This window comes from Temnothorax nylanderi, unplaced genomic scaffold (assembly GCF_030848795.1).
Source record: "Temnothorax nylanderi isolate EJ_2023f unplaced genomic scaffold, tnyl_v1.0 TNYL_tig0315_pilon, whole genome shotgun sequence".
NCBI lineage: Eukaryota > Metazoa > Arthropoda > Insecta > Hymenoptera > Formicidae > Temnothorax > Temnothorax nylanderi.
In genome coordinates, this window is record NW_027249377.1 from 126,359 (window position 1) to 198,447 (window position 72,089).

Genomic DNA, 72,089 nt, shown 5'->3' on the forward strand with positions numbered 1-72,089 from the left:
GGGTGGCGCGAAGTAAGGCGCGGGGCGCGCGGGCGCGGATACGGCGGCGAGATCGCTGCAATTCGGCGCGTTAGGTGGTAGGAGTACCCGGTGAGAAGCGCTCGGTGGAGGCAGAGACGCGTTCTGCCCCCGTTCGGGTAACTCCGTGTGCAGGGAAGCCGGTCGGGTATCGAGAAGCGCTCGGTGAAGATAGAGTAGGCCGAAGGCTCTCTACCTTCGTCCTGACTAGCGGGGCGTGATGTAGGAACGCCGGTCGTCTAACGAGAATCACTCGGCGAAGACAGAGAGGGCCGGAGGCGCTCTACCTTCGTTCGGACCTGCGGGCGCGCGGTGGAAGAAAGCCGGTCGTCGATCGAGAATCACTCGGCGAAGACAGAGAATGCCGGAGGCGCTCTACCCTCGTTCTGACTTGCGGGCGCGGTGTGGAAGAAAGCTTGTCGTCTTTCGAGAATCGCTCGGCGAAGACAGAGAATGCCGGAGGCGCTCTACCCTCGTTCTGACTTGCTAGAGAGATGCGGGAATTCAGGATCGGTGCGGTCGGTCGGAGCGTTGATCGGAAAATCGCATTTAGCGTTAAAAACGCTCGTCTTTTATACCCGCGCGGCGGCGTTCCGCAGTGGCGGGGGTAGCGACGGCGATCGCGAGCGCCGGGATGGCGCGGCGGAACGGTCGGAAAATACGGCGTCCCGACGCCGCGATCGCGTTCGGCGGTCTTCGGCCGCGGTCGGCACCGTTCGGCGCGTCGAGGCGGTTGCCGCGGCAAGCCCGTTCGCGGGCTTCCTATCGTTATATGCTAGCGTTTAAAATAAGGTGGGCACACCGTGCCCGTTCCTCGCCCGGCGGATGGTCGGCCGGGCGGCCTCGGCAGGGTGTTACGCCGGAACGATGCAGTTTTCGGGGGTGCATCGTTACAAACTATGTGGGAAAAGAAAATAAAACATTATATATATACATATATAGTTTATTTAAAAAAATCATAATTATTTTTGGTGTCGCGACCACCAGCTACATATTTTTAATACATTTTGTAATGCGCAATTCTTAACATGTTTTTTACATCTTATAGTATTAGTAACATCTAGATTATTTAAAGATTCGATATCTTCGTAATCGGCATCCAAAGTCTCAATGTTTAGATTTTTTCTAGCTTTGTAACGATGCACCCCTAAAATGCATCGTTCCGGCCTAATACCTTGCCGATGCCGCCCGGCCGACCATCCGCCGGGCGAGGAACGGGCACGGTGTGCCCACCTTATTTTAAACGCTTAGCATGTAATATTAGGAAGTCTGCGAACGGACTTATCGCGGCAACCGCCTCGACACGCCGAGCCGACAGCGACCGAAGACCGCAGTCGCGGCGTCGGGACACCGTAACTACCGACCATCCCGCCGCACCGTCCCGGCGCTCGCGATTGCCGCCGCTACCCCCGCCACTGCGTAACGCCGTCGCGACGTGTATATAAAGCGAGCATTTGCTAGGCGATGTGCGATTTCCTGATCAACGTTCCGACCGACCGCACCGATCCTGAATTCCCGCATCTCTCTAGCAAGTCAGAACGAGGGTAGAGCGCCTCCGGCACTCTCTGTCTTCGCCGAGCGATTCTCGATAGACGACCAGCTTTCTTCCACAACGCGCCCGCTAGTCAGAACGAAGGTAGAGCGCCTCCGGCACTCTCTGTCTTCGCCGAGCGATTCTCGATAGACGACCAGCTTTCTTACACCACGCACCCGCTAGTCAGAACGAAGGTAGAGAGCCTCTGGCATACTCTGTCTTCACCGAGCGCTTCTCGATACACGACCGGCTTCCTTGCACACGGAGTTATCCGAACGGGGGCAGAGCGCTTCTCTGCCTCCACCAAGCGCTTCTCGCCGAATACCGCCCCGTCTCTAGACGCTTGTAGCCTGCCTCGGGGGTAGAGCCCCCGTACTCTGCCTCCACCGAATTATCCTGCCGCCTAACGCGCCGAATTACCGCGATCTTGTCGCCGTATCCGCGCCCCGTGCGCACCGCGCTTTACTTCGCGCCGCCCACGGCACGCCGATCATCGTATCTCGCGCACCTCGAACCATTGTACAATATCGTAAGCATTTGTTATCGAATAAAATCTTGTTCCTTTGTTACACCTGGGAATACGCTTCATTTTGCCAACCTCGCCTCGCGTCCGTTCCTCCGCGCCTCCTTCGAACCCCGCCCAGCCGCGAGCTAGATCCGCGTTTCGAAGCCAGGTTGTTTTAGCTTTATTCTCAAGTAGATCCACCAGCCAGTCTCGTTTCTGGCATCCCTTGACGTACACAAGAGTCGACATCTCGTCACCCTTTCCAAGCACGGCCGATGTAATTAGATGTTTCGCCATGCTGTATGGCACGTTTCCATCCTCCCATCGTAGTCCATGGTGATTTGCAATCAACCAAGAAGCGCATGATTTGTCAGATTTCGTGAGGAGACTCCATGGCATGGGACATGTAAAAATGTAATGCGCCAAAACGGTCCCGTTTCTCAGAACCGCCACCTCCTTTACGACAAATTTCATCCCGACGGTGAAGCCTTACAGATCGAAACGTTGGTACGATCATGACGAAACAACGGAGCAATCTGTATCTTATCGCGGTACATCAGTGCTTCTTATATCGCAATATCCGCTGACATTGCAATTTACATGATTTTGCGCACTACGTTCGACAATGGACAGTATTCGATTACGCGATCATGCAAAATGAGACAATAGGCGGTAGTATTTGCCGGTACATTCTCTTTACAGTCCAATTCTATTCGCACATCTACGGTGGCGCTCTTGACAGATTCGTTTTGTCGCGAGCAATCAATGACAACAAAAGGTCCTTTTGTCAGGAATGTAACCACGGTGCAAAGCGTATCGAAGCAGTCGTATCCGTAATAAGCTTTACGAAAACGCGCATACATATCGAAAAGGACGGCGTATCGATTTTTGCCAAAATCCAGATTCAAGTCGTCGTACGGATAAAATTCAGAGTTTAGATAAAGTTTCACGTTGGTCAAGTTACAGTCATCGAATACGCTAACATCTTGCGACATGATATTCTTGCGTCCGGTCTGCAGCGCAAAGATAACGTACCGCGGCTTCTCCAGCTGAGTCGCCGTTTTGACGGCCCACGAATGCTTGGTCGTGTTCTGCAACATGGGGTACTCGTATAGATCCCACGAACGGAAACTGACACTAAGATATCGCCCGCTTTCCAAGGCCCGTAGCATGGATAGCTTATTGATCTCGTTTAATGTGACGTGAGACATTTGCCATTGTACTTTAAACAATTCAATTTCCGGCTCCGTCGCCGGATTTCCTACAATGCAATTGTTATCGCTGCGCGCTCGTATCAAAATTAATTCGTGACGAGCGTTAACAACCACACGTTTGTAATCCTCGCAAAAACCCAGCAGTGTGTTGAGCGGTACGCAAAAGTTGAAATATCCCTCCGGGGATGAAATGCCCCATCCAGCATTTTGCATAATTTTTGCTTTGTCATTTGTAAACAATACATAGTTCTTGATAATACTGGTTATTCCAACGTTTCTGTTGCGATCAATCTCCACGCCATTGAGCTCGTATCGAATTTCGTCAAACATGAACGCCACGCAATTATTCGCAAGCGTTGTCTCAGACTTGTCATCTTTTTTCTTTATCGTCAATCTTCCTTCAACGTAGAGAAAGCTCTCGCACGGCAACGTGTATAAATCCTGCTGTTGTATGGGTATTCTTATCTCATCGTTATGTCCAAACGTTGTGTTGGCGTACGGATTGTACGTGTGTGTCTCAATCTTGACGACGCTGTCGTCAAAGATCGGTTCACCTCCAATGTTTAAGATATTAGCCATTTCGTACGACGAAACCCAATGATTTCAGAAATTCAATGTTCGACGCAGTGAGTTTCTTCTTTGGCGATCGGATTGTCTCTCTAATTTTGTTTCTCGTCTGTTGCACCTGCTTAGTTTCGTTTAGTACGAGCATCTCACGTTATCGCTGTCGTCTTCGTACATGCAGTCTAACGGTGATCTCCTCTCCACGAAAATCAATCAATCGACCGTCCTGATCCACGACGCGAAGCGTCAAGTCCGAAATGCTCCGTACGATGATCGGAAGGTAAATGATCTGTGCCGGCGTTTCCGATATCTTATATCCTGGAGGCACACTCGGTGAAAACTCGTGTATCGTGTGCACGTACTTGTCGTTGCTGTATGCACCCGCGGTCACGTTACACTCTATGCGAATGATGTTTACATTGATGATATTTATCGGAACATCCGATTCGTGCCATTGTCGCGACTCCAGCACGCGATTCGCTGAAAATCCCAGCAGCGATCCAATGTTGTTCGGTTTGGTGAAATTTATCCGATAAGCGCACTTGATCTCGCTCTTTATCGTATTGTTATTAGCCCGAATAATAATCAATGGGTGCGGTTCATCTTCGTTTGTCGAGACATAACTGGATTGGTTCCATAAAAGAGCGCGTTTCAGATACATGTCTATATCACGCAATTCGTACGATCCTTCGGGAATGGTAATCTCCTTGTCGTCGTCGTCGTCATAGTAGAATTTATTGTTCGACGAATTTACATTCGGTATCGTGTGATAGATTTCAAAATCTGTCAGACCGAGCTCGTAATCGCCATCGCTCAAATCCACGGCGGAAAAGTAGCTTACCGCGAGGATGCTGCTCTTGCCGGTGAGCGTAAATGTCAGTGACATGTTTGAATGAATACTGAGATTAAACAGCGTAACGCCGGTCTTTAAATTGATTGTCAACCGATTGTAGAAAACGCAGACACAGTTGTCCGCAATTGCTCTGATCGTATCGCTGATATGGCTTACGATTGTACTCTATTACATTGTTCTTTAGATACTGCGCCAATTCTCTCGGCGGTCGAAGATTGCCAAAACTGTCGAAATATATGGCACGATCTCCCCTCTTCGCGTACGCCACCCAGTGAGTACCCGGTCCCTCAGTATTATCCAAATTCACGATACCGCTTTCGTTTCGACGTACACCGCCGATCGGTAACGAGTCGCGCATGAAAATACCTCTAAAATATGGAATGCGCATACGTTTTGCCAGTTGTTGCAGTTGTACGTTGGTAGTTACGCCCTTGGGGATTTTTAGTGTCTCTTCGACGTTTTTTTTTCTTGAGCCTCCCCGTCCGCGTTTGTACGGAGCGAGATAAAGTCCGTGACCTTCCATGGCGCGATTGTGACGTTGCATCTCTTCCAGCTGACGTCGCACGGCTTTGTTATCGTTCACGGCCTTTACGAAATCGTTGCTACGCGAGTAGGCTATGTCGTGCTCGCGACACGCTGCGTCCAATGGATTAATACCTCGATCACCTCTTGCTAATCGTGTTTCTAAATGAGTTCCCGGACCGCAAAATTGATAGCTGGGAATGTGTAATTCGATCGGAAGCGCGTTTATCGCGCGATTCAACAGACCTCGACCTATCTTCGGCGGCATTCGCCGCAGTTTTTTATCAAGGGCGGCGGACCGTCGATGTGCGTTTGCTGACACGGCAAATTATAATGTATTAAACAGCGACGATATTGCTAAACCTCCAAATCTGTCTTGATATGTTCGGGAAGCTTATCCCACAAATAATCTATGTAATTATAAAACTGTCGTAGTAGAATGACCTTTGGTATATACTTTAACTGCTCGGCGGTTAAATCGTAAATATCGCTGTTATCCGACACGAGCAAAAACATTTTAAAGACTGAGCATCTCAGCTCTACGCGCCTCTATAAATAGGCCTGCTTTCTCGATACTGTTTTTCATTCGTTGTGGAGGGGAGGTAAAATGCGGTTCGTACGACAATCGCGGACGATCAAAGTGACAAACTTTGACGATAGGATACAGTTAACGAAAGAGGTACGCAAACATGAAGACATGCTACCGATTTCTATACGCGGTATCATCTGCGGTCCGTCGAATTGCGGCAAGACAAACGTCTTGATAAGCTTGCTGGAAAGTCCGCACGGTGTACGTTTCGAGAACGTGTATGTGTACTCGAAATCGTTGCAACAACCGAAATATCGATATTTGGAGAATATACTAACACCGATAGAAGAGATTGGCTACTTTACGTTCTCGAATAACAGCGACGCTCCCGAATTCTATTTTTATCTTTGATGATGTGGCGTGCGACAAGCAGAATACGATAAGAGAATACTTTGCAATGGGCCGGCACGCGGACGTTGACTCCTTCTATCTTTGTCAGACGTATGCAAAGATACCGAAGCATCTTATACGCGACAACGCGAATTTATTGATTCTGTTTAAACAGGATGGTACCAATCTGAAACACGTATTCAACGATCACGTAAACACAGATATGTCTTACGATAATTTCAGTAAATTGTGTCACACATGTTGGCAACAAAAGTATGGATTCGTGGTGATAGACAAGGACAGCGCGATTTCGAATGGTCGATACAAAAAAGGATTTAACGACTTTGCGATACCGAAACGTGGTTAGTTGTTGTCGACGCGCCGATTGAACAACGTTATCGCAACATGAACAGCAGCGAGGAGATTAGAGAGCGCGAGAGGATAGCAAATCAAATTGCGAAAACGAGCGATTCGATTCGCAAAAAGTATCACGCCTTGAAAACTGGTAAATTGGAGGAAGATATCGCGTTGGAGAAACACTTTAAGCCCATCATCGAGCCTCTAAGGCAGATTGCCGAAAACACCGTTGGCAAAGAATCCGATGTGTCAAAGATTGAGAATGAAACGGCGTGGGAAGACGAAGAGCCAAAGCTCAAACGAAAACGACCAAACGCCTCGTTTAACGACTCTGTAATGGCTTCAACTCCGGTTACGTTGAAACGATCGATAAATGTGCCATCTAATTTGAGCGAAATAACCAAAATTTTACATCCGCGTAAATCGAAACGATCGAAAGGTCCATTGAATGCAACACCGATAACCTCTGCGCCTTCCGTACAACCCACAATGCTCGAATCACTCGCAAACGAGGATGTTTTCGAAACCACGGATGACTCACTCGTGACGTCCGTTCGACAGCAGTTGCAAACATCTGAGGGTCGAGAAACGTTGCGAGATCACTTGGGTCTATTGAGCCAAAAGTACGTCGGGGCAGTTCTGAGCGGCGATCACGAAAGCGGTATAGACACCGTGTACGGTGTTTATTTCAACAACGATGGAATGATGCTCGGTAATAAACGTTTTGACGTGGACAATGCGGACAACATAATTATCGACGTCATACGATACGCTGGCACACGCGGTCTTTACGAGCTGATCTTTAAGAAATTTCCCAATGACGAGATCTACACGGAGGATGACAAGCAAAAATACAAGAGCATGTTGTTGGCAACGAGTGCTCATAAACGCAATCAAGATGCTCACGCTCGATTAAATGGCAACAGGGGATACAAGTACACACAAATAATCGCACCGTTGATTTCGGGTAAAAAAGCTGGAAAAGGTATACCGCGTGCCATGACATTAAACGGCAACAAGATCGACCATATAATTGCATCGTCGATTTTGGGTAAAAAAGCTGGAAAAGGTATACCGCGTGCCATGACATTAAACAACAACAAGATCGACTATGTTTATTGGGACGATCCCAACGAGCTTGTAGATCGTCTCCGATTGCTCGAAGCTTCGCGCCTAGCGGGTCACAACGGTCACGATAACGAGCTCCTGTCGATTATCGAGGAACTTCGCGAGGCTGGATTTATTATAAATTAAACCGCGCGTCGGCGAGTCATTCAATCAACATCGAAATGCCGATCAACAAGTTTGGTATATCGCTCGGAAGAGGCGGTGCGGAACCGTACTATCAATGGAGCGGATTAATCAGAAATTACATGCGCGATAACGCTCTTTGCGTGGTCGCCACCGACTTTGACGCGAAATCGCGCAAAATTCGACGGATAGCACCGCCTGTAGATGATGGCGATTGCGCCAATAAACGTTACGTGCAGCAGAGCGTGCAAATTTTGAAAGATCGGCAGGATGAAATCGAGAGAAAGATGGTCGCATTCCAGAATAACGTGCAAATTACCCTAAACAAACTTCAAAAGATAATTCAAGATGTAATTGCGAATCATCGCGAATAGATAAGAACGTACATCTGATCTCTGCGTCAGTTGCGCGTCATCGTCATGGCTAGTAAGAAGCAATCAACTGAGAAACGGAGGCTGGTGGAAGAATTACACGCTCCTGCGAGAAAAAATTTTTCGCGAAGACGCGTCATAGTGCGCGGATACGATGACCTGTGGCAGGCGGATGTGGTCGAGATGCGTCTCTACACGCGATTCAACAGAGGCCACCACTACATACTCACCGTTATCGACGTGCTGAGCAAGCACGCATGGGCCGTACCGCTCAAGGCCAAGAGCGGAACCGAGGTTACTACGGCAATTGCGAAAATAATTCGAGACGGCGGAAGATGTCCGAAAAATCTGCAGACTGACAAGGGCAAAGAATTTTACAACGCAAACGTGCAGAAACTCTTGAAGAAACATAATATCAATTCGACCTATTCCGTAATGAAGGCATCGGTCGTCGAACGATTCAATCGCACGCTCAAGAACGACATGTGGAAAATGTTTACGCGCAATGGAAATTACAAATGGATCGACTCGCTGCCGGATCTCGTATCGGATTACAACGCGCGAAAGCATCGAACTATCGGCATGCGACCCATCGATGTTACCCCCGCGATCGCCGACAAGCTCCTAACAACGGTTTACAGTCACGTAAAGATCGCTGCTCTCGCGCGATTCAAAGTGGGCGACTCGGTACGCGTGAGTAAATTCAAGACAATCTTCGAGAAAGGATACACGCCAAATTGGACCACGGAGGTGTTTAGAATCGTCAAAGTGCAGAAAACTAATCCTGTGACGTATCTGTTGGAAGATTCCTGCGGAAAACCCGTCGCCGGCGGATTCTATGAATACGAGTTACATCGCGTTGCTAATCCCGACGTATATCTCGTTGAAAAAGTTTTGCGCAAAAGGAAGGATGAGGTTTATGTAAAGTGGTTAGAATTTGATAATTCACACAATTCATGGATACACAAGAATAATGTATTGTAAAAATTTATTACTATATAAAAACATATTATACATACAAATGAGTCATTTATTTTCATAAATATCTAAATGTAATTACAATATATATTTACGATGGTATTTTATAATGTCCCCATGGCAGCGTCTCGGTAGAACCGTGTATAATGTATCGTTTATCATCGTACGGACTTAGAGCTATTTTCGTTTCGGACATGGTGTATACCTCGTGTTGTTTGGATCTTATGCAAGCCTGCTGTCGCGTCATTTCAATTTCGTCGCGCAGACACCGCGTGTAATTGTCGAACGTTATCGACCTGGCTACGACGTTACTCTTAACACCTTTAGCCTTTTTCGTATCTTTCTTACCGTCTACTCGCAAGGCGTACATCTTTGCTCTAAGCCCGACGAATTCGGTCATTATCGCACCGTTATTTTCGTCTTTCATCAAGCCCGGAACTTTTTTATTGGCGAGTGGGATACCGTACGCATTATCGACCGCGTAATCGCTAGTGTCAAATCTAATAATGTGGCGCTTCATGGTGTCATACACATCGTCGCACTCGATGTGATAAATGAGACTGTCAGTATCGGTGTACGTGACTTTACACTTGTCGCGATACAACGGTAACATGTACTCGTGATGAAATTCGTACAAACATGTCTTGGATATATCAAGGATGCACATACCCGGTACGTAGATTGGTTTGTCGAACTTCACCTCGAGTTTTCGCATTTCTATTGTTACTAAATTCTCCGAAAAGACGCTTCGGCTATGAAAATTTGGTTTCGCGATCATTGCCTCCACGCCGTATCTACCCTCCCAATGAGTCACGAGTCGCACGTCAACGTGATTGCGCACATTCTCCATGGTTTTGCCAAACACAGCGTTGTTCATCAATTTGTATAAATTTTTTTCGAAATCATTCTTGGCCAATGTTCTAAATTTCGTATTGAGTTCTATATAATCGCGAAGCCATGGAGATTGCGCGAATTTCAATATGCGGTGAATCTTTGATATACGGAGACCGTGACGAGTACACTGCTGCAGGTTGCGATAATGTATTACATAACGTTTCTTATCGTATAATGTTGCGAGGAGCATGTCCTGCCGCTTACCGGGTGGTTTATCGCGCGTCGGACAGAACGGTAGGTCAGTGTGCGCGTCGTGAAGATGTTGCGGATATTCCAAGTCGACTTCGAGAATGTAGCCTATCGTGGAATCCAACGCAACATCCATAACATTAAAATCGGTTACATCGTCGACCCATTGAAAATCTGCGTAAGGCAATGGTTGACACATTGCCCAGCCGTATAAGTTGTTTACGTCGAAATACATCAGATATGACGACGGTTTCGATGGATCGTACGACTGCATGTACTTGTTGTTGGCCAGCGCGTATCTGTTCGAACATTGACTCAAATCGCCGCGTATACCGCGTTCGATAAACATGACCATGTCAATGTCGGTGAGCAATTCGAAATTGATACGCGTATGCTTCAACATAGCGTCCCACGTGAAACCTGGTAGAGTATAATAATACGCCGGATCGAGTCCATAACTCGCGACGCAGCTATCGCGAAAATTTTCAAAGATATCGGCCAACAGCAAGACATCGGTTTTGAGATATAAATCGCTGTAGTCACCGAGCGTTCGAATGGAGAACCGCTGCCAGACGTTGACGGCGTGCGCGTAATCGCTCTCGGATACGGTGTCACCTGTCAATGAACTATAAAACGAGTCGCGCGGTGGTAAACACGAGTCCTCCAACTTTTCGACGCAGTCAATGTACTCATATGGAAATACGCCTTTTCGTGTCAGCAAATCAAAATTTTCTGCGGATAATTCACAAAATTCGCGTTGCAATATTCGCAGTTTATCCTTGCTTAGATAAGATGCCAATTTGTCAAGACTAGCGGTGAGAAACTTGTACGAATCAATAAATCGCAATTTGACGAAAGTTTTCTTATCTTTATCTTCTGTGCTTTTAACGTTTTTTGTAAACGAAATGTATTTCTCTTTTGTGATTGGGAGCAAGTCTACATGTCCTTCGTACGCTGTTGCTATTTCCGTTATAATAAAATGCGCGTCGTAGCCAGATAAATTATGAAAAACTATGGGAATGCAGTGCGAATCTTTGTAGTTCAAATTACAGTTTGAGTGCGCGGGACCTCTGTACTGACCGGTCAGATGACAATGATCGCGTGCTCGCACGTCGTCTGGCTCGAACGGTTTTTCGCACACGTGACAGTGCGTTGCGCTGTTAAACTTTTCCCACTCGTCTCGCGTGAAATCCGCCATGGGTACATTAGTGGACAAGATTGTCTTTACGTCGTGAGCTAAACGTCTTAGCTCCTCGGCGAACCACGCGACGCTATCCTTATCGCAACGAAACCGATACATTGATAACGAGTCGTCGTACGAGCAACGCACGTAGTACCCTATGCTAAACACGCGATGATGTTGATATGTGTACCTGGACGTTTCCGGATCCGCTTCCATCTTCTCCAGGGTACATTCCAGGTCGGCGTATACTATAAACGGAACTCGTTCCTTCTTGTTGTGATTCTTAAAGGCCAACCACTTGTCGTTATCGCTCGGTAACTTGATCGCGCAGTCGTTCATCTCCCGACAGTCGACGGTGTGGGCTTCCAATTTCTCGTTCGTGTAGAAATAGTGCAAACATCTGTAAATAATGAAATTTTTTTTATATATCTTTTATGTAAAAATTATTTTTATTATTTATTCGGATATATACTCACCGATTGCAAAAGTATTTTTTGTTCGTATTCTTGCTCAATTGCGAGCTCACGAGGCGGGATAGGTTCTTGATCCATGCAAAATGTCCCACGTTGTCGTCGTGCACGTACAGCAGATTTACATGTCTATCCATCTTTCGGTCGGTGAGCCGTATTGGCAGGATTGCAAGTTCCTTGTTTTTTTTTCTCGATACCGTACACGTTGATGGAGATGTCGTTGTGACCTTCAAATCGTTTAATTTGATCCAACGTCATTGGAAACTTAATGTCTGTAAGATTTAGCACCAACGCGTAATGTGGATACGACGATTCTCGTTCTGCATGTCTCTCGGCTGGATGCAGAGCCGCCGTCACTGACCATGCGAAACATGCATTGTCCATTGATCGCACGTTTATCACCGCTCTCTTCAATTTAATTTCTCGCGGTATTTCCACAAGACACCCCGCGTGCAATGGATTGTATTTGTTTACGTTAACTGTCAAATTAAGTATACGCGACAACGCCCATCCGCTATCACGTTCCTGGAATTCCTCCAACGATGCTAGGGTAGGCTCGATGACGTGTCGCTTGTACCACTCACACGGATCGGACTCACGAAAAAGTTCATTGTTTCTCGTAGCGATACTTTTATTCGCGCGTTTGTCACCCGCAACAAATTCACCATTAAACATTGTGTTTATTTTTACATTGTCATGTCGTTGCATGACGTTCCGCACATGAATGAGTACAATGTCTCTCGCATCTTTGAGAAATTGATGAGGGTCGATGTGTTTGGAATTTATTACCACACCAGTCAGTATACGACTTTCAAAGGCCGTATCTATCTCGCGCCATCTGAGTCCTGTCTCACTCGCACTGTATCCGGCACCCACATGCACGAAACGTTGACGTACCGAGTCTTTCAGACCTTCGAGTCGTGCGATACAAGCGACCAACGACTGTTTAAGACCGATCGATAATCGTGGCCGTTTAATTCGGCTTTGTTCTTCCAACGATTTGATAATCTCATCGCATCGTTGCTCCCACGCGGTAAAGTCTTCCCTCGAATTTATAAGGGTGGATTGCTCCAACAACTCTTGCTCCATGTTCCTCTTTCTAACACAATTTGTTGTGCTCACGACTTCCAATTTTCGACTACTGAGCGTATCCCCCAGATTCGTCATTTTATATTCTACTAATGATGCATCGTTTGCTTTTTTATCATATCTAATTTCATCGTGATCTCAGCATCCATACATTTGCGCCTTTCGAAAAATCTACGATTTGCAGTTTTGCACGTGTGCGATGAAATCATTGCGAGACACATATGTTCTTGAAAACGATATCGCGCCATTGACTTTCGGTGATTTGATCTGTATCAATGCAGCAGCCGTACATCGGTGCTATTTGCAAAATTTGCAGTTTTGCACGTGTTCGATAAAATCATCGCGAGACATGTATGTTCTTGAAAACGGTATCGCTCCATTGACTTATGCGAAATTGCAAAATTTGCAGTTTTGCGCGTGTTCGATGAAATCATCGCGAGACACGTATGCTCTTGAAAAAAAATCATATTTGATGCTATTGCCCGATGAGGTGATCTCATCACGAATGTTCTTGACAAAGATATCACATTTAACATATATGTGGATTGTGGTGGTGGTCAACATGCAGCAGCCGTACATTGGCGCTATTTGCAAGATTCGCATTTTTGTATGTATAAATAGTCTGCGAGGATTCTAGCGCGCAGTCGAGAGTTACTCGCGCAGTTGAGAGTTACTTACGCAGTTGAGAGTTGCTATATCTGTAAAAAGATAGTATGGGAACGGACGGACGCTATTGCTCGTCGATGGTGCGTTTGCTTCGTGGCAGAGAAGTTGGATTTCAAAACGTGCTCACTTGCACTAACAAGTGGTGTCCTAAACATTCTGTATTGCATATCAGTAAAACTGCAGACAATTGCGAGTCGCAGAGCTCATACCTTAAAACAAGTTGGTGTACGATTCGTGGCAGTGTTCATAGTGATTATAATGAAGGATCAACACATGGGATTATCTTCAGATCAAACTTGTCACATCTGCCTATTGGAAACGCGCTCTGTTTACAGTGTGGAGGGGAGTGCAAAATAATAAGAGATCCGCTAATGTTTGTATCCCCATTCGCTCTGGGCATTCTACCGATACCACTTCGATAATGTATGAGGGCATAATGAACTACTACGTTCCGATTCAGGATGAAACGTGCGAGAAACAGCACAATGAGTAAGTACTGCTAATTTTCGTATATACTTGTGCAAAAAAAAAACTTATAAACATAATTGTATTTTTTCAGTTTTGATAAACCCCGTTATACGCCTCGTATTTTGGGAAGGAGTTTTGCCTTGACATCGACAGCGTATAAATTTTTGGATGTTGGAATTAACGCGGGACCTATGTCCTCTGTGGATATACTTATTGGTGATAACCGAGGCAATCGGATAATTCTGCCTCATGCAACGTGGGCGACATTCATCGAAAAACGTGCAGATATTCAGCGACTCGTGCAGTCACCGGCGCCATAATCGCTAGCGTTTCAAGATCTAGAACTCGTTAAAATACGTGACGCAGATATTGTAAAATTGACATCGTGCGACACCAGCTTGTACATGAAACCGTCAACCGTATCTTCCTGTTCGAACTAGAACATTGCGTCGAGAATGTGTATTTACAACTATGCCAAAATGTTCATGGCGTAAGTGAAAAATTTAAACAATTTGTAACTATTTTACAGCAAAAATGTATCACCGATAAATGTAATGCAGTTAGAATCTTGCGTGAAGTTTATGATGAAAACTCGATTATTGATTGCGAATTATTAGCCTACGCTTTAGATACTATTATGTATAATGTGCTACATAATAAATAAATGCATATAATATGGTTAAAAAATTTAAATTATTCTTCCTTTTCATTTATCGTTTCTCCTATTCCATGTACGCTGTACGCTAACGAGAAGACGCGCGCGAACGGGGGCGTGAGAGCGGGAGGGACCGCGCGCGAGGGAGAGAGACCGCGCGCGAACGAGAAGACGCGCGCGAACGGGGGACGGGGGCGCGAAAGAACATCCACGAGGGGGAGATAACGCGAGCGGGAGCGTGCCGTGTGACTTCACGCGGACCGACGCGGCCGTTGCACGCGGACCCCTCCCCCGCGGCGCGGCGCAGCGAAAACGCGAACGCGGTCGCCCCTCCCCCGCGGCGCCCGAAAACGCGAACGCGGGTCCCCTTGCCCCGCGGCGCCCGAAAACGCAATACCCCCCTCCCCCTCCTTGCGGCGCCGGAAAACGCGGTACCCCTTCCCCCTCCCCGCCCACGGCAAAAAAACGCGGTACCCCCCACCCCTCACCCCCCCTCGGAGCTCGTGGCCTAGAACGCCCATAGTTTGCCTACTACGGCTCCCGTACTTCCTTGCTCCCCAGAGCGTCTGACTCGACACCTCTCCCGCAAGAGCCGGAGACACTCGTCGCATCGTCGTCTCCACGCGCGATACCCGTCCGCGTCGCGGACGTCCGCGGCGAGCAACTCGTCGCACTGTTCCTGCATCCTATCCAGAAGGGCCTTCCACCATCAGGAAAACTGAATTTCACTCGATCAAAGAGGCGCCGAGACTTGCCGGTATAAATTCGATGTAGCTTCACTCCTCCGAACATCGTCTGGTAATAATAATAATAATACTTGAGCGGCAGTTTACGCATATAATCGTCCGCCCTAACGGAGTTTGCCATTATCGTCTCTATCTACGCTCGCTCGCGAGTAGTTCGCTCTCCGATCTCTCTCCACAGATGATGGGTCGCCAGATTCCATCTTGCGTCCTCCTTCACCACTCGTGCACATGCGTGTGACGCTAACGGCGATTCGTCATCCGAATCGGACGAGAACATGGGCATGGACTCGTAACAACGCAGTTCGCCGTCCGATTCCTCAAACGAGTGATAACGGCGATCGTTCATTCGCGAGTGCACAGATATATTTTTTTCACCCCACTCCTCCAATAATGATCATGAGAAAATAAATACCGCTGGCGCAAAACGCCAATTGTCGCATACTCTCCGTCTCGCAACAGATACTCATAAGTCCACCTCTCTGTGGAACTCTTATACGCGCTCCCTCAAATCGATCTACGGTATTCGCGTCCAATATTACGTTGTAGCACTGTCCTCGCAGGTGATACGCCACCCTCGCCTCGAGAAAGGTCTGGTACGATCGGCGATCGGCGATTCCGATTTCGCGACCAATCAGATATCTCGTTACGTCGACGCTACGCGATTCCGCTTCGCTCTTCCTCCCGAGCGGTTCGCTGATTTTCGCGCACACGCTTTCGCAAAGTTTTTTCACTTCTTCGTGGCGCATACCGCGTCAAAAAATAACGGTAACTTCACCCCACTCCTCCTTATACCATGAATATGAACATACTAGGTGCGCAACTAAGTTTCCGGGTTTCACACATAGATGGCACCAATAACACATGTACTCGACTTACATGTCTGAAGTTGTCTGAAGTTATAGCTTGGACATCTGTTAACAATAACCAGTCGTTATATAAACACATATCGCAACGCAAAAATATTTTTTCTAACAACGGAGATGTCGAGTTTTGTGCCAAATAAACAGCATTTGCGGGAAGCTTTGCTTTTCTGCTTTAACTTGAAAAAAAATGCAGCTGAAGCACGTCGTTTGCTTGAGGAGGCCTACGGCGAACATGCACCATCGAAAACTACCTGTGAAGATTGGTTTAAACGCTTCAGAAGTGGCGATTTCGACACTGAGGACAAGGAGCGCTCCGGAAGACCAAAAACAATTGAGGACGCCGATCTGCAAGCGTTATTGGATGAAGATGATACGCAAACACAAGATCAACTTGCGGAGGCATTAAACATGACTCACCAAGGTATTTCCAAACGTTTACATGCCATGGGAAAAATTCAAAAGGAAGGAAAATGGGTGCCGCATAAGTTGACTGAGAGACAGATGGAAAATCGAAGAGCCACTTCCGAAATTTTGCTTTTGCGGCATGAAAGAGTTTTCTTCATCGAATTGTTACTGGCGATGAGAAGTGGATATATTTAGAGAATCCCAAACGCAAAAAATCGTGGCTTTCACCTGGTGAAGAATCAACATCGACGGCACGGCCAAATCGTTTTGGAAAGAATGCTCTGCGTTTGGTGGGACCAGAAAGGAATCGTGTACTATGAGCTGCTGAAACCGGGCGAAACTGTCAATGGGCATCGCTACCGACAACAACTGATCAATTTAAACCATACATTGCTCGAAAAACGGCCAGAATGGGACACGAGACACGAACAAGTGATATTTCAGCACGACAACGCTCCGTGCCATCGCAGTTCCATCGTCCAGGACACCATCAAAACGCTGAAATGGGATCTGCTACCGCACCCGCCGTATTCGCCAGACCTGGCGCCTTCCGATTATCACTTGTTCCGGTCGATGGCGCATGGCTTGGCTGGGCTACACTTGACCAATTTCGAAGAAGTGCAAAATTGGTTGGATGAATGGTTTCGGTCCAAAGACGCGTCGTTTTATTGTCGCGGTATTCATGTATTGCCAGAGAGATGGCGAAAATGTATAGCTAGCGAGGGACGATACTTTGAATAAACCATTTTTTGTATTTTTCTTGAAATTTTCCATTTTTTATTGATAAAAAAAACCCGGAAACTTAGTTGCGCACCTAGTATATAAAAGTAATGGTTAAGGAAAATATGTGTAAACCAGAACTGAAGGCATTAACGATGGCGAATGCACATCGCTAATGCTAAATTAGCGCCGCTAACGCGTCTAAATCAACACTAACTACATTCCCATTCCCGTCGCGTATCGTTCTTTCCCAAAATATACCAGTATAGAGAAACTTCCGGTGCGATCGGCGATCGGCGTTCCGATTTCGCGGATCAGATATCTTGTTACGTCGACGCTCCGCGGATCTCCATTCCTCACGAGCGGTTCCCTGATTTTCGCGGATACCCGTTTGCACAGTTCTACGTACTCGTCGCTCATACCGCGTTAAAAAAAAAAATAACAGTAACTTATCCCGTTCCGATGCGCTTTACGTCGCACCACTCTCTCTCTCTCTCTCTCTCTCTCTCTCTCCCTCTCTCTCTCTCCCTCTCCCTCTCCTCTCTCCTCTCCTCTCTCCTCTCTCCTCCCCCTCTCCCTCTCCTCTCTCTCTCTCCCTCCCCTCTCCCTCTCCCTCTCTCTCTCCCTCTCCCTCTCCCTCTCCCTCTCCCTCTCCCTCTCCCTCTCCCTCTCCCTCTCCCTCTCCCTCTCCCTCTCCCTCTCCCTCTCTCTCTCCCTCTCCCTCTCTCCTCTCTCTCTCTCTCTCTCTCTCTCGATACATTTGTCTGTCTGCGTCACCGTCTGCCGCGCTGTCGCGCCAATTCAATTTATACTCGTTTGTTATCTCAACGGAGGATGTACCTACCGGATAAACCCTTCCGGGGAGGAGGCAACCGCTCGCCGCATCCTCCGAAAAAAACAAAACGAGGAACTGACAAGAGCAACCTTGAACAAGTTCGGACAAGTCCAAACGCGCGCGAGCGCGCGCGAAAAAAATAAATCGTGAAAACGCGCGAATCGGGGTGGACGAAGAGCGTACGCGTCTTTTTCTCTCTAGAAGTCTTAAGCCCCTTGCACAATAGGCGATAGCGATAGCGATAGCGACAGCGACAAGGTTGCCGACAAAGTTATACCTTTGTCGGCAACTTTGTCGCAGTCGCTATCGCTATTGTTATCGCCTATTGTGCAAGGGGCTTTTTCCTCGCGCGTGAACGTTCTCTCTCTCGCGCCGCGATTGGTGGAGCGGAAAACCGCGAACCGCTTCCGGCCCGCGAGGAGGAAGAAGCGCGCGACGACCGACGGATGCGCGCGCCACCGCGGCCGATAACGTGGTCTCTTCTTTTTTTCGGGGAGTGCGCGCGATTTCCGTCCTCGGTCGATAACGCGGAACCGTCGATCCGAGCGCCCCCTCGGAACGCCCGGGTTCGACAATCCCCCTTCCCGACTCCCGTGGCAACACTGCGATGCAAAATTCCTAATTACCTGCCTAGGGAATTTACGTCTTATAAGTACCTATAAATACTAGTAACTAACCTATGGACGTTTCCCTCCCGCGTCGCACCTCTCCCCTCACCCTATAAATACTAGTAACTTGCCTAGGGACTTTTCCCCCCGCGCGTCCCCCCTCCGATGAACCTTTACACCTTCTTTCGCACCCTTCGCCCACCTCTTACGGCATTCCCCCCGCGTTTGCACCCCCCCCCCCGACCCCTTTCCGTGATACCTAAGTGCGGAAATGTATACTCTTCATCTACTTACCGGCCTGAAAAAATTGGTTTGTGAAACCAATCAAATTCCAATGCATTATCATTTTTAATCATTGTTAAATCTAAAAAATTCAGCTTATCACCTCCGATTTCAATTGTGAACTGTAACCTAGGGTGATAAGAATTAAATAAATGAAGGATTATGTCAAGAGCGTAAAAAGGTACAGCCATGGCTATGTCATCTACATATCTAAAATAAAACGGTAAAATAAAAGTAAGTTGTTGCAACACTCTGCTTCTCAAACTCTGCATTACCATGTCCGCAGCGATGGGAGAAAACGGAGAGCCCATAGGAGAACCAAATTTTTGTTTATATATTATATTGTCAAAACAGAAGTAAGTTGAGTCTAATATTAATTCAACTGCTTTAATAAATTCATCCTTTGGAATGTTGCAATTTTTGGTAATATGTGACCATCTATTGGAAATGCTTTCTAAGACTAAATCTGTAGGGATGTTCGTGAATAAAGAGATCACATCTAAAGAAATAAGCACAAAATCGTTATTAATGTGTGTTTCATTTAATTTTTTGACTAATTCAAAACTATTATCAATATGACTGTTAGGTTTAGGTATACTTGCAGAGATAATCTTGTGCAGGAAATAAACTAATGCATATGTAGGGCTATCAATGGAAAAAATAATAATTCTAAAAGGATGTCTTGTTTTGTGTATTTTTGGTAATCCATAGGCCCTCGGAAGAATACCATCGGTGCATAATAATTGTTTGTATTTATAGTCTGAAATATATTTTTGATTTTTTTATCTCACAATTGTATCTCTGATTTTTTTTGTAAGCGTTTATGTTGGATCTTTAGTAATTTTTGTGTATGTATTTGTGTCTGATAACATATCTGTGATTTTTTGTCCATAGAGTTCATTATCCAATGCTACCGTGCTATTGCCTTTATCGGCTCTAGTAAAAATGATATTAGGATTATTAATCATAAATACTTTTGTAGCTTTAACGAGGTTAGAGATTTCTGAATAAAAAGGGAATTTATTAGGAGAAAAAGAAAGAAGGTTATTGATGACTGGAATAGAGCGGTTTCTAATGTTCAAAATCTTGTCAATGTGTAAGCCCCTCGTATTACCTTCTGTGTTTTTTATAAATTCGATAATGGTCTTTTTCTTATTGTTGATGGGTAAAGAGAAATTCTCGCCTAACTGTAAGAGGCATTGAACATTTTCAAGAATTAGTGTGGAAGTTAAATTAACCCTTAAATGCCACCCGGGGTCCAGCGGACCCCAGACCCTTTAGAATGATATATTTTCAAATGTTCCCGCCAAAAATGGAGCTCATATTTATTTATTTATTATTTTTTTTATTTTGGAGCCAATATTTTAACTGTTGGCGATTTTAATTTTTTATACTATGTTGAAATTGAAATTTTAACAATATAAGCATTTTATTCTTTTTTCTAAACCTTGAACAACATTGAAAATAATTTTCATAACTAAATATTAAAAAATCAATAAGTAAGGAGACATTTTTCATGCTGGGGTCTTTTAGACCCCATGTGTCATTTACGAGATTCTTGAGAGGTGTGGCATTTAAGGTTAATAAACCATTTATCTTCCTTAACCCATATCTTTGATATCTAAGATATGGGTTAAGGAAGATTTAATGTTAGTGTTAGAGAACTTGGAAGGCTCAAGGTGAACTTCAAAAGTATCTAAATTATTAGTGTGATCAGTTACTGAAGAAGTGGAAGCAACATTGGTTTCGGTCTTACTATAAACGTAATGTATAGGTTTTATATCATTAATTTTAGACACGTTATGTTTACGAAACAACCACTCAAGTTTTTTATCAAGATTAACATTTTCTAGTTGAAAAAATCTTAATCCAATGTCTTGCATTTTGAACAACTTGTTACATATATACACAGGTATATTCTGAGAAATACGCCTCATGAGATGGAAAATCTGTCTCTGTGATTGGTTAACGGATCTGTGCGCATCGTTAAGTTCAATTTTAATAAGTCGTGTAATAAAATTAGAAGTTAATAAGTTAAATTTCTTTTTTGAGTAATAATGTTAAAAAAAACGGTGTATAATTACGGAAACGTTGTAAATGTAGTGGTACAATGTCATTATGTAAACAATATTTTAAAAATCTTATTCGGATTTTACAAGAGTAGAATGTAAGTCTCCATCAAGAGATGTAAGTCTTCCTCGCTTTAATCCATTGTTTCATGAGTATGACAATGTAAAATCCAAAGGTCGCAGAAATAAATTCGAAAAAGCTTGTATGTTGACGCATTACCTTGCAGCCAGCGTGAATTAAATAAAGTAGTATGAGGACCCTCGAAATTAAAATAAGAGAAGTAAAGGCTATCAGGGTCAGACGCAGATCTCCGTGCGTAATATCAGAAATAACTGATTTATTGGTCGTTTTGATTTACATCGATCCGTACGTTTCAGCTCAGCTTTGAGCCATCTTCAGCGGTAGTTACAATAGTATATTACACGTTCTCCGTACCATATTGGTTTCAGAAGTTTCACAGTTTCAGAAACTGTGTTGGAAACATAGACCAATTGATCCATATCTGTAAATTTGTTAAATTAATGTTGAGATATTAAATAGAGATATTCGCTAAAAACTATAAAATCCGTTATTTTCGAGGGGTTATTTCAACCCCTAAACGTCGAGATAAGCCGCTAAAAAAAATACGTGTCTAATATTTTTTGATGCTCTACAACATATCCAAAGCCCATCCAAATCGGTGAGGGACACTTCCGACCGTTCCCTTGTAAGAAAATATTTAATTACATGTAAAAATACATATTTTTAACTAAAAAATTTTTTTTAAATTTAAATCAATTTTTTCTAAAATAGAAAACCTATTGTCTAATTATTATAATTTATTTATGTATATTTATTTCGAAAAATACATTATGTATATATAATACCGGTATTATACATATACATATATATTATATATGTATATATAATACCGGTAACCAATATATAGAAGATAATACAAGTAAAAGAATTTTAGATAAATGAAAAAAATATAAGTACCTAATACTTTTGGCCAAAGCTGTATATGCATACTTGTTTGGCGTAACGAGTTGTACATGATTTTTCCGATGAAATTACAAGCGCAACAAATGGTAATGATTACAAGTTACTATCTCACGAGCTTGCATATAGTATTCGGTTATAATAGAAACTGAAATGACAAAATATGAAATATCCGATATCACAAATACAACGGAAGATTCAGGAAAAAACGTTAATATTTTTTATATTCTTATCAAAAAATAAAAGCTTATCATCTAACTGGTAAGAGTATAATAAAGAGCCCATTATTTACACCGTATAGTCATTTATAATCAAATACCACGCGAGCCCACAGTAGCTCGCAATTGTGACCATTTGATATGCTTCTAATTTGAGCGAAAAATATGTGTATAAATCGTTATGCAAACGAGAATATATGTATTATGATACAGAGTTTTATTACGACGAATATATGTATTGTTCAATTATTCACATACTATAAGGAAAATAAAAAACGTAAGTATATATGACACCTTTTTATTACATTTATAATTCAAACAAATTTTTGCAGAAAATATAATTGTCATGGCTCTTAAAATAAACATGGTAATCTATTAAATCTTTTTGTTTTATACAAAAAAATTGGTCCTGTTCTAATATTTTGTATGCACTCTTATGCCGATCAAAACTTAACGTTGAAATTAAAAATAAATAACCACGCTCGTATGAATATAAAAATTAAAAAAAAAAGGCCAATGATCGAGCATTAATAGATGTTAACCATATAATTAATTAACATATATACAAAAAACGGAACGTTTCGCCGACTTCACCGAGTCTTCTTCAGCCGTAGTATAAAATATCATAGGTTAACATAAATTGTGTATAGGTATTCGTAATTACAAAAATATAAAATTCTTAAATCTAGAAACACAAAAAGACAAAAAGCACAAAAAGACAAAAATCCCGGAATTTTGAACAATAATGTAATTTACAAAATATCGTGTAAAGATTGCAGTGCTTCATACGTAGGACAGATAAAACGACAACTTAAAACTAGATTAAACGAACACAAAAATAACATCAAAACGGACCCATCGAGGCATTCTGTGATTTCCGAACACATTACAAAATTCAATCACACTTTCGATTGGGACAATACAGTGATACTCAATTCTGAACCAAATTTTTATAAGAGACTTATATCAGAGATGTTACACATCAAGGAACAAAAAAAAAACGGGATCAATTCCAATACAGACACAGAATTTCTCGATGACTCATATTTTAGCGTACTTGACGAGCTGGCCAATCACAAGAACTTTAACTAATTTCGGTTTATATATACATTGTTATTTGTTTATAACTCTGTTCGCCCCGACAATCCGCGCAGTCATTTGACATCCGTAACACGAGAAAGAGCATTACATCGCACATTTTACGTCCTGACAAATACATGTAAGTTTTAACGGATTTCATACTTACGACAATTAATTTAGTTACATACGATCTCCTTTCAGAAAATCCTTTTTATATCTTGACCATACAACCTGATAAAAACAACAATTCTTATGGACTGGACCCGATTTATTCTCGCCTCCGAGGAATTAATTATGTAATTTCGCTGACTACATTTTATCTCCGGTTTTGACTTCGTAGATGCAATGACAAAAACTCAGTATGTATTCGTCAGGCTCTCGAACGGTGATGTGGCTCTATAGGTTTAAGAATTTTATATTTTTGTAATTACGAATACCTATACACAATTTATGTTAATCTATGATGTTTTATACTACGGCTGAAGAAAACTCGGTGAAGTCGAAACGTTCCATTTTTTGTATATATGTTAATTAATTATATGGTTAACATCTATTAATGCTCGATCATTGGCCTTTTTCTTTTTAATTTTCAACGTTGAAAGTTTTACTAATAGAAAAAATATTTCTTTGTTTTGATTTAAAATAATGTATCGAATTTTTCCAAATAAGCGGTCATAAATATTCGTACATACAATGATATTGATTTCACATATCGTGTACCATTTACTACAGCCCAAGATACTGTATCTAAGTCATCATATATTATTGCTGGAAGTAAAACATTTTTCATAGCAAAGTATTCTAATACTTCAGTAAATTTTATTTTAGTACCGTATTGTAAACGATTTGAAAATCCATTTGCGCTAACAAATCGATGACAAAGTCTTAATTGATGCCTTAGAGCAAGTGTATAGGAAGGATTTGTCCGTGAAGTAGTCACTTTAGCATTATGTTTGAATTGTTTATGTTTCGCCTCAAAGCGAATAGATGACATTATATTTAGTGATCCAAACTTTTTCATAATTCTCGTATAATGTAATAGATTATGGTGCTTAGGTTTTAATGCAATATTAAATAATTTTTTATGCAAAGCTAAATACTCATGAACGACGTGATGAAATAAATCAATACATTTAGAGGTGAGAAAATGTAAACATGAGAGAGTTACAACCTTTTTCAAAAACAAATACAGTTGCCAAGTTAAGTTTTTTTCTGGTACAAGATCACTAATTATTAACGACAAATTATTAACCAAATAATACATTTCAGAAGCCGTTATAATAATTTTTCCGGATTTAATAGATTCAGAATTAAATACTGGTGGAACATTATTATGAAATGAACTAATGCAATTTAATAATCTGTCATTGAAAACTTCCAAAGTAAAAAATTGCTTTACATAAATAAAATCATTTAATATTTTAGCAATGTCATACCTGCAAATGCCTTCTAATAAATCGTGCATTGGATCTATGGATACATTTTCTGTTACATGAAAATTGGGTATTTTATTAAAAATGCAGTTTTCTTTTACTCCAAACGTTGAGTTTATTACACAATTAAAGTAATCATTTCGCGTTCTAATATATTTTTCCTTTTCATTAACAAGTTTTTATGCATCTTTTTTAGTGACTGTACAAACACGACAATAATATTGACTATTAAATCCTTCTCAAAAACCGAGTATTGTGTTCAAGCCTAAATTATCCCCAACAATAAACATCAAACAAAATAATATTCTTTGCTCCTTATTATTAACATCTATAGTTATTCCATTAACACTAAGATCAATTATTTGATCAACAACGTGCGATAAGATTTTATTTCCTAATTTGTTGTGATCTTGATAATTATGGAGTTGCATAAGTAGAATATTATCTAGATTGCTACGATATTGAGGAGGTAGACATATTAGACTTAAATAAATTGCACCTAACTTATGAATCGATTTGCGTGATCCTAACAAATTATTTATTTCGAAGTCATCAAAAAATACCGCTATAGGTAGAACATATTCATTTTGTTTTAATTCTATAGAACTCCACATTTCGCCATGGTAAACTGAAGTTAGCAATGTAGTGTTATCTTTACAGTCATATATATTCTATAATAGTACTAAAAACGTTCGGTTGTTCCAGAAATTTCTTTAGCACAATTTTTATACAAATTATAGCAATTTTTTATGACGTATAACTAATTGTTTATTTATTTTTTTCTTTTTTGGAGCTAAAAGAGAATGCACTTTTATCACTAACGGTTTTATTAAACAATTAACATTAGTTAAGTATTTTAAGGTAAGATGTTCACTTTTATATTTTTTCAAGTTATTTTTTATAATATTTAAATATTTACTTATGTCACTCGTATTCCCATATTTTTTTTCTAACATCTCAAAACATTTAGATAAATAGGTATAAAAAATTGTATTAATCATTACATAGACGTTCTCTCTATTTAAATTTTCAAAGAAATATAATCTTGTTATTAAAGATAATGTTAGATTTAATATTTTAGAACTGAAATTTTCAAGGAAAGAATTAGAATCTTCTTTTGTATTTAATATAGGTTCTAAACTTGCAGTATGATCAACCAAGTTCACAGCCTGAGAACTTATTTTAATTATCGATTCGTTCGATGATATGGCTTCTTTATTATTCGTTTTAAATCTTTTACTTGATTCAGTATCATGGGCTGTAGATATGTGTCGAAATAATGAATAAACGGTACTATATGATTTCGTGCAATACACTTCTGAATATAATTGATCAATATGCTTAAGTTTAACGTGACCTTTGAGATATTTGAATTGTGAAAACTTCACTTCTTTACAAAACATACAATTAAACATTTTGAACATAAAATTTTATAATTATAATAATGACGTATATTTTTAGCTTAATGTTTAATTTTTGAAAAAAAAGCTTAGAAAAAACCTTTTCCAGAAATGGTATTAATGTGTATTCAACTTACAAACTACATTATATAATATTAATAATAAAAATGAAATTATTATAATATATATCTACTATCTATATTATTAAAATATTTTATATGTATATATAAACTGTAACTATATTATCTCAATATAAAATATAGTTGTCTAAACAAAAAGCGAAATCATTACTTATTTCGATTTCACAAAGAAAAAGAAAACTGCAACTCACTTCAATTCATTGTACACTTACAATTAGTCGTTTTCAGTTGTATTTGTTGTGAGCTTCTTCAATAAATGTTCTGTATTTGAAAATGATATGTCCCACTGTGTTTGGAACTTGTATAATCCTCTGTGTATGAGCATCCATAAGTGTTTACTAGCATCCGGATAGTTAATTTTCAAGACATGGAAAGCTTTGAAACAAATATCGAAAGCTTCTAATGTTGATTCCGTCGAATATAAAACGTCATCGATCGTGACATATAAGTGGTCCACGTTTTCTATTGATACCACAATTATTACATAAGGTTGTACAGATGTTTGTGTTTCTTTTGCTTGATCGCTAGCTTCTTGACGAATCTTCGTAATATCAGCAGAAGTCTATAACAAAATATCCAAATTTTGTTTTTTAATAGAACATATAAGTATCGAAATGAAAACTTTAGATATCAATATACTAACAGCTACATATTTTATCATGCTATCTCTTGATAAAGCAATAGAGGCTTTATTATAGTGTTTCTTTGTCACAGAACATTTTTGTTTAACCTTTTGCTTCGGAGGTATCATGTATGAAAGAAGTTGTATTGTAATTGCCAATTTGGAATCTACAGAAAATAAAAAAATTGTTACATTTTAACCAAGTATCAATTACTAAGTAACCAATAATCATTATAACCAAATAGCAGTTTATATAAATATGCATGCATATGCAATAGCATACAGTGCAAATAATATAAATATAATATAATTTATTTACTTTACCTTCAGATATATCCAATTTTAGTTTTTCTATTAATTCAGTGAAATCATCATTTTTATTCGTAAATTGTACATTTTGTTTGATTACATTAAAAAACTCATTCCATTTCTCCAAATTTAAACAGAAATTTGTTAATTGCGTCTGATCAAAATCAAGTTTGATAAGTTTATATCCATATGGATGTTTCAAAAGCGGCCAGTCTTTAAATATGTTACTCAGTATTTTATCAGATGATTTCATTAATATTTGTAATCGGTATTTAGAAGTTAAACTCCATTTTTCCAAAACTATCTCCCAAGACGCTTGGTTAACTTTTAACCAATTCAAAGCTTTTTCAATATCTTCCTTGTTCACTAGAAACATAATTACTCAATATTTACTTGCAAAAATTTTTTACTATACATAAATTATCCTTACCATCATTATCAAGTAAATCATCGGGATTATCAACATCATCATGTTCTTCTATGAATTTATCTTTTAATTTTGATAAGGCATATTTTCTATTGCGCCAACATGACATTAGTTTGCTTTTCGCAGCTATTGACTTCTTATCAAGAGTGTCGATCTTTCTTTTTCCTTGTATAAAATAGGTACCTTCAGCTTCAGAAGGAAATATCTTAACAATTCGTTCTGAAATGCCTTTGGCTATTTCATTATTCATACTGTAAAAATTAATAAGACTTATACATAACTATTAATATATAAAATTATTAAAATAATAATAAATAATTAAATTTTGCAATGAAAATATTAAATTGAAAACATACGCAATATTATGATCTTCCATATAAGTGACAATTATGTTGCACAACTTATTTCTCATTGATCCAGTCAATTCTTTAGTTTTACAACTACATAAAATTATTCTACCCGTTTTTTATTTTTGCAATAAATCATCAATGCTAGGCATTGTTTCTAATAGAAACATATCTTGAGAAATAGAAGCATTTCGTTTGCATTTTTTTCCTTCGTTATTATTTTCATAAGTACTTGTCCTTTGCATTGTATTTTGAAATTTTTCATTATTAATATTAATTGAATATTGGCTATTTCCTGTGCTCTAAAAAATAAAACAAATTTATGGTATTTAATGTTTAAAAAAAATGACTTAATCCTGCTGTCTTTTTAGGATTTACTATTCTGTTATTTTATTTGGGTCAATATGATCTAGCCTCCTTCAATTTCATAAAGAATGCATGAAAAAGAAGATAAGTATTTATTACAAATTTTTGGATAGTGGAAATATAGCTTCAAGAATTCTCTTCTACAATTTCTTTTAAAAGTTGAATATATTAATAATTCACTCAATATTGAGAGAAATATATTTTCTGACTTTCAATGCATTGAATGCGTATATTATTGCAAAAATATAGATGTTCGAGAGCATGCGGTAGCGCGGTGTAGCGCGAGGTAACGAGACGACCACAAGAAAATAGGTAGCAAGTACAGAAATAACGTTTAATAATGTTCAATATGTACAAGAATTTACAAGTCTGTTTCAGGCAAGGTGCCGTAAACGGTGGCGCGCACTGAAGCTAGCACGGCAAAGCGGCAAGATGTAGCGAGTGCTAAAGCGAATTGCGGATGCGAAAGCAAGTGCGGATTGCAAAGCGAAAAGCGGTATAGAGCGGTGTGCGGTTGTATAAGATACTAGGCGGGTGATCTGCGAGCGAAATCGGTTCCGCGGCGCAGCGGCGGTCTTTTATCATCTCCGCGGTGATGCTCCCTCCAGGCAGATCACCTATGATTTCGGGCGGGTGATTGGCCCTCGGCGGCCTACGTCATCGCGTTGACGTCACCGTTTTCACGTGACGACCAGAAGTGCTCGTTACTTGTTTTCGCTTGCTTTGTTTATAACATGGATCTTTCTTTTGTGTGAGGGGTGTTGCTTGACTTTATTTGTGCGACCGGTCAGCCGTGGCTGTGTTGTTGCTCAAGCGAACTTTCCGGAAAGATCTACGAAAGATCCATGCTATAACGTGACATCGGCTATTCTTTCGCAGAGAAATCTTAGGCGACTATTTTACTCAAAGCGTGCTTGCGCGGATGTGCAACTGATTTTTGTGCATGCGTAACTGACGATATACATTTTTTATATGGTGTTAGAAAAGAGGTAAACAACTGACGCGATTATGATTGATTTAGCGTTATGCAAAATGATCTAAAGTGAGTCATTGAATTAGACCGTCGTGAGACAGGTTAGTTTTACCCTACTGATGACCAGTCATTGCGATAGTAATCCTGCTCAGTACGAGAGGAACCGCAGGTTCGGACATTTGGTTCACGCACTCGGTCGAGCGGCCGGTGGTGCGAAGCTACCATCCGTGGGATTATGCCTGAACGCCTCTAAGGCCGTATCCTCTCTAGTCAAAGGTGGCAATGATATCTCTAGGAGTCTCGTGAGTCGAAAGGCTCAAAACAATGTGACACACTACTAGGCGGCCGGTCCTCGCGGGCCGGTCGTCGCCCGAGCCTGGTTTGCCGTACGGCGCCTCTGCCCGTCGTCGCGAAACGGCAGAGCGGCGAAAGCAAGCGCGCGCGAAAACTTCCACGCGGAAGCGGTGTAACACAGCGGAATACAGCGGTCGTATATAGAAATATACTTGGCGGGTGATCTGCGAGCGGAATGCCGAAAGGGCGGACAAGACCTTCCGCGGCGCAGCGGCGGTCTTTTATTACCTCCGAGACGAGGCTCCCTCCAAGCTCGTTACTGATGATTTCGCGAGGGTGATTGGCCACCGGCGGCCCACGTCACCGTGCTTACCCCTGCTTAAAATGATGGATAGAAAACAATAAAATTACATTAGGTTCAGCCTGAATTTCAATGTAAATCAATGTAAATTAATAAGATCTATTTGGTAAAGATATTTTAACGTATAAACTTCCTATAACATGCAATAATATTTTATGATAAGTTCACTATTTATTGGAATTATACGTGGAAATTCACATAAGTCACATATAATATCAAATCATGAGAGAATATGTGGTATATTTTATTATGTTTTTGTGATTAATATTTTATAAATATCTATCATAAAAAAGAGAAATGCACTTGTTATCCTATTGAATAAAACTTTTTAAAACCCAAAGTCTATTATAATTTATCAGAATTCGTCATTCAGCATTTGTATTTAAATAAATATGTAGGTTTATAAACCAGAGCATATTGCAACGTATACAATATTTTATAATATAATTATATGTTATTGAATACTGTACAATTCAATTAGACCTTTTCATAATATTCTATATACTTCTATATACTTCTATAATCTATAATATTCCTTAATATTATATGCTCCTATTTTTATGGTATTCCATGATATTCTATTATCTTATTTCATGATATTCTATAACATTCTGTACTTTTACTGAATAATATTTTATAATATTATATTTTCCTATTCTATGATGGTCTATAATATTCTATTGTATTATTCAATGATATTCAATAAAACTTAAATCTCCTATTGCATGATATTACATGATATTCCAATCTCCTATTCTATGATATTCCATAATATTCTATTCTCATATTTAGATATTCAATAATATTCTGTTTTTCTATTCTATAATATTCCATAATATTCTATTCTTCTATTTTATAATATTCCATAAAATTCTATTCTTCTATTCTATGATATTCTACAATATTCTGTATTTGTACTGAAAAATATTCTATAATATTCTATTGTCTTATTCTATGATATTCAATAATACTCAAATCTCCTGTTCCATGATATTACATAAAAATTCTAATCTCCTATTCTATGATATTCCATAATATTCTATTCTCCTATATTCTATGATATTCTATAATATTCTGTACTTTTACTGAATAATATGCCATATTATTCTATTCTTCTATTCTATAATATTCTATAATACTATATCCTTCTATTCTATGGTATTCCATGATATTCTATTTTCCTATTCTATGATATTCTATAATATTCTGTATTTGAAGTAAATAATATTTTATAATATCTATTTTTCTATTCTATGATATTCTATAATATTCTGTACTTGTACTGAATACTATTCTATAATATTCTATTGTCCTATTCTATAATATTCAATAATACTCAAATCTCCTATTCCATGATATTACATAATATTCCAATATTCTATTCTATAATATTTCATAATATTCAATTCTCTGATATTTTATAATATTCTGTACCTCTACTTAATAATATGCCATAATATTCTATTCTCCTATTCTATAATATTCTATAATATTATATCCTCCTGTTCTATGATATTCTATAGTATTCTATTGTCCTATTCTATGATATTTTATAATATTCTGTACTTCTACTGAATAATATGGTATAATGTTATATAATATTATATCCTCCTATTCTATGATATTCCATGATATTCTATTTTCCTATTCTATGATATTCTATAATATTCTGTACTTGCATGTACTGAATAATATGTTATAATATTCTGTTTTCCTATTCTATATGGTATTCTTTAATATTCTGTATTTGTACTGAATAATATTATTTTATATTTTATTTTCCTATTTAAGATATTCTATTTGTACTTGTTTTAAATAATATTCTATAATATTATATACATATTATCCTATTCTATGATATTCAATAATAGATACTCAAATCTCCTATTCCATAATATTACATAATATTCCAATCTCTTATTCTGGGTGCATTCCGTTTCACGCATGATACGCATGATGCATCATTTATCCTTGTGTAACAGTTGGTGAACAACAAGAATAAATGATGCACTATGCACATTATGCATGAAACGGAATGCACCCTCTATGATATTGCATAATATTCTATTCTCCTATTGTGTAATATTCTATAATATTCTGTTCTTCCATTCTATAACATTCTATAATATTCTGTTCTCCTATTTGATGATATTCAATAATATTCTATTCTCCTCATCCTCCTCCACTTCTTCTCCTCTATTCTGTTCGTTAACTCCATACTTCTTCCTTTCCTTCCTTTCTCCTTCGCCCTATAATTTCCGCTAGTAATGTATATATGATTGCTTTGTTTCTTTTACTATGATACTGCTGGCTATACTCATGAAGCAATAATATTCATAGAAAATTAACTAAAAACGGTCACAAAAAAGTGTCTTATATATATAATTCCTATCTAAAAATTTAGAGGTAGGATAAATGAGTAAGTATCTGTGTCTTTTGTATTCTCTTTTATAAATATACATTCTTTAAATTATAAAAAGATACATTACATATAATATACTATAGCTATTGAATCTCAAACGTATTTGGCATGTGACAAAAATATGATATGTTTTCAATATTAATGTGTGCAACTTTCTTCTTAATAATATCTAAACTGAACCACTCTAAATCGAGCGACTTTGACACTACTTCTAAAATTGGATCAATTATTATATTTTCAATGCATAGTGGTTGCACAATATATACATATCCTAATATATAACATTTATTATTATACAAAACTATTTTAAATATTTGTACAATATTACCATATACATTTTCAAAAAATCTATCATCAGTTTTTCTAATTCTCTTGTCACTCGCTCTATATAAAACGTTTTCATGATACATACCATTAAAAACTTGTATATCATTCATATCAACGTTATCGTGAAATTTATTATTAATAAGCTGTTTAATATCTTCATCTACATTATTGTCCATGTCTAAAAGATACGAATTTGCACAGATTTTGGAGATGTTTTGCCTTAATATATAACTGTTGTTCAATAAATTTTTACAATAACTTGAAGAAATACTGTCACATGATCTCAATAATTTGCTTTCCAGTATAGTTTTTTGAATTAAACGTTTTGACATTTGCTTCAGAACACCTTTTGGGCCTGTCAATTTTTGTTTTAATACGAAAATTCCATTTTCGAATGGAAAAGTAGAAGTCATACAAAGTGGACCACTTTTATACACGTGATCAATTACATGTAGTAGAGCATGAGTATTGAAAGTCATGGCTGAAAGTCCGTAATACTGTTCGCAATTTCCAGTAAACCGAATAATATCTATTTTGCATTGTTCTAGATTTTTTACCGTTATATTTTCAGATAAAAGAATGTGTATTGAACGTACTAGTAATGCAAACGAACTTAGAAATTTTGTTCCTAATATTCCTAACAGACATGGAATGCTTGTATATAAGACCCAGGATCTCCATTCGCTTGCCTTCCATTTCCCAGCATTGAATGAACGAGGAGTTCGGTGAATTTCGCGAGGCAATCTAATGTTTAATAATCTTTTCTCAACTCTTTTTATGTCGTCCTTTGTGAGATGAAATTCATCTTTTCCATTCGCAGTCCAAATTTTCGTCCACAAAGCACAAACCGTACCGAGTAAAAAAGTGTGCATATAATCGTATGCAAACCCCCATACGCAATCAAAATTATGCAGATTAGTAATTTCTGCGTATCCTTTAACGCCCATTATGAATCTGTTTGCTTCTTCTGCTTGCAACATATCTTGAATAAAAGTATCGTGATTCCTTAAAGGAGAATCATCGTCTTCAAAAGGATACCGCATAGCACCATTTTCGTATTTTCCAAAATGATAACACCAACTACACCCGTAATAACCATTAAATTGCAAACGATTTTGCATAACAGGTCGTGCTACTGAATCTACTGTTGCGCATAGAGGTTTCAATACGAAGGTAATCTCTTCATTGTTAGACATTTTTATTGTAACTCCATTTTGCATTAAATCTCTCAATTGATCAATAAATACCTTCATGTACAAATTCATAAATTTTGGACTTGGTTCAGATGTCGTCATCCACATTGCTGCAAGCAAAATGTACCTAAACCGTACTCGAGGCGGTAATTCATTTATTATAATTTGAATAGGCCATATACCACTCTTACTGCTTTTAGAGATCGGTGCACCGTCAGAGTTAAAGTTAAAAGTTAATAAGACAGTATTTTGTTGTACATTGTAATATAAATTTTTATACAGCTGTCCATCGTACACATCTTTTATAGTATCTATATTTTTTTTCTTTAATCTATTCTTAATAACAGTTATATTTTCTAATAACATTTTGCGTGCAGTTGCATTTTCTAATAGTGTCATTAATTGAAATTTCACGTCTATACTTAAAAAATAATTCGTTGCATTAGTACTTATTTTATAACTTGTTTGGCATTTTTCACAAATACGTTGAGTATTTGACAACAAATCTGTTTGTATAAATTTTCCTAATAGACAGTTGCATTTCGTACAATAAAAGACATACTGATATATATTTTCTGGAGGATCTAAACGTTTACTTATCATATATTTTGAAAAATTAATATTTTTTAATTCTGGGTCTGCCCAAGTTTTAACCATGTCAAATAAAGCATATCTCCCTTCATCAGACACATTGAATCGCACGCAATATGTATGAATCATTAGAATAACCTCTGAAACTGTTGTTTGCGAGCCTTGAAACATCACAGTCTTGTCTTGTATGTTTTCGTCTTCGTTTATACTTGTATTATTAAAATTATGTTCAAAAGCTCCTATAGTCGCATCATTCTCGCTTAGTTCATTATCATTTTGATTTTGTTTAACATCAATATCGTCATTTTCGTTACAATTTTGTTTTCCATCGTTATCATATTCAATTAAATTATGTTCATTACTTTCATCCTCACCAGTTTTAAAAAAACGTACATCTAGATTTCTTGATTGTTCACGATCACCTTTTCTCGCTGTTCCACAATTAGATTTCAAAGAGAATGTTGGAGGTAAAACTTGTTGTAATGATTTTTCATTTTGTTTTCCTAAAAAAATAATACTTTGTCAATAAAAATATTTAATTTTGAGAATAAACATAAAATACTACTTTTTACTAGAAACCCGGATGTTCTGCTTATAACATTTCAGTGATTATAACATTTTAAAAAGGAATTTTAACATTATAACTATACATAATTTTTTTTAATATGTTCCAAGACGAACACTTTCTTTGCAATGTACATAAAATATTAATCTTATTTTCATTAAAAGTCGATCGTAAATAAAAATGTTAAGAATTTAAATGTAAATTTAATAGGAAAAGCAAATTTCTATAGGCTAGTTCGAAGCATCACTCAGTATGTATTGTCACGAGGTGAGCGTGTCCTATGCGTGAACAATATTATTATAAGCTCGACACAGTCAGAACTCAGTCGTACACGAGCAGTCGCTGACTAATGACGTTAATGTATAGACTCCGTTTCAAATAAACGATATTTGTTCTTTGTGATAAGAAAAGTCTCAACAGGTTATGGGCCCAGTATAACGCATTAGAGAAGCATAAGTTACTCAAGTGAAGTTAGAGTGATACTGGGTATATCGGCTGTCAATCTCAAGGACGTCAACGATGGATGCGGGTGCATTCAAGATTGAAAAGCTGCGAGATGCAGAAAATTGGCAGCAGTGGCGTTTTGTCGTGGAAACGTTGTTGGACAGCGAAGACCTCCTAGGAGTGTGCGACGGGACCGTACCTATTCCCGTGAAGGACGACGAGAAGGCAGCATGGAATAAAGCCAATAAGGCTGCGAAAAAGTTGATAGTTACGACCATTGAAAGTAAGCCGTTGCAGTTAATCATGGGATGTAAGAATGCAGCGGAAATGTGGAAGAAATTGCACAGCATTTATGATCTGAAAAGTGAGGAAAGTTTGTCGCTTACACAGAAGCAATTCTTCGATTTTCAGTGGAACGTTAGTGAAAACGTAGCAACGAACATTTCAAATGTTCAGCAAATAGCCAGCAAAATAAAGTCGCTAGGGAGCGATGTAACGGATTCAATGTTGATATCTAGAATCCTTTCGACCTTGCCTCAAGAGTACGCTCATTTCCACAGTGCTTGGGAAAGCACAGCAGGTGCGAAGAGGACAATAGACAATCTGCTGACAAGGCTAATGACCGAAGAGGTACGACTACACAGGAGCGCGACAACGTCGGAGAGCGAAACGCAGGCATTGCTCTCTAAATCAAAAGTAAATAAACCAGGAGCGAAGATGAGTTCCGATAAACGACATAATTACGATAAACGGTATAACGACAGCAAGTTCAAAAAGCGAGGCTGTTTTAATTGTGGAAAGCCGGATCATATGCAAAAAGACTGTCCTGGATGTTTCAAATGTGGTGGCAAAAATCACATAGCCAGAAACTGTTACGCCAGTGAAGATCGCAAGAGCGAGTATAGAGGTAACAATGAAAGAAGAGAGAAGGAGTACAAGCAGCCGCAAAAGCAAGCGTTCATGGTACGAGTCGACGAGAAATACAGTGAGGAGCATTGGCTGATCGACTCAGGTGCGTCCGATCACATGACGAGCAGAGGTGACTGGTTCACTGAATACAAGCAGTTTGGAACACCGACGACGATTCGAGTGGGCAACGGTGCAGTCGTGTCAGCGCTTGGGAAAGGCAACATCGACGTGCAGATGCGTGTGAGAGGAAGATGGTATGATGCGCGATTATATGATGTATTGTATGCGCCGGGTTTGAATCAAAATCTATTTTCTGTAAAAATGACCGCGAAAAAGGGCGTTGACATGGCCGTGACAAATAGAGGAAAAATTTGTACGTTTTATAAAAACGGTAATATAGTCGCAACCGGTTTAGAAATTGGAGAGTTATATCGAATTGATATGCGAGTAGTTCTTCCAAAAAATGCGAATGTGGCAAGCGCGGTCGATACCCTGCAATTATGGCATGAGAGGCTCGCACATCAGAATAAAAAACACGTAAAAAGTTTTTTAAAGAATTTAAATATTAATGTAGAAGTAGACAATGAATTTTGTGATGCATGTGCTTATGGAAAGCAACATCGTACAATGTTTGGTAAAAATACTGCTAGGGCTAAAGAGCCACGAGAAAAAATTTATTCGGATGTGTGTGGTCCTATGGGTGTAGATTCACTTGGTAAAAGACGATATTATGTCGTTTTTAAAGATGATTTTACGAGTTATAGAACCGTGTATTTCTTGAAAAATAAATCAGAAGTAAAATTAAAAATAGAACATTACTGTAATGAGATTAGAACGCAATTTGGGCGCGATATTAAAGAATTAGTTACAGACGGTGGTCGTGAGTACATTGACAAAGATGTTAATGAATTTCTTAGTAAAAGGGGAATAAAGCATACTGTAACGGTACCGTATACACCCGAACAGAATGGTATAGCTGAGAGGGAAAATAGAATTGTTATGGAAGCAGCGCGATCGGTTTTATATGCGCAAAATAACATGCCTGAATTCTTGTGGGCAGAGGCAATCAACTATGTAGTTCATGTATTAAATAGAAGTGGCCCAACTAAAGTTGAAAATAAAACTCCATATGAGTTATGGCATGGTAACTCAATTGATGTAAAATATTTTAAAGTATTTGGCACCGAATGTTTTGTACATATACCGAAAGAAAAACGGCGAAAGCTAGATAGGAAAGCGATGAAAGGTCACTTAGTAGGGTATTTAGAAGACTTGAAAGGTTATAGAGTATATGTACCAGAAAAGAAAGATGTAAAAATTACAAGAGATGTTCAGTTTAAGAATGAAAAACTGTCAACTGCGTATATAGAAATTGAAACTATGAGCCCAAAGAGAGAGCCGTTAAATGTATCGCGAGAAATTGAAACTATAAGTCCAAAGAGAGAACCGTTAAATGTATCGCGAGAAAGTATTTATGACGACGCGGAATATTTACAGGTCGACACAGAAGATAACAATGAAAAAACGCGAACACTACGTGATAGAACGAAAGTAAGAAAACCAAGCTGGTATGGCAGTCCGTGCGCCAATATTGCGGAAGTAGTTCCGAGAAATTACAATGAAGCCATTAATTCAAAAGAGTCTAAAAATTGGATTATTGCAATGAATGACGAGTTAAACTCATTAAAAAATAATAATACTTGGCAATTAGTAGATAAACCGAAGAATGCGAAGGTTTTAGGAAATCGTTGGGTATTTAGAAAGAAAGAATGCGATTAAAACGTGAAATATAAAGCCAGATTAGTAATAAAGGGGTGTTCACAACGCGAGGGTATAGATTATATCGAAACTTTTAGTCCAGTTGTACGATATGATACACTGCGAACAATATTAAGTGTAGCGGCAAGTAGCAAGCTAAAAATGCGACAATTTGATGTAAAGACAGCTTTCTTGTACAGTCCTTTAAAGGAAGAGATATTTATGAGTCAGCCAGAAGGCTTTGGAAATGGTACAAGTAAGGTGTGCAAGTTAATAAAAAGTATATATGGGTTAAAACAAGCACCCAGATGCTGGGGCAAACTTTTTGAGAAATTCCTAAAAGATTGCAATTTAAGGGAGAGTAAAGCCGATCCATGTTTGTACTATAGAAAGAAACGCGGTAAAATTTTGATAATAGCTTTATGGGTAGATGATGGCTTAGTGTTAGGATCATGCGAAAAAGAGATTGATGAGTTCCTTTGTAAATTAAGCAACAAATTTGAAGTAACAATTTTTGAAAATGTAAGAATGTTTGTAGGAATGGAAATTTATAGATTAAGTGATGATATGATCTTTGTAAGTCAAGAAACATATGCGAGAAAAATTGTAGAGCGATTCAATATGAGTGATGCAAAAGAAGTAAAAATCCCGATTGAGCATGAGTGGGATGCATATGAATCCAAAGACACTGATAGCAGTGTGCCTTACCGAGAAGCAGTAGGCAATCTAATGTTTTTGCAAGTTGTAAGTAGACCAGATATTGCGTTTGCGTTGAATGTAGCATCAAGAGCGTTAGATAATCCGACAAAAGCACATTGGAATTTAGTTAAACGAATAATTCGTTATGTTAAGGGTACTGCGAATTACGGAATTGTATATGGCGCAAATAATCAATTTAAAACTTTTTCTGATGCCGACTATGCAGGTGATAAAGAAACACGAAAATCCACAACAGGTGTAGTATGTATATATGGCGGAGCTGCGATTAGCTGGCAAAGTAAGAAACAACAATGTGTAGCTGTTTCTACAACAGAAGCCGAATACGTAAGTGCAGCAGCAGCAGCGAGAGAGAATGTGTGGGTCATGAGATTATTAAGAGAACTTGATGTAAGTGTGAGTGAGAATATATTATATATAGATAATCAAAGTGCGTTGAAACTGGTGAAGAATCCAGAGTTTCACCAAAGAAGTAAACATATTGATGTGAAATATCATTTTGTGCGAGATCTCTATGAAAGAGGTGAGATAAATGTATGTTATGTAAGAACTGAAGAACAGTTAGCTGATATTTTCACAAAAGTTTTAAATGTTAAAAGATTTGAGTTTTTGCGCAGCAAGTTAGGGATTATAAGCAAAGATAATGTTTGCATAGAAAATTAGCTTTTAGGGAGAGTGTTAAGAATTTAAATGTAAATCTAATAGGAAAAGCAAATTTCTATAGGCTAGTTCGAAGCATCACTCAGTATGTATTGTCACGAGGTGAGCGTGTCCTATGCGTGAACAATATTATTATAAGCTCGACACAGTCAGAACTCAGTCGTACACGAGCAGTCGCTGACTAATGACGTTAATGTATAGACTCCGTTTCAAATAAACGATATTTGTTCTTTGTGATAAGAAAAGTCTCAACAAAAAACAATATGTAGAAAATGTAAAACGTTTTAAAAACTTATTGTAATGAACGTTCACAAAGTTAAAAACAAATTAGAAATTTGCACTTGGCATCCTCATCAAATTAAAATTGTGCAAATTAGAAATTTGCATTTGGCTTCCTCATCAAATTGAGATGTGGAAATTTGCACATAGCAAAGTCACAATTTTGAAGTGAGAGAGTAGGAAATTAGCAAATTGAATCTACAACGTATTGCTACGCGCTCAAAGCTCCTCTATGAGGAATCTTATATTTTATCAAATGCATAATTTTTAGTTTGGCTTCCTCATAGAGGAAGCTTTTCGCGCGTAGCAATACGTTGTAGATTCAATTTGCTAATTTCCTACTCTCTCACTTGAAAATTGTGACTTTGCTATGTGCAAATATCCACATCTCAATTTGATAAGGAAGCCAAGTGCAAATTTCTAATTTGCACAATTTTAATTTGATGAGGAAGCCAAGTGCAAATTTCTAATTTGCACAATTTTTTTTCAAATTTTTTAAAAATTAGGGACCTTTGATCGCGTATAAAGCTGGGTCTAATCAACCAAATCTTAAAGAATTATATATGAAATAGGGGTAGAAAAGACTGAAGAATATAATAAAATTAGAAATAGATCGATATCTTCAAATTTGCGGAAGTTAGAACAACCACAAACATTTCTACCAAAATTCTAAATTTTATTAAAAAAGAACCGCTTTACCGATCATCACCAAATTCAATCCCAACCTTCCTTACATGATACTCTATCGATTAAAAAAAAAAACATCCCGATATCTAAAAAATCACGGAGGTTATACCATAAACAAAAAAAAGATACACACATACATACATACATACACACAGACATTTTGTTCAAACGTGATTTTTCGACGTTTTAGAACATAAGCAACACATTGGCATCGAAAACTCAAAAAACAATTTTTACTTCAGTCTTTTCTACCCCTATTTCATATATAATTCTTTTAAATTAGGGTTGATTAGACTTAACTTTATATGCGATCAAAGGTCCATATACGAAATTTATGAAAACAAAGCTTCCTCTATGAGGAAGCAAAATAAGGAAAAAACAACTCTACCGATCAAAAAGCTAAAATATATGATATCAATACCGGAATTGGGAATATACACTCGTCCCTCAATTTACGCGGAATATTCGTTCCACGTAAGTTTTTTTTACGACGTTGAGAATTGTGTAAATGAAGTCTGCCAGTACATTAAACTGAGACCGCGTAAATATAGTACCACCTAAAAAAAAACCGTGTATAAAAAGTACTGTGTAAATCGAGGGACGAGTACGTGTATATGATTGCATAATTATTGTTATACATTTTCCCCATTTCAGAACTGCAAAACTTTTATTCAAGAGCAATAATATTTTGGTTTAAAATAAAACAGTTTACTTCAATATATGATATGACGTGGAAATTCTTCTCTTTGTTTAATAAATCTAGAATGTATGTTATTTTGCAATTAGTCTTGATATATTTTTCTAATCGTTTATTCTAATGTCGTAGTAAGAATTAACATTTACATAGCTAGCAAACTGTTAAATCGAAGGGTTTATTAATTCAGAATAATCATAACTTTCCTGATTCATCATTGATGTTACAATAACAATTTACAGATTTTTTATTCTAATCTATAAGATTGCATATCGGAAGAACCAGAGATTTCCACGTAGAAACAGTGCCAAAAACAAAAAATACCATAGTTTTATGATGTAATAATGCTGCACAGAGAGAATTTTTTGTTATATTTTACCCTTAAATTCACTACAAACTTGAGACAACTTGGCAACCAAAGAATTTTTAAAATATACAAAATACATTTTACAAACAATCTGATAAAAATTACCAAGCAGATTGGTAAATTTTTAAAAATTATTTAAATTTCCTAGATATATTTTAGTAAAATTAATCAAACATATTTTATATTTTAATGTAATAGATATTAATATTTTTTATTATGATAGATATTAATCAGAATAGCTCGCATAAAATTTTTGGTGGTACATGTTGTCCCACAACTACCATGATTTCAGGGTAAATTTTAAGAGAAAATTCTCTCCGTGTGTTAATATTATTAGCATTACTTGAAATGAGGAAAATGATTGGTTATTTTACTTTTTTATTTTTACTCGTACCATATTTTGACCATCGTGTCAAAGTTTGTCGACTCACTGTAGGAATACTATTACGATCCAAGAGAAGCTTATTATATCTTCTACGCTTTCTCGACGATGAGTAACTATTATCATCACTGCTGCTCATTTTAAATAAAATATGATCATCCAGCTATCTACAAGAGAACAAATATATTAATTGTAATAAAAAATGTATCAAAAAATTATGGCTATTGTAAAATCTGTATTAGAATCATCTATTTTATTGGAGTCAATCATGATTTTTACTTTTGAAAGTTTAATAAATCTAAGCAAAGCTAACCTCATATATTTGTGTACATGCACGCACTTTGCGCAACACAGCCTATATGTGTGAGACCCGGATCTTCATGGATATTGCCACGGTATTGTAAAGAAAGGCAACGTTTTGATCCGCACAGCTTTCGTAGAGACTGCGATCCGTTATTTACATACTGTATTCGTCGAGATATGCGGACTTCTCAGGACTGCGATCTGTTATTTACATAATAATCATCTATTTTATTGGAGTCAATCATGATTTTTACTTTTGAAAGTTTAATAAATCTAAGCAAAGCTAACCTCATATATTTGTGTACATGCACGCACTTTGCGCAACACAGCCTATATGTGTGAGACCCGGATCTTCATGGATATTGCCACGGTATTGTAAAGAAAGGCAACGTTTTGATCCGCACAGCTTTCGTGGAGACTGCGATCCGTTATTTACATACTATGTTCGTCGAGATATGCGGACTTCTTTTTTTCTTCCTTATATGGCTCCAGCTGCCTTTGGACGAAGGTAGGTAGAAGTCAATATGGCTAGATTTCTTCGGGGTGAGAATACGGAAGAGGTATTAATAAGGTAAACTGAGAGCCTGAGAATGCTTTCGCAGAGGGACCGTGTAATGCCGTGTATTTGATCCGATCCCCGATGTGAGACCCACGTATATGTGTTGTTTCAATTTGATGCTCGCAATGGCGGGATATTCGGGCGCTGCCTCGAAGACGACGGGGAACGACGCGACGAAGGATACAACTTCCACCGGAACTGGCGTCGCGACGCTACGCTGCGACTATAACGTACGCGTAAAAAAAACTCGGAAATTCGACGTGCCGACGCGCGGAAGCGGGAATGCCGTCGGCACGATTTTTCGACGACCGTGTTACCTCTTCCGCTCGCAACGCGTATCTTGAGCTACGACGACGACGACGACGCGGAGCGCGAAAAATAGTGGTCAGTCGCGCATGAGCTCTCTTTCCCCGACTCTACCGACGACCGACGGGCGACGTAACGACAATTCGTGTCGCGCGTTGTATGTACGACTGTCTTGTCACCGGCCGACTGACTTGACCGTTCGAGAGGTCGAGGCGGTCGAGCCGTCGCGCGAGACCGAAACACGTGTACACTGAGTGTACGTGAGCGCCTCTATGTGTACGTAGACGGACCGCTGCCGCGCTGGTCGTATTTCCCGCGACATCTCTGTCCGCATCTCCCGCCATTGCGAGCATCAAATTGAAACAACACATATACGTGGGTCTCACATCGAGGATCGGATCAAATACACGGCATTACACGGTCCCTCTGCGAAAGCATTCTCAGGCTGAGAATCTCAGGCTCTCAGTTCACCTCATTAATACCTCTTCCGTATTCTCACCCCGAAGAAATCTGGCCATATAGACCTCTACCTTCGTCCGAAGGCAGCTGGAGCCATATAAGGAAGAAAAAAAGAAGTCCGCATATCTCGACGAACATAGTATTATGTAAATAACGGATCGCAGTCCTGAGAAGTCCGCATATCTCGACGAATACAGTATGTATAAATAACGGATCGCAGTCTACGAAAGCTGTGCGGATCAAAACGTTGTTGTCTTTCTTTACAATACCGTGGTAATAATCCATGAAGATCAGGGCCTCACACATATAGGCTGTGTTGCGCAAAGTGCGTGCATGTACACAAATATATGAGGTTAGCTTTGCTTATATATATATATATATATATATATATATATATATATATATTTATTAAACTTTCAACAGTAAAAATCATGATTGACTCCAATAAAATAGATGATTATTATATAAATAACAGATCGCAGTCCTGAGAAGTCCGCATATCTCGACGTACATAGTATGTAAATAACGGATTGCAGTAACGATCTCTACGAAAGCTGAGGATCAAAACGCTGCGCAGAGTAAATTATTATACCGGCAAAAACACGTGGCAAAATCGTTCTAATTATTCAACATGTTCGTGTACGTCAAGTTTGAAGATGGATTAAAGGAGGCTATTAGTGCAGATAAAATAGGAAATTTTGATATAAAAAACATCGATTTTGAGAAAAAATATAAAATAAAGTGGGACGACGGTAACTATTATAGCGGTATTATTGGAAAAATACAGGGGAAAGCAATTTGTGCAGGTAATATTTCTAAAAAATTGTATTACAGTAGAGAAATCACAGAGGTAAGTTAAATTTTAATGCAATTTTATCTCAATAGAATCAAAAGAAGAGGTAGAAGAGAAAACAAAAGGCAAAAGAGTAGAATTTTCACCGTTGACTCTGTGTGATACTGCAACAGATTTCGAGACAGATTCAGAACTTGAACGACCGCATGTAAGTTTTGTTTCCTTTGTAATATATGTAATATCTATTTGAAAGTATTGCAAGCGTTTATTGTTTCTTATATATACCGTTTAGTCTAAGCTGGTTTCTTTATGGTAAAATTTCAACTTTGTCTAATGTAGATTGAGCTTAATTGAGACAACTGAGTTGATTTAGCTTTATAAAGGCATATTTAACATTCATTTTGCATTCAAAATATGGTCTTTGTTCTCATTATCAATTTGATCATTTTACGAATAAATTTTTAGATTATATACTACAAACATAAAAAATTACCTAATATTATGTTAACTGCTAAAAGTATAACCAAATCTGCGAGTCTTTAGCAGTTTATAAACATTGCTATTTATACCATTGCTTATATAGCGATTATGAATGATTAGTAAAAAAATGATTAATATTCTGATAGGTGTAGTATGTGTACAATTCATAATTCAAGAATTATGATTTATATAACAATGTAACGTTTAAATAAATTCACTTTGGAGGTGTTTGCATGTTTTATAATGGCAACACTTTTGGCAGTTAACATAATATTAGCTAATTTCTTATTTCTAGCAGTAATATGTAACACATGACAAATTCGACTGGATGCATTAGTGCGCATCAACGCACACTAAGGCCGGTATCATTTTAGTTCCGTCTTCATAAGTTATATGGATAATTATTTTATTAGCTATGTAGCATCAATAGCTGAGAATAACTGCATAAAATGATAATTAATGACAGACTGTTGTTAAACTTATTAATAAATACAACAGTATTTGATACCTAATTATTATTCTTATGTTCATATTATGCAATCTGTACTAATTTAGAGAAGTAAAATATTAATAAATTCAAATGTGAATAATAATGTTACTATAAAGTTTGTAGATAGCAAAATACTATAAAGTTTGTAGATAGGTTATAATACGTGGCATTTAGTCTACTAAAAATTATATAAAGGATACATAAAATTTTACATAAACTCACATACGTATTTATTTATATTTTGTACATTATATTTTTTTATATAGTCGCCGGCAGAATATTTGTTAAATTTTTTTTATGATTTGCCAAATGGAAAAAATCACGAGACAACTGATGTCTTCCTGCGAATAGACCAGTCGCGATTTTTGTGAGAGAAAGTGTGACAAATATTCTGTATCTTTCATATAATTTTCAGTACGGTATTTGATATTTTTCTCATAAAACTGATTACACATATGAAGAAAATAATTAAAAAAGAATGGCTGATAACCGATAAATTTGCACAAATAATACATTTTTTGTTTAGAACTCGAAAGGTGACGCAAATCTAAAAGAAAGAATAGAGACAAAAATTGTAAAAATAAAAAAAAATGGGAATAAAAATGAAAATACTGATAAAAAATTGGATGAAAATAGAACATATGGAAAAGATAAGAAAGAAAGTACATGTAACAAAGAAAATAAAACTATTACAAAAAATCGTACTTTAAAGACTGATACAAAAAAAGTAAGTATGAACTGGGTATATTTCTGTATATGAATACAATGTCTTGTAATAAGTATGATTTTGCTCATAAACAGGTACAGCGCATTAAACTAAACAGAAAAGTTTTCTACTGTTTTGCGAGTTTTACAATATAGTTGTCAAAAATTTATTCAGAAAGACCAAGGAATAAGTGCGCGGCAAGATGGTAAGAAGAGTGCTATGAGTAGGGACACGGTTCTAAAAACACAATACCGAATCCTTTTTCAAAAACAAGGTTGGGTTTATTTATTACTGTACCACCATATAAGAGAGCAGGAGAGGAGGTTTTATCTATATTTGCCGTTTTGGAGAAATTACTAACAAATGAAACTTTTTTCGAAGAAGTTCTAGACTGCGTTCCTACAGCCAATGTCTCTGTTCAAAACTGTCCTATTATCTTGTCGCGCGAAATACGCACTTATTAGGTTCTTATGCAGGATTCGCACTGCATCTGACATCCGACGTTCGATATGCATCGCAATAAAAAAAATTCGTTTTCTGGAAACAAAAATATTGCTAGCTAGGAACTCCAGAAATAAGGGACTTCTACTGGATATTGCGGATCGTCGGATGTCGGATGCAGTGTGAATTCTGCATTATTTAATTAATGTTTTAATAATTGCTGCAAAATTTGCAAGACAGTAGTGTTTTCTGTTTATTTTAATGCGCCTACCTATTCATGAGCAATATCGTGGTTATAAAACACCCTGTATATGTATACTTGTATATCTATGTACATGTGTGTATATTTTTGTGCATGCGCGCGTATATGTGTTTGGGATTTATCAATTTCTAATTGTAAGTATTACAATTACAGTTATTGCAACTTCAGTTTTTGCAATTACAATATTGAAATTACATTTTTTAGAAAAATAGATAAAAACACTACATTACAATCTTAAACACAAAAAATGTGGCGATCCAACCTAAAACCCAAACCTAATTTTTGTCAAAACCATGAAAGCGTACAATAACAAATTCTCTCTTTTTTTAAGAACTATCATATGATAAAGAACCCAGTCAAGTCTGACAAATTAGTTACTACAAGCAAAACAGATCCGACTCCAAAAAGAAGTGCACCTTTAGCTGAAATAAAAGGAAAGCAAAGTAACAATGACTTTTTGAATAATAAAAAAAAAAATTCATGTAACGGAAGAAATCGGAGAATTCGTAGTGAGTAACGCTAATTCTACTACTATTATTTATTCCTACTAGAACAATACAGACGCACGCTACGCGATGTAGTAACGATAATAATCATTATTTATTTATTATTTTTACAATTTATTTATATCTATATATTTCACACAGCAATATATTATTATAATGTTTCTATTGCTTCCTCATAGAGGAAGCTTTGTGACGGTAAAAAAAAATTTTTCGAGATTTTAAAGGAAATAGATTTAGAATGTTCTAAAATGTCGAAAAATCATATTAGTAGAAAATGTCCGGAAGTGTGTGTGTGTGTGTGTGTGTGTGTGTGTGTGTGTGTGTGTGTGTGTGTGTGTGTGTGTGTGTGTGTGTGTGTGTGTGTGTGTGTGTGTGTGTGTGTGTGTGTGTGTGTGTGCGTGTGTGTGTGTGTGTGTGTACGGATTTTTTGTACACGCATCTACTTCTACAATTTTTTTGATACCGGTTTGAAGTTTTGCACACAAATAGAGTAGAAAGTATGTCCTCCTCCAATTTTATTAAAATCCGTCGACCGGTATGGATTTTAAGGGGATTTTCATTTTTCAGAAAAGCGTGTTTTACGCTATAGCTTTCTCAATATTTGAGATATTGATCTATTTCTAATTCTATTATATTTTTCAGTTTTTTCTACCCCTATTTCATATATAATTCTTTAAAATTTAATTAATCAGTTCTTGAATTATAGAAATTTCAGTAAACTTGGCTGTTTTTTTTTAACAGAAATTGGTAATTCTTTTATTATTAACAATTTTTATTAATTCTATTATATTCTTCAGTCTTTTCTACCCCTATTTCATATATAATTCGTTAAGATTAGTTCTGGATTAGTTTGATTAGTTACCAATTTCTGTTAAAAAAAAACAGCCAAGTTTACTGAAATTTCTATAATTCAAGAACTGATTAATTAAATTTTAAAGAATTATATATGAAATAGGGGTAGAAAAAATTGAAGAATATAAGAGAATTAATAAAAATTGCTAATAATAAAGAGGTTACCGATTTCTGTTTAAAAAAATCTACGTGATTGCTCTAATTTCCGCAAATTTTGAGATATCAAGCCAAATACAACACCAATCTATCTTTAATGATACTCTATTCATAAAAAAAAGTGTGCAAGTAGAAACTTGCACATTGCTTCCTCATAGTTTTTAAATGTGCAAGTAGAAACTTGTACATTGCTTCCTCATAGTTTTTAAGTGTGCAAGTGGAACTTGTATATTGCTTTCTCATAGTTTTTAAGTGTGCAAGTGGAAACTTGTACATTGCTTTCTCATAGTTTTTAAGTGTGCAAGTAGAAACTTGTTTAAGTAAGCAAGTAGAAACTTGCACATTGCTTTCTTATAGTTTTTAAGTGTTCAAGTAGAAACCTATACATTGCTTCCTCTATGAGCAAGCCTGTTTTTTTTATGCATAATTATTAGTAGATATTTATTAATTTGGCTTCCTCATAGAGGAAGCAATGTACAGGTTTCTACTTGCACACTTAAAAACTATAAGAAAGCAATGTGCAAGTTTCTACTTGCTTACTTAAAAAAGTTTCTACTTGCACACTTAAAAACTATGAGAAAGCAATGTACAAGTTTCCACTTGCACACTTAAAAACTATGAGAAAGCAATGTACAAGTTCCACTTGCACACTTAAAAACTATGAGAAAGCAATGTACAAGTTTCTACTTGCACATTTTTTTTAAATACTATTGTGAATAGTATTTAAATACGGTTTACTCAAGCATGTACCTACATAATTACGCAAATGTTACAAAGTAATAAAAAATTTACAATTTTATTTTAACAGAGCATTTTTTTATATTGTATATAACATTTATGTAATTATAAAATTTAATTCTAATAATCATTGTTCTTTATTATTTTTACAATTTATTTATGCATATACTTTACGCAGCAATATATTATTTTAATGTTTCTGTACTTTGACTTGGTTTTACGCCATCTGATTGATTTTATTTTTGGATATTTCGTTGAAATATATCTTGGAATTATACTAAATAGTTCCAAAAATATATAAAACAGTTTTAACTTTTTGTTTTAATTTTTCTGATATTTCCTGTTATGTGAAAAAGTTGTCAAAAAACCAAAAATACGCAAAGTTTTGCACGGTACTGTATATGTATAAAGAAATTGTAAAAATAATAAAAAACAATGATTATCAGATTTAAATTTTATAATTATATAATTACATAAATATTATATATACAATATAAAAAATGCTCCGTTAGAATAGAATTTTAAAATTATTGCTTTGTAACATTTGCGTAATTGTGTACATGCCTCAGCAAACCGTAGTTGATTTCATATCATTCACAATGCATATTGCTTTAATCGCTAAGAGCATTTCCACTGGCGGTCTCTCCAACGCTTCTACCTCCGTAATGACAATCTCACCTCTACTAAATAATAATAAAATTAATAATAGTAAGTTATTAAAAAACAGAATACAGAAACATTTTAAAATAACATATTACTGTGTGACATATATGTATAAATAAATTGTAAAAATTATTAAAAAAGCAATGATTATTATAGATTTGAATTTTATAATTATAATTACCTACATAAATATTATACAATATAAAAAATTTTAAAATTATTACTTTGTGACATTTGCGTAATTGTGTACATACCTGAACAAACGTTATAATATTTGATTTCACATTATTCACGTACATCCTATAAAGGAGTGCACTTGTAGTACTGGATCAGTGCATTAAAGGCGGGGTCCTACTGTGGATATAGGCTGCTTTAATTCCTTTTAGTGACACAAGTCGACACAAGTGTCGTTCTGTCTTTGTTATTCATTGAATGCCAAGAAGGATAGAACGATGTTTGTGTCGACTTGTGTAACTAAAAGGAAAGCAGCCATAATGACATATTTCAAAAAGAAAGATAAAAAAGCACCAAGTGTAAACGCTCCCTCGCCTAAATAAAATTAAAATATAAAACTGAAATATCATTGTTAAACTTGTATTTTACAACTTAAGATATTAATATTATAATAAAAATATTAAATGTAATACATAGTAATTCTTATTTCTTTTAAAAATGACTGCAACAATAAAATAATTTTTTAATTATTAGAATTGTCCAGCTCAAAAGAAAGATCATAATGGAAGTGATATGGAAAAGAAAGTATGTATTTCAGTGAAATGAAAAGTAAGTACATGAATAAGTTGATGTTTATACATATGTGTTATATTACAGATTGAAAAGCTGCAGAAAGAAAATGAATATTTGCGTTCTCAAAAGATGAAACTGAAGAAGCAACTAGAAGATAAAGAAGCAATAGTTACCGATTTGATGACGTTAAACATTAATCTTCAAAAAAAAGTGATTAAAGAGTATACGGAAATATCTAAAATAAACAAACAAGTTGATACAAAAGTTTTGAGTAACTTTGATGAACTGTTGAGTGAGTTTGGTTTTTATCGATATTTATAAATATATAATTTTAATAAATATATAATTTATTAAAATAATTATTTCTATAGACGTTGTTTCTGAATACTTTCAAAAAAATCCGACACGTCCGCAAGAACAAGTTGGTTTGCCTCCAATTGGATATGAAAATAAAGCACGAAATGAGGTAATATACAGAGTGTCCGGTAGATTGCACCCACTATTTACATAGCTCTATTCTTCATGAAAAATTGAGTCGAAAAATCCTGAGCCATTTTGTCGAAGGAGGTTATTATTTATGGCTACTTTTCCCAATTTTCAATATAACAGGCATTTGTAACTAAGTTCTAAATTAAAATTCCGTTAAAGTCTACTTAAAGTTGGTCCAAGAAAATTGTTTTGTTATCTATTTAATTGTCCGAAACTAAGTTCGTTAAAATACCTGATTTTTCGGTTGCTTGTACTTCCGAAACTGTAATTGATGCTTCGACAATTTCGCCAAGAAAAAATTAACTCAAAACTGTTCACGAGTAGCGCTATATAAATACTGATCGCGAATTATGGCACACCCTGTCTACTGAAAACCTGAACATATTCTTTGTTAATTAAAGTCATGCTGTTACATACTAAAATATATTGTTAGGTACATCTTGGCTTTGATGTCTACATACCCAAATCTACATATGATAGTGTTCTCATCATTTCAAAAACATTACCGCAGTTAATAAAAAACTTAGCTGTTGCTGTTTATGGCATAAAAGTACTTAAAGAAAGCACTGTAACAGGTATTGTGTCAAACAGAAGAAAGAAGAGTGGAAATGCAACTCCTAGACCTGCATTAAATCCAACAAAATTAAAAGCCATTAGAGGTAACATTTTATTTCAAATACCGAATACTCCGTCAACGTTCATTATTCCTAAATATATTTTTGTTTTGTTTCAGCTACAGCCAAACATTACTTAATAACTCAACGTGATCTAGATGAAGTTTCAATTGATATGGAACTCCAACATTTTGGAACGCATATTGCACACAAAATATGTGAACTGAATAGAACTCCACAATCTATAAGTTCAAAAAATAAGCAGGAAATCAAAGCTGCGTTATGTACTGTTGTAATGACCGATACAAATAATGACAGTGAGGAAGCACAATACACTGAAAATATTTCTGATAGTGAAACTCCATGTGAAGTTTCACAAACAAGTAATGATGAAAAAGGAAAAATTGAAGAAAAAAGTAATGAAAAAAAAGAGAATGAAAATGAGAATAATAATAATGATTATTCTCCATCGGACTCTATTCATAGTGCTGACTCTATTCACAGTGCTGACTCTATTTATAGTGCTGACGAATCGAGTGATAATAATTAAGAAACGTTAATTTACGGTATAAATTACGGCTTTTAAAAAATATTCAGAATATTTGCTATGCCAAAGATATAAAAAAAACTATTTTATTTAACTTTATTATTATTAATAGTTTTCCCAAAATGTTTATATATTTTTATATTATTCACACATTAGGAGCGCAGGTTTTGTAAAACATAATTTTTTTATTTACACACACAACATTTTACTTTGGTAATTTCTTAAACTCGCTAACGTCACCTTACTACAAAAATGTCGTTAAATTGAAAGGGGGATCCTCGCCCATACCTTTTGTTCTGAAAGAAATAATATAATTTGTATTCTTGAAATCTAACAAAATACAATAAAAAATAAAATATTCTTGCTTTCTAGATATGTCATTATTCCTTGAATTGTATTGAACACGTTCCCCCCGTACAGCACCACTTTTACTTGTCCTCCACTCTGTGTGAGTCACGCGACCCATGTAGTCATATCTTTCATATTTGTTTTCAATAAAAGAATAAAATATTATGGAATATCATAGAATAGGAGAATAGAATATTAATGAATATCACAGGATATGAGAATAAAATAATATAGAATATTATAGAATAGATGAATAGAATATTATGGAATACCATGGAATAAGAGAATAGAATATTATTAAATAACATAGAATAGGAGATTTGAGTATTACTGAATATTATAGAATAAGACACAATGGAATATTATAGAAAATTATTCAGTACAAATACAGAATATTATAGAATATCATAGAATAGGAAAATATAATATTATAAAATATTGTTCAGTATAAGTATAGAATATTGTAGAATATCATAGAATGGGAAAATAGAATATTATAGAATATTATTCAGTACAAGTACAGAATATTATAGAATAGAAAAATAGAATGTTATAGAATACTATAGAATGTAAGAATAGAATATCATTAAATATTATATACTAAGAGAATAAAATATTATTAAATATCATAAAATAACAGAATAGAATATTATGGAATATCATAGAATAGGAAAATAGAATATTATGGAATATTATTCAGTAGAAGTACAAAATATTATGGAATATCATAGAATAGGAAAATAGAATATTATGGAATATTATCCAGTAGAAATACAGAATATTATAGAATATCATAGACTAAGAAAATATAATATTATTGAATATCTTAGAATATAAGAATAAAATATTATGGAATATTATAGAATAGAAGAATAGAATATTATGGAATATTGTAGAATAGAAGAATAGAATATTATGGAATATTATTGAATGAAAGGACAGAATATTATGGAATAATGTAGAATTGATCTATTGGAATAATATGTGAAATATGGGATCCAAAGTCACGAATGATTCGGAAAGGAGCATGTTTCTATCATTTTCTATCCATCATTTTAAGCAGGGACGTCACGGTTTTCAAGTGTCGATCCGAAGCGATCGTTACTTGTTTTCGACTGCTTTGTTTATAGCATGGATTCTTCCCTTTGCGTAAGCACAAATAAGTCGTTCGGGCCGTCGAACAAGGCCTGACCTTATTATCGATGACAAAGTCAAAGTTGCCAGAATGTAAATCACGAAAGATCCATGCTATACTGAATATTCCCGTGACAAATCTCATGCGATAATTTAAGCGAATATTAGTTATCGCAGGCGTGCATGCGCTAACAAGCAACCGAACGCGGTTTTCGAGATGCGAATGATCGCGACTGATCACGATCTCAAACAGTGAGTCACTTCTATTCATGCTACTTTGCGAATCGTTGCAATCTCAAACAATAGAAATAATATAATTAGTTTTCTTAATTTTAGTTATAATTAATACTTTACAGCAGCAGTAAGAAATGGGTAGCAAATACTGCAAGGTTCTAAAGATTAAGGAATTTGACGGGTTTATGACAAATAAGTAGTACAACTTTCACATACACGAATGACCATAACATTACATAATTTTTAATTATAAATATTTTTAATATATTCCAAATATTATTCTTTTGCAATATAAATATTATTTCAACCTCTAAAACTTTGTTAAATTATAGTATAATAGGATATTTTTGAAGCCAGATTTGTTTTTTAGAATCAACAAATATATGTTAATGAGAGATTTTATACGAAAAAATTAAATGCTGAGTAAAATAATTTTTTAAATATTTTGCACTAACAATAAGTAAATAAAAACAGTTAAATAAATCCAAACAAAACAGCAGTATGAATAAGCATTTGTTAATGTAACCCACATAAGAATCTGTATCTGAACTTGTACTTGGTAATATTTGAACTTCTCCTGAATATTTTTTTCTCCAATGTGACATAAAAATTATACGTGGACCCACTTCGGGAATAAGTTCAGCAATTAATTTTTCATCTAAATTTTTCAACAACTCCATTGTGATTCCATTTTCTTCAATTTAAAAAAAAAAGAAATTAATATTTACAAACTTGGGCTTCAAATGTACAGGGTGGTAAAAAATTATATGTCATGGCTTTGACAGGTGATTCTCCAGATCGAAATCGGTAAAGATCTGAAAAAAGTTGCATCCGCAAAATTGATCTTGACCTTGAAATTCAAGGTCAAATTTTTTTATTAGCTTGAAAAATTCTGTGTATCAAGAGGAACAAAAGTCTTAAAGAGACCATAGGTCGCAAATAAACCCTTCAACCCAAAAGAAAATCATAAAGTTTAAAAAATTGGGATATGCAATTTTGTTGTGAATATTGATAAAAGAAGTTCTGTCTTTCTCTATCGACAAACTGACAAATCAATTCATGCTTTTCTTTTCCCTCAGGAGCAGAGAAAACTCATGTCCCGCTACCGACATGAGCAGTCTTTGAAAAGCACGTTTTGAAAAGAGATACGTCAGAAACTGTAAAAAAAAGTAATAATACAAATAATGCACGATTTCGTCGTAGTCTCGCGGACAGACAGGTTGTCCGACTTATACCCGTATTCATAATCGTTTGTCTTTGTCTCGCATATGGTAAAACGTATTAGTACTGAGACAAAAAATACGACTATGAATACGGCTGTTAGTCGGACAACCATTCTGTCCGCGAGGAACACGACGAAAAGAAAAACGGCAGTGCACGCATTACCATATATGCCTTACAATTATGACTAAAATTACTTGTTACATACGATTTTAAATCTTGTATGGCATTAGAATCTCAACTTAATTGACTTCTTTAATTAGAACAATAATGAGTGATCACTCTATGTTCACGTTTTACATAGCGCTAAACTCGTACGATTTTACTGTGAATGCATACTTACCGTGAATGCATACTTACTGTATTTGAAAAGGCTTCTCTATCTAATTATCTTCAAGTACTCAATACAGCACAATATTCTCACAAATTTTTCTGCATCGTACTATCGCTGACCGCCGCTTAGTAGCTAACGTGCTCGAACGACAACGTACTGCGTATCAACGTGTGCAAGCATGTTCGGCAGCGGGCAATCGGAGCAGTCGGGGTAGTCGCGGCAGTCGCGGCAACAATGGGAGATAAGTAGTGGAAGAGAGAAAGAAGCTCGCGCGTAAACAAATGGAAGTAGTGTGCGCGCATAAATTGCAGTTTCTAATAAAATACGTTATGTCGTAGGCCGATATTCACAATCCGATTTTATATTCAAGATCATCTTGTACGATCTCGAAACGTGTTGTACGGTCATTTCAATGGTTGAGTGGAGTTTAAGAATGCCCACGACCAAATTTAAGATAATCTTAAATATAAAATTGGACTATGAATATCATTCATATAGAAATACAAAGTGTCAATAGCGTTTAATAGAAAAAGTAACTTTATCGCTTAATTATTATTTTGATTAATTTATTTTCCTAAATATATCAAAGATTTATAAGAATATTTCAATCGCAAGCAATAATCATTAACCGCTTATTGAGCTACTCTCTTTATTGAACGCAGTGATCATTATAATCCTTGTGAAAAGAAGATGCAAAAAAAACTTAAATGAAAGAAAAATAATTAGTAAAAACAAAATGCGTTTTAAAATTTAAAAAACCTATTTGCTGTAAATAAAATATAGAAAAAACTTAAATGAAAGAAGTATAACTAGTAAAAACAAAATGCGTTTTAAAATTTAAAAAACCTATTTGCTGTAAATAAAATATTCTTTTTGTTTTTGTCGAATATATTTATTTTATTTTAGTATATGTTTCCTGAAATGTAATAAATTGCACTAAAGAAATATTTATTTCTTATAAGTACTTTATTTATTATTTTCATAACTTTGGAAACTTGAATTTAAACAAATATTTATTAAAGTGTCATTTCTAAAATTAAAAGATTCTTATTTAGTATTTTAAAAATTCATTTACTACATTTCAATAACTTTTGTACTGTAATATAGTAAACCCTCTTCCACCTCTACCTTTACCTTTGATCCTTCCGCAAACGATTCTTTCAATAATCACCGCTTACCTTTCTACTACCGTTCTCTCCGTCTCACAGTTCGCCCGCTCTACTACCACCACGTGCGTTTCTTACATGTTCACCTCGCTCTATCGATCCCTTTCTTCGATCTCTCGATCTCGCCGCTTATCCGTCGACACACGTTGCGAAGACGCGTGTTGCGCACAGTGTTGCCAGAGCTAGTACAATTGTACAATTCTAGTACATTTTTGTGTATTTTATACGCTAGTACATTTTTCCTTTTTTCTAATACATTTTCCCTGCGTTCGTTTTCTTCCAATTTCTCCCACTGCAGGGAGCATATTTGATTAAAATATTTTTTATTTTATTCAATTATTTTATTTATTTTATTCATTTTTATCTCCTACTATAAAGTCTTATTTAATTTTAAATAGGCATGTACTATACTAAAAATATATAGGGTACGTTACGTATATTATAGATTTTTAATATAGTATATGTTCCTAGTGGAAGAAAACGAACGCAGGCTTTATAAAACTTACATCTTGTATTATGTATTATGTTTGATTCCATTTTGGCCTGGTTAAGAAGGAGTAGTGACCGCCTAAGTTTTAGGTCGGTCTACAATAGGTAGTAAGGGCCTGAGCAGAATAGCTGACTTATAATTTTAAGACAGTGTTTTATGCTTTAAATCTTTGTTTTTAGCAACGCACAATACTGTCTTGTGTCTCAAGTCTTACAATGTTGACACTTTGTACACTCGTTTAAGACTTGAGACATAAGACAGTATTGTGCGTTGCTAAAAACAAAGATTTAAAGCATAAAACACTGTCTTGAAATTATAAGTCAGCTATTCTGCTCAGACACTAAGGGCCGATATCACAGTCTCCGATTAACGTGATTCTCCGATTAAACTCACTCTTCGTCTCTTTCTAGGGGGACAGTTAGAAAGAGATGGAGAGTGAGTTTAATCAGAGAATCACGTTAATCGGAGACTGTGATATCGGCCCTATGCCTTAAGAAATTAAAATTAAATTATAAGAAATTAACCAATCATGTTCGATTAAGGGCCAGAGATGCCAACTTTACGTTTCAGCAACGCAGCCGAGCGCTTCGGCTGGCTGCTGAACCGTAAAGTTGGCATCTCTGCCCATCCCCACCACTGGCTGGCTGTGGCTGGCAAAAACCGCGAGTCTGGCATCCTTGAGCAGAAGCGCAGTCAGTCACTATCCGTATCCATCGACTCAAATTGCGAATTAACGACTTCGGTGGAAACTAGATCAATTACGGCTTTAAGGTTTATTATACCTGTAGACTGTAGACCCGGCCTTACAGAACATAACCTTCTACACTTATATCAAGCCATACACCTTAACCTTCCTCACCCGAGGAAAACGAAAAAACCCCCCTATCAAGCCATATCAAACTTACAGGCGATAAAACTGACAGACGACAAAAATAACTAGTTAAAGAAAAAATATTTATTATAAATATGAAGAAAGTAACAATAAAAAGGTTAGTATTTTTATTCAAAATATTCTAATCTTAAAACAATACAATAAAAAATCTCTTGCAGCTTTTTTACGGTAAGTCAACCTTCGACGAGTCGTCCCACAACGAGTCGTCCCACAACTTCTACTGAAGAAACACATGCATCATATTTGAGAAAAGAAAAACCCGACACTCCTGACAGTCTTCAAATAGAATATAGAGGCTTAGCAGAGACAAAACAAACAGAAAATTTAAAATTAAAAAGTAAATCAATTTCAAAAGTACAAGTGGCCAGCGGTGATTCAGTGGCCAGCGGTGATTCTGATTCAAGTACCGGACCTCCTATCAAAAAATTAAAAAAATATTATAAACAAAATTTTAAAACTGAATGGCTTAAAGCATTTAAATGATTGAAAAATGTGAAGCCAGAAAATAAACAAGGCCTATCCTTTTGTAAACTTTGTAATAAAAGTTTGAAAGGAGGATATGCACATTTAAAACGCCACGAAATTAATGAAGTACATAAAGCAAATGAAAAAGCACAACAATCAACTCCTTCTATTGAAAAAAGTGGCTTCTTAATTAAAAAAAAACAAGAATTAATGAATAAAGAATCTGAATTGAAAATGATAGCATTCATAGCAGAACATAACTTGCCAATAACTTTAATGGATCATCTTCCTAAATTAATTAATAATGTGTGTCCAAATTGCGAACATATCAAGGATGTTAGATGTGGCAGGACAAAGTCCACTAAAATTTTGAAAGAAATTTTTTCGAAAGAATATAGACGGGAGATGGTAGAAATAATGAAGAGTCTTTCATTTTCTTTTATTATAGACGAAACTACCGATGTGGGAACAAAAAAGTCGCTTGTTGTTGTTGTCAGATATTTTGATGAAGTACAAAATAAAGTGCGAGACAAATTTTTACTTCTCATAGAACTCGAGGAGTGTACGGCACAGTCTATTAGTCAAAAACTTTTAAACTTTTTAAATAAAAATGAAATACCAATAAAAAATCTTATTGGCTTGGGCGCAGACAACGCTTCAGTAATGATGGGTCATATAAGTGGGGTGAAAGCTCGACTTAAAGCTGTTATTCCAGATCTCTATGTATTAGGATGTTCATGTCATTCTTTTCACTTATGTGCCTCTGCAGCATGTTTGAAACTGCCCAGAACAATTGAACAGTTTGCAAGAGATATATACAATTATTTCAGTAATAGTTGCAAAAGATATGTCGAACTTAGAGAATGCCAAACATTTCTTGACATGAAACCCAATAAGTTGCTGCGCCCAAGTCAAACTCGATGGCTTTCATTACAAATGGTAGTGAAAAAGATACTACATAATTGGCAACCGCTTACTTTGTTCTTTCAAGGAGCACTTTTGGAAGACAGATTGCAATCATCACAAAATATATTGAACGCTCTTTCAAATCCTGTGTACAAATTATATTTTTTATTTTTAAATTTTATTTTAGAAGTTGTAAATAAGTTGAACTTAGAGTTCCAAAGTGAAAAACCGAAAATTACATCTCTCTATGACAACGTTACTAATCTATATAAATTAGTTTTAAAATCATTTATTAAAAAAGAAATTCTAGATGTCTTCAGTTTATCAGATTTAGATCCATCAAATCAAAAATATTTTGTTGATTTATCTCAATTATATCTGGGAGCTAAAGTTGAACAATTTTTGAAAGAAAATTGTGAAAATCTCAATGAAGACGATATAAAAAGTTTTCAATACAAGTGTAGAGAGTTTTACGTTGAACTCTGTGTTCAGATAAAAAAACGTTTTCCGTTTGAGGATGAATTTCTAAAAAGTATAACTGTATTAAATCCTGATAAAGTTATGTCAGGAAATATTCCAACAATCACAAATATTTTAAATTTTTTTCCTCAGCTAAAAGATTTGTGCAACTTAGAGGATATTAATTTGGAATGGCGAATGCTACAAGAGATAGAAAATTTAAAATCTCTAAAAGACTTGGAGTCATTTTGGTCATATGTGTTCTCTTGTAAGAAAAATGATGATAATTATTATTACCCAAATTTAAAAAAATTTGTCACTCATATACTCTCTCTCCCTCATTCCTCAGCAGCAGCTGAAAGAGTTTTTTCTCAACTATTTTTAATAAAAACGAAACCAAGAAATAGATTAGATGTAAAGACATGTCAAAGTCTCCTTTGTACCAAATATTATGTAAAAGACAAAGCAGGCACCAGTTTTAATTTTACTCCAAATAAAAACATTTTAAATCTAAATCTATTATATACTACTGATAGTGATAGTGAGGTCTAAGGTCTAACTACTTATTTTAACAATTTATAAAGTTTATTTGTTTTTAAATTTTATAAGACTAATTTTGTTTTTAAATTTTATAAGAAACATATCACACAGTGACATAGTTAAAGTTTATGTTTGTATCTGTGTACTTTTTTTCAGTAAAAAGAATTGTTATTTTCTGACACATTAGAAGACTGCACTGTTAAGTTCAAGAAAGAAGGATGTTAAGAAGTTTATGATTTATGTTCAGTGTTATGAAATATAGAATACAATTTTATTTTTGAGTCTCAAATTTTATTTTTTTATTTCATTACTTACCTTTTATCTTTATCGTTGATTTCTGCAAATATAAAGTTATTTTATATTTGCGTTTAATAAAATAAACTAGAAATTGTACTAGATTGTAACAATAATTAGAAAACAGAGTCAAGTTGATTTATATTTAGATTGTGAGATTTTTGTACTGCATTGCTAATTTTATCGGTAAACTTTATATAAATTTTTCATCCTTAAAATAATAATTGACACAGTCTATAACATTTTTGGAAAAAAAATTAATTTAAACTTATGTTTATACATCTTTCTATAATTTTATTAAATTTGTTTGAAGTTGGTACAATCTAGTACATTTTCTAGTTCAATTTTTACATTCAGCCTTTAAATTGTGGCAACACTGGTTGCCCATCCGCCTTAGTTCCTTCTGCCGCTCTCGCCTCTTGTGCCATCTCCTCCGTCGCCAAAGCTCACCGTCAACTTAACCCCTCTCTCGGGCCTCCTCATCTCCAACAGATTTCCGCCGTCCAGCTATATTTTCCACCTCGTTTCCATTTACTCCACCTCCTTTCGGCTTCCTTCACGCCTACCTTGCTCCCTCCACCTTCCCCCTCCCCTATGTCACCTTTTTCCGATACTCTTTTCCTCCCTTTCCACGCTCCACCTGTTCCCCCGCCGAGGGCCACGGGGGATTCTCGACGTAAGCGTGATCAGTACAAAGAGAAAGAGAGGGGGGCGGGAGAGAAAGCAGAGTAAGGGAGAGGAAAGTAATTAAATGTGCATGTTACAGATAACCAAAGAAAGATGGAAGGGAAGATAATAATAGAGAAGGAGGCGGTGGAAAAGATAGTGGAAGAGAAAGTATGGAAGATGATAAAGGAAGTTAAGGAGGAATGTAAAAAAAGAGAGGAGGAGATGAAGAAGGAGGTAGAGAGATTGAAAAGAAAGGTGGACAGGATGGAACAGAGCGGGGGCAAAAGGAAGAGGAATGATAGTGAAGAGAGTAAGGGCAAGACTGGTAAGAGGAAATGGTGGGCGGAGGAGTTTGAAAAGAGCGACAACGAGAAGAGAAGGAAGAATGTGATAATAAGGATTGAGAAAGAGAGATGGGGAGGAGAGGAATCGAATTGGGAGAAGGTGAAGGAACTGTTTACGGATGGATTAAAGGTGAAAGTGGAGGTAAAAGAGGTAAGTGTGATAGGACAGAGAGGAGACTGGATGACGATGTTAGTAAGAATGGGGAGTGAGGAAGATAAGTGGAAGGTTTTGGAGGCAAGGAGAAAGGAAGGGAGTAGATTGAGGGTGAAAATGGACGAGGATAAATCTGTGGAGACGAGGGTAAGAGAAAAGAGGAGAAAGAAAGGAGAAAAGAAAGGAGAGAGGAGGAAGGCGGGAGATGGAAGAGGACTGAGGAGGACGAGATTACGAAAAAGATGGAGGAGAGTCTGTTGATGGAGTCGGACGAGGAGGAGGATGATAGGAAAAAAAGTAAGTAAGGACAGTGAAAGAAGGAAGGAAGGCGCCGAACGCAAGGTGGGGGAGAGCCGGACAAAAGCGAAGAGGCCCGCCAGGAAGAAAGGAGGCAGAGAGATGTGGAAATATGATGTTAGGTCGCTTGGGTCATGGGTATAATGAATGTATAATTTGGTCGCGGGTATATATGTAAAGGGTTGGGTACGTCCCTGGAAAACGCCATATGAAATGTATGTGATTAATGACTGAATGTATAATTGTAAAGGTTTTTGGGAATGTTTTTCCTGAAAAAAAAAACGCCTTTCCAACCCTGGAAGGGGAGTAAAATAAAGATAATTGATTGATATAGTAAACCTGAATTTGATTCAAGTAAATTTTTCAGCAAGAAAACATTTTCTAATTTTAATACTTTAGTTTACTATATTCAAATTGATAAATATATTTTAACGTTTTTTATTTAAATTAAGTAAATATAATTTTAGTAAATATATTTACTAAAAGTAAGCAAATTTTTTTTTCAGTGTAGATATTTGACCAATAGCAAAACGCGATTTGACAACGTCACAATGTTTAATGTACCAATAGTAAAACGCGATTTGCCAACGACAAAAGTTCATGAGCATGGATTACAATTTGCTCAAAACCGTGACATATGCATGATGCAAAAAATCTGTGTCATTTTGAGAATTAATACTATTCTTTTGCAACTTGATATGGGTCATTTCAGAAACTAATCTCCTAGATAAATATTTTTTGTTATCCAAAATTAAATGATTAAACGAACTTACCTGTAAGTGAAGTTCTATCATAATTGTATGAAGCGCCTCTTCCGAAGAGATCATATGTAGTATCCCTACTATGCACCGATGTTGCCACTATTTCAAAGTTAAAAACTTTCTATCTTCCGCTTCTTTCCGGTTTCATTGGTCATTTATTCAAATGACCAAATTTATTCAAATTTATACTGGGTGGGACTGATCTCTTCGGAAGAGGCGCTTCATACAATTATGATAGAACTTCACTTACAGGTAAGTTCGTTTAATCATTTAATTGTATTACGCGCCTCTTCCTCGAGATCATATGTAGATGTTTAAAGCCGTTACGGCAGAAAGATTATGCCTGAGATTTCGTGAATTGAACAAAATTATATGTAGGGGAGACCGGGGCCCAACCGTCGCCGGGGTTGAACCGTCAAATCAAATATCTCGGAACCTGTATATTGTGCGAACTCGCTATTAACATTGTAAACGCTGCTTATGGTACCCATGTGACCAACGGAGTTTCGGCAGGTTATCTGCCGTGTTATGATTTTTACGAAAGCAAACGTGTTTTCGGAAGGTGAAAGTGAAATTTTCTGCGCGTGGAAATTTTGTAATATCTGCAATAATATTTGCTCTCCAAATCTCAAAGTACGTGATTATAAAGAGTAACGCATGCTGAACACGAATCCAGTGTAGTTTTTTCATTATCGTTGATGTCTAATATTTCGTGGGCGATCAAACCTGAAACTTGTGCTTGGGGCTTATCCGTCAGTAAGCACCCGGGGTTTATCCGTCAGTCTCGTCACTGTGACGTCGGGCGCACGACTTCGGCTCACGGCGATTTCAGGTTAGGTTGTAGCCGGACGGGACTACAGGGGCCTCTAATCTCAATGAATGTCCTAGATTCAACGGTCGCCACTCGGTTTAACCTCGAATAACCGAGAAGGTAAGCGTATATGTTTCCTCGAATTGACAATTTCGGAACAGTCACAACGCGCCACCGAACTAATTAATCCTTCTTTCTTTTCAGGTTTCCGCCACGGATGGACGATCTCCAGCCTCAATCCCCGGATCATCGACAACAATCACCGCCCTACATCAACGCCGGACGAAGATGGCCGGCCGCCGCCTCAATGGGTAAGTATCGGGCATCGGCCCAAAAGGTCAATTAATTCGTTAATTTTTTCAGGTTCCCGCACCGGATGGATCATCTGCACTGCTGCCCCGTGGATTATGGGTGACAATAACCGACCGGGATCAGCGTTCGAACAAGATGGCCGGCCGACACGCACCTCAGGTAAGTATACGTATCGCGGAAAATTAACTAATTAACGACTGCACTTTTTTAGGTTTTTGCCACGAATGGCTCCTCTCCGTCTCCCACCGATGTTCCATCTACGATAATCTCCGATCCGGATCGACGGCTGTTCAAGATAGCGAGCATCCGCTTGATCGGGTAAGTAGAAGGTAAGTAAACGTGATCTCCGTATAAATTTTACAAATAATTGTTTATTCATAGGTTTTCACACAGATGGTTGTTTAACAGTATCCAAATTGCACAATTTGTTGGTCACAAGTAACGCTGGGCACACGCGCCCGTTCGCCTAACAGCGGACAATTATCTTTGGCAATGCAATGCCATTCGCTATTATATTAACGAAAGTTAACGCGTTTCGCGGGCGTTCCCGGTTGTTAAGGATGTCGAAAAAACTATCAGTTGCGCACTCGATAACGTTCGCGGGTCTTAGCGCGACGGCGAGAGTAACTGCGTATTACGTGTTGTTTCTCCTACGATCCCCGAGAGACTGCCTCGAGCGCCGTGGCTCGCAGTGGCTCCCCACTTTCGGCCGCTACCCCCACTCCCGCGTCACGGCCGCTTTCTCCTTTGGAATGTTCGCCGCGACGCAATAACAAGTTTTTCTGTTTGCGAACGTTCCAGAGGTGTCCCGTGGAAAATTCCAACGGCCGCCCCTTCCGGACAGGGCACTCTATTCGCGCCCGGGTAGTGGTTTTTCACCTTTTTTGTTTATTGACTTTTCACGGCGCCGACCCGCGCGCACGTCCTCTATTACGCTCTCGTATATGCTTCCGGACCGGCTTCCCGGAGAAGACGTCCGGATCTATTTCACGGTACTCGCCGACGACGGCGACCCTCCCTGACTTACGTTCGGAACCTAGTACGCTCATTCCCCGGGGTTTTCCCCGCCGAAAGTGCTTAGTTCTTTAGATCGTAGGCGGTTCCCTATCTTCTCTCCCGGTCGTCGGATTTCGACGCCGACCGGTCCTGCACCCTTCTTGGGTGGTGCGCTCGCGTCCTGGGTGGTTTGTTTCCGCGGGTGACGCACGGTTTACAAGATGGCGGGCGGCCCCGCACTTCGCGCCTACGCTATTGGATCAGATTTACGACCCCCTATGGCTCGTTTTTTGACCTCGCCTTTTCGTCGGGGACACTTACCTTTCGCGGATGACTTGTATTTTCGCGTCCCTCGGGCGGCCCCGTACTTCGCGCCTGCGCCCTCGGATCGGGGTTACGACCCCCCGTGACTCACTCTTTGCCCTCGCCTTTTCGTCGGGGACCCTTATTTTTCGCGGATGACTTGTATTTCCGCGTCCCTCGGGCGGCCTTCAAACTCGCGGTCTATCGCTCGGATTCCGACAACGCTTTGTCCCGCCCGTCTTTTAGGGCGCGGTGACTCGTCTGGTTATCGCCTCTTTTCCGCGGCGGTGCTCTTTGTTCTACTCTTCGCGCGCGCCTGCTTGTCGCTATGTCGCGCCGTCCCGAAGATTGTGTGTGGCTCATGCCTTCGTCATGCACTACCTATTATGCCAAGCCCCGCATGTCGGGCAAAAGAAAATGGCATGGCTGCCTGAGCCGTCCAAAGAAACATAAAACGAAACAAGGAAATGGACTTGGCGGTGATAATTGATCTTAACCTAATTTTGCCGATACCCGGCGGGCCTTAACGCTATCTTAATCTAATCCTACGCCTATGCGCCGGATGGGATCGCTACATAGGGGACTCGCCCCCTCCATCCTCGGAGCGCCTTACCTCATCCGACCACTTGACCTCCTTCTAGTCCATGCCTCCGTCGTCGGATGTCTCGGTCGCGTGTCCATGGAACCCCTTGGCGAAGGGTTGGCGACTGGGAAGCATGCGGTTGCAAGGTTGTGACCGAACGGTCCGTAATTGGGCTACGCAACACTCGATTTGTCCTCTGAGTCATCGGTCGCCACTCGGTTTATCCTCTTTCCACCGAGAAGGTAAGTCTCTATGATTCTATGGTCAATCTATATGCTTAATTAACACGTGTCATTAAACTAATTAATCCCTTTTTCTTTTCAGGTTCCCGCCACGGATGGACGATCTCCAGCGCCTACTCTCGGATCACCGATGCCAATCGCCGCTCTGGACCAACGTGGGACAAAGATGGCGGACCACCGCTCGATCAGGCAAGTACCAGTACTATGGTTAATTAACCTAATTAATCCTTCCTATTTTCAGGATCCCGCCACGGGTGCCTCATCTGCGTCGCCGCCCCATGGATCATTGATGCCAACCGCCGACCCAGGTCAACGCACGAACAAGTTGGCCGACCACCGCTTGATCGGGTAATCGGGGTTAATTAACTTAATTAATACTGCTTGTTTTCAGGTTCCCGTCACGGATGGCTCCTCTGCGTCACCGACTGTTGAATCACCGACGATAGGCTCCGATCCGGATCAACGCATGTACAAGATGGCTGACATCCGCTTGATCAGGTAAGTAGAAGGTAAGTTCACACAAGTGGTTGTTTACAATTATTAATCCCGCGGAAGATGGCGGTCGCACGTCTCGCCAAGTGCGTAATTTTGTTATTTGGCACTATAATGCCGTTCGCCTTTTGTATCGGCGACAAGTAACGCGTTATGCGGGCGTTCCCGTTGGTTTCGGACGTCGGGGTAATCTAATTTCGTAACTCAGGACACTATCGCGGAACTTAGCGCGACACGCCGAGATATACGCGCGAGATAGGTGTTACCTCTTCGAACGCCCACGAGAGACTGCCTCGAGTATCGTTGCTCGCGGTGGCTCCCCACTTACGAATTTCACCCCCACCACGGCGTCACGGCCGCTTTCTCTTTCTGGAATGTTCGCCGCGGCGCAACAACACATGTTGTTTACCGTTTGCGAACGTTCCAGATGTTTTGGCCGGAAAATTCCATTTGCCTCGCCTTAAGGACGATGCACTTTCTCGACGCCCGGGTAGTGGTTTTTCACTTTATTCGTTTTTCGTTTTTTCCCGACGCCGACCCGCGCGCACGCCTTCTTTTACGCCTCGATAGGCGTTTCCGGACAGACTTCCTGGAGAAGATGTCCGGGCATACTTCGCGGTACTCGCCGTTGACGGCGACCCCCGGTGATTGCTTCCCCGACCTTTATTCGCCAGATTCCGCGTTTTATTCCTGTGGCCGGTGTCCGGGTAGCGAGTTCGCGGACCGTCCCCGTAATTTCCGTCCGGACCGTCGGATTTCGACGGCGACCCGTTCCCCGGGTATCCCAGGTCACGCTCTCGAATCACAGCATGTCTTTTCCTGGGGATGACACCTGGTCCGCAATCTCCTTACCTGGTGTTCGGATCGCGACGCTACCCGTCCCTGATCCTACTCTAGGCCGCCGCGGTGCGTCAGGGATGACTCTGCTTCGCGGGAAACTTATGGTTTCCAATTTCGCAGACGCGTTAGCGGATTTCAGCGCCGACCATCCCTGGCTACTCAGTGGGTCTCGCGGGTGAGTCATGGGTGACTCCGCTTTGCGTTTCGGCTCGGATTCGCGTCTGTATGCTCTCCGGGTGAAGATTGTGTGCGGCTCAATGCCTAACTTATTCGCGCTCTACTTCGATTCACGCGCAATCAATTTAAATAAAATATTACGGCCGAGCCGGGCACCGGTGTGCCAAAAAGAAACCAAAACTTATGTGAGTCGGAAAAAATCCTATGCCTAAGTGAGCCGTAGCCCGGCGATCGTTGTCGCGTAACTTAACTCTAGCTTACATACTATTGCGCCGGACGGGCTCGACCCCTGGGGTTCTCAATCAAAAGACAATAACTTTATTTCATCACGCGCCTTTTGCGCTACTATTGTCCCCGTCCTCGGAGCGCTCTGCGCCATTCTTAACCTAATCGGGGATATCCCCCTTGCCACACGGGGAATCCTCCGCGGATGACGGACTCCCAAAGTCCTCCGAGAAGTCATCTCGTGCGCCGGTCGTCGGTGCTCGCGGCACCATCGTCACGGTCACCACCTCCTGGACGGTGACCCTCGTCCGCTGGATCCTCAGCTCGCCATTGAGGGACTCTGCCGCCCTCCGGAACGCCTCCAGCCCCATGGACATACCCCCGTCTCCGGATTCGCCTCCCGCCTGCGCCGGTTGATGCGCCGCCAGGCCACCGAACCCCTGTGGGATTGCGTCTGGTGGGCCGCGCTCCTCGATCTCTCGAAGTGTCACGGCCGGCTGGTGACCCGCCCGCCGCAATTTCTCTGCGGACAGCCGCCGCAGGACTACTCGGGGCGAGCTTGCTCCTTGCGCGCGCGCCGCATTAGCGCGCGGTTGCAAGGTTTCCCTCGAGCGTGATTCTGTCTTCCCTTGCACGTGCGTCAGTTTGTATAGGAGGGAAATGGTACGCACGTATCGTTGCAAAACGGGTGTTTTGGCCGACCGAAAAGATGGCGGAACGTTGTTTTCGAGATCGCTCGCGCTCACGGCACGTCGGCGAGGTACGGCGAGGCACGGCACGGCTCTGAGATCCCGCGATTTCCGCGCGAGAGTTGACATGCCGCGCGCGCGGTAGATCGTCCCGACTCCCGGCCGCGGTAAATCGTCGTTGTTGGTCGTTGTGTCAGTGACAGTCGCGCATGCGACCGCATCGTCCAGCGTTCGCCGCATCGTCTCGGCGTCATTGTCGCCGCCGTTGTAGTGGTGGTGGTGTCGGTGGTGTTCATCGTCGTCGTCGTCGTCGTCGTCGTCGTCGTCGTCGTCGTCGTCGTTGCTCCGTACAAAGCAACGTAAATCACAGAATCCCTGGGTCCTGACGGAGCGATTCCGACGACGTGTCGTCGTCGGCACGTCGAGGAATCGGCGCGAGGACGCCGTCGATTCCCGTCGACAAGGAGCAACTCAAGAAGGCAGTTCTTGCGGTGAGAAAAGATAAAATAAAAAAAATGCCACACAAACAGAACCGCAGCCTTCGACGAGCAGTGGGCGTAAATCGAAATCAAGGAAGCAGCAGCGGTCGGATTCTGGCGAAGACTTGGATAATACGTGCTGCGTGTGCTCAAAGAAGTTGACAATAAACAGAGCATATGGGAAACAGTGCATTGCGTGTGAGCGTAGGGCACACAACACATGCGTGCGCTTGTCAGGATCTGTATTCACGTGCCTAAAATGTTTTATGGAATAGGTAAAACAATTATTTTTTAATAAATTTTTATATTTTTCTCTTAAAAAACAATTATTAAAATGTATCCTATCATTTTTCAGGATTAGATGTATGTATATGTATTGAAAATGCAGTGTGACGGATAAACCCCGGGGGGGTGACGGTTAAACCCCGGCATTTTTGAGATTTCAATTTTTCCACCGTTGTCGTTTTTGCTCTATACCGGTTAAACAAAGCGACGTAGATAAAAATTTCCTATATAAATTTTGTAGCTAAAGGTTCACTCTTTACAGTGGTATACCACATTTAACTAAAATTATTTATTTTCTTGTTAAAAATCGGCACCGAAAAAAAACTGACGGTTAGGCCCCGGTTTCCCCTGTATTAATCACATTTAGCGTATACATTTTTTAAATAAAGAATATTACGTAACTAAAAGTTTTATATAATTAACTTGCAATATTGAGGATAGCTTTAGCAAAAGTATCCTTAGATGACACAATATTTCGATTATAAAATCGTGCGAATGTCTCTGACTTCTCCGACCATCTCGCTGCCTTTTTAATCGCGTCTATGTTTACGCCACTTCGCTTAGCGGCTGACGTTGAGGCATGGCGGGTACTATATGCGCTGAATATATTCCACTCCACTACTATTGAGAGTATTTTTAATCCAGCGACTTAAGGTCTGACTAGATACCAACTTGAATGGTTTTTTAAACGAAATAAACAATTTTGTTTCTAATCCCCGTAATTCCTTTGTCTTTTTAAGATATATTTCCAACGTAGACGCAACGCATAAGTTCAAATTACCGCGATAAAACGGAACAATTAATACTGGTTGTGGTTTGTTAAGCTTTGAAGTCTTAACCCTGTCGGGAATCTTAATTTCAATAACATCATCTAATCTATGAATGTTTTTTATATTTATTAGTTCTAGTGTCTGCATCCTTTGTCCGGTAGTGAGAGCGAGCAGCGTTACCAATTTTAAAGATAGTTTTTCTAATGTCATATCATTATTGGCACCCTAGCTACTTACATGATCCAATACCACTTTAGGATCCCACGTAGTATCATATCAAGAGACACTGTAGTGTCTCGCGCCAAGTACACGCGGAGCGAGACCGACCGTGACTCTTTTACGCGACGCGACGAGTTGCGAGTACTCGAGATGTTGAGATCTCGATAACGAGTGAACGGATCAAGTTCTAAGTAGGCTTGATCGATAGCTTGGGGTCGAATTAGGGGGGGGTTTCTCTTATAATATTTCCGCTACGTGCCCTACGAGCGGAGATATTGCGATGCAAAGTCCAAATGTGAAAATTTTTATTTAAGATACGTCGTTCAGATACGTCGACCGTTTCTCATCATGCCATGCCATCATTTTATTGGCTGGAGTCGCGTCCTTTTCACTTTTTCGACACTGGTGGTGCTGCTAGTATCGCCAGTTTCGATGCATACGTACGTGTGTGTACTGCGCGCAGTGCAGATAGTGCGTTGAGCGCGCTGTCACGGTCAGTTATAATAACCTAACCTATCGATCGATCGAGAGACACGGGGTGCGTTCCACTTATCGTTCATAATGCTCGCGAGCATCATTTCGTCCTTGTTTAACATTTGATTGATTTGATTTGATTGACAAACAACAAGGATGAAATGATTCCACGAGCGTTGCGAGCGATAAGTGGAATGCACCTACGGTACGCGCGGAGCGAGACCGACCGTGATGACTCTTTACGCGACGCGACGATTAATTCAATCAAGGTAATTGTTTTATATTTTATTATTTACACCGTATCTATACTTTGTATATTGTTGTATCACACGTTAAATACAGAAACTGTTGGTTTGATATTACAGAAAATTGTAGAGAATGGCATGGGCTCTAAGAATAACTTAGTATCTGTAAGGAAGTCTGACTTTGAGGTATTTCAAGCTCTCGCGAAAGATAGCGAGGGTGTCATTAGTAGCACTCAAACAGAGTACGGGCAAGAAATACCACCGCACAAACCTTGGGAAAAGATAACCGGCCCACCTATCTTGCCGCCGCACCTGCTGCAAGTTATCCTCAACAAGGACACATCGTTATCCGTAAGTTAATAAAAGGAAAAATATTATATTTCGATGAAAATTCAATAAGACTTTTTCTGCCATCGAATGCTTTGTTTTTAGTGTGAGCCTACTCTTCTACCTGAGCCAAATCACGTTATGCTGAACCATCTTTATGCTATGAGCATCAAAGACAGCGTGATGGTCCTGTCAGCCACGCATCGTTATCGCAAGAAATATGTCACAACTTTGCTTTACAAACCGATTTAAATGTTATCGCGGGATAACAGGTGCCCGAGTGACGCGACATTGGTGCGTACAGTTTTTACGATTGTGACCATTGTAATTACAGATTGCTTTTTGTACAGCACAATTTCCTACTTCAAGTGATTCGGGATTTGTGGTAAAAACGCACACACCATACTTGGATAACACTCCATTTCGTCATTATTCATAATAATACCTTCACTATATAACATTATAGCCTTGCAATGTTCAGGTAGCCAATCTACATATATATTCTCTATATAAATTTAAAAAGAAATAAAAGAATTAGTATCAAAATAGTATTAATACATTCATATTTAGTTTTATTTGGCAATCTCTTTACAGGTTACGGAAGATGATTTGAGGGAACATTTTTC

General features: G+C 38.2%; 3 protein-coding genes across 6 annotated transcripts; 2 read left to right on the top strand and 1 right to left on the bottom strand.

Annotated features, from left to right (window-relative positions):
* Positions 1–6,534: 6,534 nt before the first annotated feature.
* Positions 6,535–7,740, top strand: LOC139781096 (uncharacterized). Its single transcript, XM_071719916.1, has 2 exons — positions 6,535–7,471; positions 7,556–7,740. The coding sequence occupies exons 1-2, from the start codon at positions 6,535–6,537 to the stop codon at positions 7,738–7,740; spliced, it is 1,122 nt and encodes a 373-aa protein (XP_071576017.1).
* Positions 7,741–23,816: 16,076 nt separating this feature from the next.
* Positions 23,817–43,061, bottom strand: LOC139781092 (uncharacterized). 2 transcript variants are annotated; one of them, XM_071719912.1, is made up of 7 exons: positions 42,767–43,061; positions 42,489–42,679; positions 42,188–42,342; positions 27,843–28,090; positions 27,428–27,778; positions 27,125–27,270; positions 23,817–27,043 (listed from the first exon to the last, which is right to left on the bottom strand). In XM_071719912.1, exons 3-7 carry the CDS (start codon positions 42,199–42,201, stop codon positions 26,696–26,698), a joined length of 1,107 nt encoding a protein of 368 aa, XP_071576013.1. In that variant the 5' UTR covers positions 42,202–42,342; positions 42,489–42,679; positions 42,767–43,061; the 3' UTR covers positions 23,817–26,695. The 2 variants fall into 2 exon arrangements, 1 of the variants encoding a protein (XP_071576013.1); XR_011720425.1 differs by lacking the exons at positions 23,817–27,043; positions 27,125–27,270; positions 27,428–27,778; positions 27,843–28,090 and adding an exon at positions 32,613–35,216.
* A 512-nt stretch (positions 43,062–43,573) lies between these two features.
* On the top strand, positions 43,574–52,651 carry LOC139781093 (BEN domain-containing protein 5-like). 3 transcript variants are annotated; one of them, XM_071719913.1, is made up of 10 exons: positions 43,574–44,154; positions 44,278–44,608; positions 44,688–44,803; positions 46,092–46,292; positions 47,306–47,483; positions 50,598–50,648; positions 50,721–50,928; positions 51,008–51,102; positions 51,559–51,784; positions 51,859–52,651. In XM_071719913.1, the coding sequence occupies exons 6-10, from the start codon at positions 50,637–50,639 to the stop codon at positions 52,287–52,289; spliced, it is 972 nt and encodes a 323-aa protein (XP_071576014.1). In that variant the 5' UTR covers positions 43,574–44,154; positions 44,278–44,608; positions 44,688–44,803; positions 46,092–46,292; positions 47,306–47,483; positions 50,598–50,636; the 3' UTR covers positions 52,290–52,651. The 3 variants fall into 3 exon arrangements, with proteins under 3 accessions (XP_071576014.1, XP_071576016.1, XP_071576015.1); XM_071719915.1 differs by having other exon boundaries at positions 51,865–52,651; XM_071719914.1 differs by having other exon boundaries at positions 44,278–44,604.
* Positions 52,652–72,089: the final 19,438 nt, after the last annotated feature.

Bases quoted from the DNA above. Each gene is read 5' to 3' on its own strand.
- LOC139781096 (XM_071719916.1), top strand. From the start codon at position 6,535: ATGAACAGCAGCGAGGAGATTAGAGAGCGCGAGAGGATAGCAAATCAA. The intron at 7,472-7,555 runs GTATACCGCGTG...AAGCTGGAAAAG, and splicing joins GGGTAAAAAAGCTGGAAAAG to GTATACCGCGTGCCATGACA.
- LOC139781092 (XM_071719912.1), bottom strand. The intron at 27,271-27,427 runs GTAAAGTAAATA...TATTTTCTGTAG, and splicing joins AAAATTGGATATATCTGAAG to ATTCCAAATTGGCAATTACA. The intron at 27,044-27,124 runs GTTAGTATATTG...ATTTTGTTATAG, and splicing joins GCATGATAAAATATGTAGCT to ACTTCTGCTGATATTACGAA.
- LOC139781093 (XM_071719913.1), top strand. The intron at 50,929-51,007 runs GTGAGTTTGGTT...TTATTTCTATAG, and splicing joins TAACTTTGATGAACTGTTGA to ACGTTGTTTCTGAATACTTT. The intron at 51,785-51,858 runs GTAACATTTTAT...GTTTTGTTTCAG, and splicing joins AAAATTAAAAGCCATTAGAG to CTACAGCCAAACATTACTTA.